Source organism: Strongylocentrotus purpuratus, unplaced genomic scaffold, assembly GCF_000002235.5.
Source record: "Strongylocentrotus purpuratus isolate Spur 01 unplaced genomic scaffold, Spur_5.0 spur5_scaffold_16, whole genome shotgun sequence".
NCBI lineage: Eukaryota > Metazoa > Echinodermata > Echinoidea > Camarodonta > Strongylocentrotidae > Strongylocentrotus > Strongylocentrotus purpuratus.
Window position 1 is genome coordinate 34,052,191 of NW_022145601.1, and position 72,089 is coordinate 34,124,279.

At 38.4% G+C, this 72,089-nt stretch overlaps 5 protein-coding genes across 6 annotated transcripts; 4 read left to right on the top strand and 1 right to left on the bottom strand.

Moving 5' to 3' along the window:
• The first annotated feature begins 9,337 nt into the window (after positions 1-9,337).
• Positions 9,338-22,083, top strand: LOC105437673 (serine-rich adhesin for platelets-like). Its single transcript, XM_030987549.1, has 8 exons — positions 9,338-9,377; positions 10,598-10,786; positions 11,372-11,560; positions 12,294-12,446; positions 12,945-13,139; positions 13,873-14,739; positions 15,100-22,040; positions 22,072-22,083. Exons 1-8 carry the CDS (start codon positions 9,338-9,340, stop codon positions 22,081-22,083), a joined length of 8,586 nt encoding a protein of 2,861 aa, XP_030843409.1.
• On the top strand, positions 22,043-32,665 carry LOC100889874 (mucin-5AC). 2 transcript variants are annotated; one of them, XM_030987343.1, is made up of 10 exons: positions 22,043-26,328; positions 26,599-26,712; positions 27,187-27,314; positions 27,837-28,062; positions 28,624-28,767; positions 29,479-29,508; positions 30,492-30,728; positions 31,346-31,542; positions 31,980-32,087; positions 32,463-32,665. In XM_030987343.1, the coding sequence occupies exons 1-10, from the start codon at positions 22,137-22,139 to the stop codon at positions 32,490-32,492; spliced, it is 5,406 nt and encodes a 1,801-aa protein (XP_030843203.1). In that variant the 5' UTR covers positions 22,043-22,136; the 3' UTR covers positions 32,493-32,665. The 2 variants fall into 2 exon arrangements, with proteins under 2 accessions (XP_030843203.1, XP_011662852.2); XM_011664550.2 differs by having other exon boundaries at positions 31,349-31,542.
• Positions 32,666-42,223: 9,558 nt separating this feature from the next.
• LOC115924651 lies at positions 42,224-44,163 on the top strand. The gene is made up of 3 exons (XM_030987344.1): positions 42,224-42,623; positions 43,125-43,287; positions 43,613-44,163. The coding sequence occupies exons 1-3, from the start codon at positions 42,246-42,248 to the stop codon at positions 43,969-43,971; spliced, it is 900 nt and encodes a 299-aa protein (XP_030843204.1). The 5' UTR covers positions 42,224-42,245; the 3' UTR covers positions 43,972-44,163.
• Positions 44,164-44,891: 728 nt separating this feature from the next.
• On the bottom strand, positions 44,892-46,210 carry LOC115924748. The gene is made up of 2 exons (XM_030987550.1): positions 45,890-46,210; positions 44,892-45,225 (listed from the first exon to the last, which is right to left on the bottom strand). Exons 1-2 carry the CDS (start codon positions 46,208-46,210, stop codon positions 44,953-44,955), a joined length of 594 nt encoding a protein of 197 aa, XP_030843410.1. The 3' UTR covers positions 44,892-44,952.
• Positions 46,211-51,751: 5,541 nt separating this feature from the next.
• On the top strand, positions 51,752-56,966 carry LOC100889968 (P-selectin). The gene is made up of 7 exons (XM_003728981.3): positions 51,752-52,093; positions 52,728-52,919; positions 53,271-53,465; positions 54,433-54,621; positions 55,001-55,195; positions 55,951-56,096; positions 56,525-56,966. Exons 1-6 carry the CDS (start codon positions 52,027-52,029, stop codon positions 56,061-56,063), a joined length of 951 nt encoding a protein of 316 aa, XP_003729029.2. The 5' UTR covers positions 51,752-52,026; the 3' UTR covers positions 56,064-56,096; positions 56,525-56,966.
• Positions 56,967-72,089: the final 15,123 nt, after the last annotated feature.

A 72,089-nucleotide genomic window follows, 5' to 3' on the forward strand; every position in this document is an offset into this window, starting at 1 on the left:
CCTAGAGGTTGTAAAGGTCTTACTGCAATCATCAAGCATTCTGTATCTTCTCCATTGCAGCGTCTAGTCACCATAGAAACCATCGTCTGAAACAAGCGCGCGAAAATCAATGGCTGATCACTTTCCGCATCTTCGTCTAGGAAAAATGCTTATGTCATTAAACATTTTGACCTTTTTGACAAAGGAATAAAATTATCCCGATTATTAAAAGGGGATGGCGTTTTAGATAATTTATAATTTCCGTTTAAATTATATATTGTGATTTCAAAACAACAATAACTAGTTTCTGTTTTAATATAGCCTACGAAGCTATACATGTTGTGGTGGAAATTGTTTTTTCTAGCTGTAAAGATATGTAGAGGTGTCGTGGTCGAGTAGATACGTCGACGGACTGTCGATCTTAAGGACCGCGGTTCGAGTCCCGCCGCGGCACTAATGTCCTTTGGCAAGACATTGATCTACATTTGCCACACTCAACCCATGTGATGTAAATGGGTACCTGACAGGAAGTAATACCTTGAAATTGAAATGCTAGGGCGCCGCAGTTGCTGCCTTGCTAAAGCCAGGGTAATATAATCGGGGCAACGCCAGGGGCGTCACAACGTGACGGACATGTGCGCTATATAAGAATCCACCATTATTATTATTATTATATCCAACAAGGTAGCAAGATCGAAAGCATGCCTGCTAAATTACCAGTTTGGCTCATTTTGTGGATCACGAACACATTAACCAACACGGTAATCAATCAAAGATGCATATTATCCTGCTTACAGGGTATAGAGGTTCTATTTCAATCATCAAACATTCTGTAGCTCTTCTTCTCCATTGCGACGTCTCATCACCATAGAAACCAAGATAACAGCTCATACCTATTTTTGGAGAATTTCAATCTCGAGTATCTCAGTCTATACAACACGTTCCCCGGCTTGAGTTATGAACGCTGGTCGGGGTGACGGTCGTTTGGTTCGGTTTTATTTACGGTTATAAAATATGAAATACAAACATCATAACACAAACAGAAACAAAGCATTATAAGGATTATATTCTAGAAAAATAAAATATTAAAATTAAAATGAAGATCGAGGAATCACCCGTTTCGGATCAACCGACAAAGTGGATCTGTTTTTTTTCTTCCTCGATGTATTCTTTGAAGAAAAATTTGCCTTTGAAATCTCCTTTAAAAAAAATGTTTTGGCGACATCCATGATCAAGACTAGGGCTTATACGATAGGTAGAAACTAATATCAAGGAAGGAAGAAAGATTAGAAGATGACTAAAAAGGAAGGAAGAAAGAGAGAATGAAAAAAAGGACAAAAGAGAGAAATTAAGGAAGGAAGGAAGGAAGGAAAAAAGAAAGAGGGAATGAAAGAAAAAACAAATAAGGGAAACAGGAATACAGAAAAAAAAAAAGACAAAAATAAACCCAAACAAGAAAAGAGAAAAAAGCAAGTGAGCAAGAATGAAAGATAAAAGAAAGAAAGAAAAAAAGAAGAAGAAGAAGACAGAACAAATTCGGATGAGGGCATTTTAGGTTTAGGACAGTGAAGAGGGGGGGGGGAGGGGATTTATTACGTCCCTTCTCCCTAGTATTGTTGGGACCAAGGGTCTTCTTACAAATATATATTTACGGAGTCAGAACAAAGGTGAAAGAATGTATATCCTCATGATGGTCACATATTATTCCATTCTCTTTCATTCTCTCGTATGATTAGAATCACACCCGTCATTGGAAATTCAATCTAGCCTGCCCCTCTCTTTCTGTACTTTTTAAGCAGTAAGTTGTACTACAAAAACTTTAAATCAGATTATGTTGAGGGTCAATCATGCCTTTAAATAGAATTGTCATAGAAACCGAATGGAACTGGCACGCGATTTAAACATGATACCATAACAAACTTCTGATAGATCTTAGAAGATTAAAGTTTCAAAACTGGTAATATTTCATGAAATTTGACGTCAGCATGTCACGGGTCATACGTCATCCAAACTTTTTGGAGCTTATAACGCACACACCTCCGATTGCCGCGCTTGGATACAGCACCGCGTTCGTGATGGAGAGTGCCATCAAGAATTCAAATGACTTTGCGATTGGTGCAGAGATCGAGGGAGCAATTCATCGGAATCACGCCACACTTTATTACTGTTAATACCTGTTGATGGACCAAATAATGGAGACATCGTATTGGTTTGATATCTCCCTTCGTGTAATAGCTTACAGGACATCAAGAAAGTTGAGGTAAGTGGAAAAATGCCTAATTCATATAATTTGTTATTGCCCTCCCTTTCCCTTCCTTTCTTATTTTTCTATTTTCCTCTTTTTATCTTTTCGTTTTACCACACGATGGATTGGAGGGGAAAGGAAAGGGGGGTGGGGGGGGGGGCATGTATTCACCCGTAACTACGCCTTGCAAAATATACATAGGCTTCAGTAATCAACAACCACATCCATAATTTTGTTACGGCAAAAATGTATCGGATAAGTCATACTACATGTATGTACTACCAACGACCACACCCATTATTTGTAACGGCAAGTAAGTCTAGGATAAATCATACTACATGTACATGTGTGTACTAGATTAAATCCGACTGTCGAAACCAGGGGCTTTTCCATTAAAAAGACAGCCTCTTGTTAGTAAAATAAAACTGCACACATGGACAACTAATCTTAGGTTTCCCAATTTGTTGTTTCGTTATTTTTAAAGGAAATATTTTTGAAATGAGAACGAGTGACATCCGGAAAAGAGAAAAGAGTTTCTTGACCAGGTAATAGAAAAAGTGTTTGTTTGTTTGTAATCTTCCTACCTGAACAGGACGTTATACATGAACTGAATCAACAACATCAAGGAATCATTTGAAGATGAAAAAGAGAGGCTTCTGGTTACAGACCAAGAACGTACGTGATATTGAGATGGTGATGATTACCGACAAACATAGCTTTCCATAAGCTTCGTGAAACGAAAACGCGTAAAGTTTTGTCAAATTTAGATTGAAATAGAATTAGTTCCTGATTAGAGTTGTCTTCAGCAATGGAAGAACATGAATTTGAAAATAGATTTGTTGAAAGGAAAAGGCATCGTCGCTCTGGTGATTCCATGCAGTTATCAATCTCTCTATCTCCATGGAAACCGAAATGTCGTCTCAACTTCCCTAGACGGATCTTTGGTGTCATTTGTTTTCTTTATTTGGTATTTCCATCTGAACAAGGTAAGAAAACAGTCGTTATTATATCTATTAACAAGGCTACTAAAATTATGGAATGAAATTTTGAATATGTTTGACTGGTCTGTAATTTGAAAGATACACAATTACAAAAATACCCAAATCTCTGTTGAGATGTAGAATGTTTTCTAAATCTGTCATTAAACGACTATGAGGGGCAAATTAAAAATAAGAAAACAATCTTAAAGACGACTCTTTCCAAAAAGACTAATGGAGAAGAAGGAGAAGGACAATAAGAAGCAAAAGAAGAAGAAAAAGAAGAAGAAAAAGAACACGAAATTTAAAAAAAGAAGTAGAAGAAGAAGAAGAAGTAGAAGAAGAACATTAAAGAAGAAGAAGAAGATAAAGAAGAAAAGGAGTCAAGAAGAAAAGGGAGAAGAAGAAGAAGGGGAATAAGAAAAAAAAAGAAAGAAAAAGAAGTAGGAGAAAAGCAGCACCTGGGAATGCCTGACTGGGGTGTACGTGTACTGGTGTGTCAAAATGAACTTGACACGCACCTCACTTGATCGTGGAACAGGTGTCGGTCAGGATAGTTCTTGAAATGCAAACAGTTTACCAAAAACTCGTGTTCAAGTTTGTCCAAAAGATTCCGCCCTAAAAATAATCTTTACAGTAAAGCGATTTTCATTTCTTGTGGGATTTATTGAAGGGCCTTACTGTCAAAGAAAAGTGATAATGTTCAATCGGTGACAGCCGTTTCTCCATGCATTCATCGCACACAATGAACATCATGGAAGATTATCATACAAAAATAATACTACCGTTATGAAATGTAATGTTTCTTTCTACAAAGATTAAAAGGTTATACATTATCAAAAACTGTGACAATAAATTCCTTCGATGTAAGACCCCTCTTATTGAACACCCCGGAAACAGAAACAAAACAGAAAAATGACTACAAAAGAAAAGAAAAGAAAAGTATAGCTGTTATACTTGTTGGATTCATTTTGAAGATCTTTTTTTTTTCTCGCTCCTCCTTCTTATCAAATATAGAAATCAAGATAATTCACAATCCTTCTTGTTTGAACAGGTGCTTTTAACGTTTTTGTTGTTGCTAAACGTCTTCTGTAAAAGACGAATTAGTAAAATATGATAATTTCGCGTGATTTTTTATGAGGACGCACCTGTACAGTTTTAAAATTTGAATCTGAAGTCGACTAGCGTTCAGACCTATTATTGATCGGGTAATTATGTTTATACAGTATGTGGACCTTTCAGCCATGTTTCTTTTCTTTTGTATCACAACGCTATCCCGACAACTTTTATTAATCTTTTCATTACCCTGCTACCATGGCTACAAACATTATTGTTCTTCTCTGTCTGTCCTAGTGTGCTTTAGTCATGCTTCATTCATGTATTTAGAAAATAAATATGTAAAAATATGTAAACATATTTTCGCTTTTCATTCAGTTCATACTTGTCATAGTGTCTGCAGACAGCTAATTGTCATCTCATATTTTTTCTGTTCATACGTTAATGAGCTACCTAGGGACAGAAGTACTAAGGGACATGAAATGAGATCTTGCCTGTTTATGTTACAGCGCAACAAGAACAAGTTTAGCCGTTTGCACACAAAGCGTCATTTCTATGGCGGTATAGCTTAAAGTGAACCAGTAACATTGTTGGAGATTGATTAATTTTTGTATTGAAAAGTTACTTAGTATATTCCTTCTTCTGCACTAACCCTCTAACATGCAAATCTCATCAATCTCATCATGTCGCGTCAAAGACCACACCTATCTCGGACGCATTCCCATGTCAGCTAAATGACGCCCCGTGTCAACGGGCAAAAGGCAATTTAGTGCTTGCGCTAACGTTTGACCCAATGCTAGCACTGTTATTTTGTATTCACTTTATGCACGATATCATTATCACCCTTACATGGGATGTCAAGATATCACCAGTTAGTGACGCAGTCTCAGGATAATAGGGACTTTTAGATTCTGCACGACGAGAACGCGGACTGCCCTTTTAAGGTAATGCGACGTCACTGCCAGTGCAGAATCTAAAAGTCCCTAATGACTCGTCGTGTGCAAATGTCAGCGGGTCAGTCGAATCGTGAAAACTAAAGCTAACATAAACGCACCCATTGCACCCTAATTCCAACCATCTGCACAAATTCAACTTTGTATCGCATGAGGGCTCTCTATATATAGTAATCAATTTAAAATCACAAACTAAAATGATTCAATATCTTGGCGGGGTAAATGTAAAGCTTGCCCACGCTCCATCCATCATATTAGAGAAGGCGCCAGGAGAATAGGTGAGGGGGAGGATAAGATGATTATTACCCTCTACTGAGCCGTTATGGTCTAGATGATGCGATCCATGACTCTGATGAGTGAAGTTTGGTCACGATTCCTTTGGACTCTAAAGTGTGTCTTGATACTTTGTGTGACTCCTAAAGTTTGACGGAACACTGTTAGTTTTCATGAATTAAAATGCACGTTTCAGAGTGGAGTATATATTATTACATCCATTTTCATTACCAAGCCGTGCCTTGCTTTCCACCACCGGTCCACCCTAGAATCCCCCACTTTTTTCATTTAAATTATTAAAACTGAATGGTTATGGTAGATTTATTCGCCTATGAATTCCCACCAACCACAACATCATTCCGAATTAATTTTCTTCAAACCGCAAATAGTTTTCATCACTCTGTAACAATAAACTGCAATTTATAGAAGCGATTATTTGTACGTTGTATGAAGTCCAATATTGACTTGAACCATAATATATCCTCACAAAATGATTGATGACGTTTTTGCTATAGATAGTTAGATCATAATTTTTGACCGTTTCATTTGTATGTCTCCGTGAAAGCCAGAATCTACCTTTAAGCTCCGACTCCCCTTCCTCATTCTCCCTAACAATAGCTTGGGGGTTAAGGGGGTCAGGCAAACTCAAACATGGGGTGAAGAATTTCGGTTCCATACAATCAAGCTTAATACACATTGTTACAATTTTGGAAGTAGGACGCCTCTTCCCCCTCTTTCTTTCCAAATATATAGTTTCTTTCTCTTTCATTATTTCACCCTCTCTCGCTCTCTCTCTCTCTCTCTCTATTTCATCTTCCCTCTCCCTCTCCCACTGTCTCCCCCTTTTTCTCTTCGTCTCTACCTCTTCCTCTCCTTCCTCTCTTCTCTCACTCCCTCCCACCCCTCTCTTCTCTGTCTCCCTCTCCCCCCTCTCACCCTTCTTCTACTCTCTCTATACTTATGTTCTCGTCTCTCTCCCTTTCTCCTTACATTCTCCTTCACCCCCCTTTTTTTCCCTCTCTCTATCTCTCTCTCTCTCTTTCTCTCCCCCCATCTCTCTGTCTCTCTATGTCTCTTAACCTGTCTGTCTATGTCTGTGTCTGTCTCTCTGTCTCTCTGTCTCATTCTCTTCCTCTCTCTTATTCTCGATCTTATATTTCCCTCTTTCCCTCTGTACTCTCCCTCCCTCTTTTACCCCCTCCACATTTCCATGCCTCCTTTTCCCGCTTGATATTACAATAATTATCCCCAAATGTCCTAATTAACGCACACTTATAAAATTCGCCATAACAGATACAATAAATAAAAGGCCTTAACCATGAACGATTAACCTACTTCCTCCTTTAGTAGAGGCTAATAATCGTTTTCAATGAAAATAATTTAATTTCTCTTGAACAAAAGTTATATTCATATATGTTTTAGTTCAAGTCATCGAAGCTTGATGTTTTTTGTATCAGTATTTTAATATAATTGTGGTTCATCTTATTGAGGATAATGGTTTACTGAAATCTATTGTATTGCAAATTTCTTTCAAGTCGATTTAGCAGATGAAAACAATAGAAATTTAGTTGATCTCCATTTTCTTTTTCTTATGATCATCATATTCTACATGGGGCTTACCAAATCCCTGTTCCTAAGCTATGAAACGTGCCCATGCCATTCCGCTAACCCATTGGGGTTATACGCATGGTAACTAGTATGTGCCCATGATCCCGCCTTGCTCGTCGGCATGGTGATGAGACGCTGCCTTGGTTGTTGTGATTAGTGGGAGGAAGAAAGAGGGGTGAATAGGTTGGTTGGTGGGAGATAATTTACGACAAATGAACCCTTGGGGCCAAATATATTTCAGTATAACATAGTTTAAGCACTTTTTTCTTTATCTGCCATGTTACTCTCGACGAATAATAAACTTGAGTAGGATAAACATGGCCTGTCATCAATTCATGTCATTGATTTATTGCTGAAAATCAAGTTGAGCTATAAATACTGCCAGCATACATATTTTAAGTGGTATAAACAATCGAACTGAAGTATAATGTACAATGCTTCAATTAACGCACTGGCCCTGTTTAGTCCTATACATTATCGTTAGGAATCGAACGCTGAATTTAAGGATCCCTTTCTTTACTTACCTTTCTTTACTTGAACGCCTTAGCCTTTTAGGTAAATATGAAGCTGAACATTAGGAAATAAAACTAATAGTTCTCATGAACGTAAGTTGATTATAATAGCTGCACCCAACATTAATTTTAGAAGAAAAACGTCATTATTTATTGCGTTCTCTCTCCTTGCATGTAGATTTATTTCAACTGAAATCTCACGAATATTGCTTTAACATTATCAACACAACGAAGTATCCGGCATCCTCTGACAGGGAGCAATATCTGTAACAAGCAGGAAAGCAGGAAAGAAAGGGAAAGGGGTGTTTATAAATATTGTAGGTGTGCCCCTCCTACCCCTGGATCCCCCATTGAACCCAAACCCAAAAGAGATTTTTTGATTCACTACGTTTTCTATTTCGAAGGTACATGCTATGGTATTAACACGTGTCAATGTTTAGCAAAATACGAGATCTCGACCTTTTGTTAAGCACAATGACGTCCCGGTAAATAGTAAAAATCCCTATAAGTTCCTTATGCGGGTTGGTGTTTGTTTTAACGGAAACTAGACATAACATTTCGTAATTATCTACTTATTCTAGCTGAACGGGTTGAACAAATGGAGACCTGGCCCTTGTTAATGAAACGGCCATTGCACTTAATTTAATTTAATTTAATTTTAATTAAGAAAGTTTACAGAACTAAACTGATCTGAGGAGACACGAACGAACGAGCTGTATTAACTTCTCTGTACATTATCTCCATTTTCTGATATACTACTTGATTAACCTAATCCTTTGTCGTGTATGTATATATTGGTATTATGTATTATTATTCATACGATCTATAATGATTGTTTATGAACAGAATATTATCTTGTGCCAATGAGCTAGATGAAATACAATATAAAGTGCTAAAACGACACTTGACCTTTTAACCCATTGCTTACTGGAACCTGGTGGTCCCTGTGTTAAGTCTATGGGTTAAAGGGACTTGGTAACATTGTTCAGATGAGAGCGAATGGTGCTAAGGTAGTGACTTCAATGCCAGGTTTACAATTGAAGATTAAAGTTTAAGTGAAAAGACCATTATTGATGATGAAAATTGGGAACAACTGATTTGATCGATTTTTTAATTTTCCCAACTTTATTTGTTTAATTTAATTACATTGTAGGTGAATGTAATTCGTCACAAAGCAATGAATTGGCCATATACCATTCCAAACATTTAAATGTTGAAATATTTTTTTAAATCCTGTCTTATATCTTATTTCCATGGGAAAAGGGATAGAAAAAAAAAATCTAAAATGGTTGGGAGAATTTACTGTTAGAGGTTGTTGCACAGTGACGCCTTAAACAAAAAAACCATAAATATCTTTGTGGTTTGAGAATTTTTTCAGGATTTTTTGCACGTTAGCGTATTAGTACAGTAAAAGGAATATACATTTTATACAAAAATTACGCATTTTTTTCATTAACCTTCAACAATGTTACCGATACACTTTAAATATATATTGTTTTATATCTATAAAGTACCCTGGTCACACCGCCAAACTGACATCCAGCCGACTAATAACCGAACTTTACCCGGTCATTCGTAGTAACATGTACAACAGAATTGTGTGTTCATAGTTCTGTTTTCGGTTTCGTTGTTATGAATGTGGTATTGCACATCTATTACCCAAGTCACATCAAACGAGACCGACTCCAGACTGTCAATAACTGATCAAACAATTACATTAACCCCAATGGCAACATGTCTGTCGGATTGGAGCCGGTGTGGACTTGGTTTGACGGTGTGACTGAGCTTAAATCGAAGGCTCCCAATATTTAGTGTTTTGTGGGTGCTTGGGTGAAAGGGACAACGAAACATTGGATTGATTGAAGGGAACGTAAGACGGGTGAAATGTTATTGTAAAAACAGGTTTCTATTGAGAAGTGTTCCAGGCTAAAGGTGGGTCTATTGTGTTCCATCCAAGCAGTCTGTCTGAGGTATCCCCTGAAAGCAGATCAAGTTTCCCACTTACCTAGAACCAATCAGTCTCAACTCCAAAAGGCGATTAATACGCTTTTACGTTGTACCAGTTATATTGAAACTGACAGAGAGCGCGTAAGTGAGCGAAATGGATATGCTACTTTTTGGTGAATGAAACTTTCTTGTGTCAAAATTACTCAAAGGGTAATAGTGAATACTGAACTAAATGTAGAATTAAAGGCTTAATAGCTCTATAGCTCTACACCTGGTATCTAAAGCGCTTACATACTCTTTGTAAGGTATTTGAAAGGTTTACATTCATCAACTATTTTATCGGTGAATGTCAGTACTTAATATTTTCTTAGCGCAATAGCCGATTAATTCAGGAGGAGTTTTAACTATAATCAAAGCCCAGGGGGAAAGGCACAGGGGCAGCGCTTCGGAAATCGTCCTGTAAAAAAAATGAATGTTTAGAAACTTGACCTTGTATGGTAGACTTTGACAGTTTCCTTCTCAATCGAACATCAATATTCGTAATACTAATAGGTGGAATATTTTGAGACGTTATATCACATTAAGCCTTATGCACACGAGGCGTCATTAATTTTGTCTGACTTAGGATGGCGTCACTGAAGGGCGCGGCATTTCACGCGACCTGTGAAAGTGATCATTTGAAATGTAAATGCACATTATGAAAGGTGCAGATCAGCAGGGCCGTAGCGAGAGTTTGATGTTTAGGGGGTAGGGTGGGGGGGGGGGGCACATACATGTAATTTATCGACGTCCTGGGGAGGGGTCTAAAACAGTTCAACCGATCTTGGAATCCCCCCCCCCCCCCCACATGGATACGGGCCTGCAGATCAGTATTTGATAACTAATGTATGGGCTAATTGCATACATGATGCAAATGACGCCACGGCATCGAACATTTGTCATGCTGGATTGCCATCGCGTTCATTTGATTGATATGTTTATTACTTGTTATTATGGAAACATTTTCCGTACCATAACCTTCTTTCTTATTTTTGTTGTTGTTGTAAGCTTGCAGTTCCCTTCCCATCAGCGATGCTTCACGTGTAGTAACGTCTACATCCGGGAACTATAGTTTGAGCTCTGTCGTCATCCTTAGCTGCAACTCCACAGGGCATTACACACCATCAGGGACGCAATTCAGTGTTTGCATTGGGAATAATACATGGATTCCAGATTCGAGTACTTTTATTTGTTATGGTAAGTGAGGAATAGGATATGTTTTGATGATTCTATCTAACTTTTGGGGACTGTAGCAGAATTTACATAATTGAATTCCTTCTGTTATATAATGCTTGTCTCTATATAATTACCCAAAACCTAGAACAAAATTAAAGTCTCATGTTATTCTTAACGAGCAGAAAGATACAATACTTCTACATGTATTAGGTTTATTTGATTGATTAGACGACTACTTATATTTGGGTATTTTAATCGACATAATTGAATACAAAACAATGTGTTTTTGTGTAACGGGGTATCAAATATATAGGATAAATCCAATGATGCCTATAAAAACCCAATCTTTATTTTTGAAAAGCAAGAGCATTAAAAAATATATACGCCTGGGGAAGAGTTAATGTTTTATGTTCTCATTGGTTTAAAGAAATGAAAAGCAAGATTAGACAGACATGTTCTTAGAACAATCAGATTGCTTTGATATATTTTTGTAGAAATGAAAACACCGTTATAGAAATACCGGAAAACTACATGTAATTTATTTCATACAATAATTGTATCCGATGACCAGAAACCGAATGATTTCATTCTCTCTTCCTTCTCCAGACCAATGCCCCTCAGATCTTTTCCCTACGGACATCGTACATGTGTCGGAGAACAAAGGTGCCAAATCGTTTTACGACCACAATGAGGTTATATCGCTTTCTTGCGTTGAGGGCGCCACACTGCGAGGGTCGGACATGGTGACATGCAGTGATGGCGACCTTGTGATGGCTTCGCAACCAGAGTGCATGGGTAAGTGATGCCTCAATCCCTCCAACGAGATCGTCAAGTGACACGAGCCTCCCGAACCTGTGACCTCTCATATCCATATGACAACTAAACCATCCGGCCTTCTATGGTGTATGGTTGGGGGGGGGGGGGGGCAAAAAAGAAGAAGAAAATGACATCCATAACGAAAAACAAAAACACACAAATCCACTTTACATTCAGTCCTTTGTCGCACACGAAATTCATGCTCGTAAAAATAAAAACAAAATCGGTACTTGAATCAATAATCGTTATTAATTTAATTTAATTTCATTTATTTTCATATTTTTCATGTTACATATACATTTCAAAATAAAGTACAAGTTTGTTTTTTGAGTGATAAAATAACAATCAATAATACATAATAAATAACATAAAGATAAGTGGTCAATAAAGAGTACTGAATTAACTGAGAGAAATATGATGGGGGCTACATGAAAGCAAGCTGGTAAAGCTGTAGGCAACATAAACATTTAAAACGATCGCAAAGACTTTCGAAAACCACCTGAATCCAATATTAGTAGCCTGGTGCATGACCATTTGGTCTGTGCAAACATTACAACGATATATTATGTAATAAAAAGGGTTCATATAGGCAATACAGGAGGATATATGCTGAAAATTACCCTTGAGTAGATTTAATTTGTGATTGTATTCTTCCTAAAAGTTCTTTACTGTCCGCACACATGCTTTCATCATTATACGTTTGTCTTGTCAGCCGATTGTCTATCTCCTGATCTTGCGACTCCCGTGAGGATCTACAGCGACGGGGATGTTGCATCTTTCTCCTGCCCAGCCCGAAGCACTCAACCTCCTCTAGCAACAGTTACCTGTCGTGATGGATCATGGGAACCGCCCTTCGAATGTTTTGGTATTCAATTTCATCAAATTCATTTATTTTCCATTTTAAAACAATGTGAACATAGGGGAAAATACAGCAATAAAGTCACAATATACAATGATGGGAAACCTGTAAAATCAAATCCGCTTGTGGACAGGGTCCCAGATTTAAAAAAAAGAAGATAGTAAACAAAGCGAGTATGAAGTTTGATATCGACTTTAAAATGTATATATCTTTTAAATTCACTCGATAACAGACAACATGAAATAGTTTTCGCATTATGCATAATATTGAACAGTTTGCATGTGTTTAATACTGGCCAGATGATGCACTCCATGTATTTTGTAAGCAACGCCAAAGTTCTATATAAACATAGCAGCACTTTCTGATAACCAACCGCTTTCATCTGAATATTCATGATAGTTGGACCCATTTTCGCATTATGATCTGGTAGTATGCATTATGTTTGATTGAAATGTTTGTTGGAATGACATTGTTCGGTTTTATTTCCTTGTTTCGCATGAAAAGACAAATGTGAGATGCCATCTAGCGCAGACGGTGGTCTACATCTATCTTTCTCACCTGATCAAGATGGTCTCTACGATCACGGGGATATCATCGCATTATCATGCTCTTTACCTGGTTACGTGATCAATGGTGTTAATGTAACGAGATGTGACAACGGAAGTTGGATACCTTCGGGTTCGCCATCGTGCCAGCAGGGTTAATATACGCTCTGTTTATTGTTCATACTGTGTTCTTAATGTTGTATAAAGAAATACATTTAAATTGCAATAATTTAAACACTGTAAATAAAGAGGTTACTAAATCATCTGCATATGTTTAGCAAATTCCATTTTTATTTCATAATATGCTTGCTTTTAATATGATCTCATATTTCTTCTTGAATCCAATGAAATATTGGCAAAACTTCAAATTATATTTCTTCATGATTATTTCCTTTTCGTAGGACTCCACAGAATCGAAGATAATATATTTCCATGTCTTATACTTTACACTATTGTCTATTTCACTGTAGAACCAACCCAAAGCGAATCTCAGAAAGAAATCCCAACTCAAAGCGAAACCACAATCCCCCCAGCCCAAGTTGAAACAACGGATCAGGAATCTACCTCTCCTGATCTGTCTACAACATCCACGGTAAGGACTCCGATTACAACGGGGAGACTTCAAGAACCGACGGATAAAGGTCCTACAAATCTGCCAGTTACTATCAGAAATATTCTAACAACTTTGAGAGAGGTTGGAAAAGAAATAACATCTCCTAATGTTCTGGACACTACTGAAGCAACATCAGTTTCTACATCAAGTACATTAACAACACACACAACCCCGAGTGACCACCAGTGGACGTTGCCAGATATGGCAAATGAAACGAAACATACAACAGCAGAAAGAGTGACAGAAATCTTCAATCTGACATTGTTACCGACAGGGAGTACTAAAGACTTTTCTACTGAAGAGCAACTAATCACCGAACAGCAGCTGACAAGTACTGTTACAGATGAATACCCACAGCCTACCTTTTTACACTCAACAGCAGGAGGGATAGTCTCATTGCCAGGTGTAACACCAGCTATCCCCAGTGAAACTACAACATCAAGTTATTCTGTTAGGACTTCGGACGAGCTTACGGTCCAAAACGAATACATCACTGAAATACCATCATCGTCGGTCATTGGTCTAACCGACGAGCAAGCGAAAGAAAGAAAAACGACATATGTCCAACAGACCTTCCAAGACATTACAGAGGCAGCCAATATTTTCACGGAAATAGTCGTGGAGACGTCCGAATCAAGGATAGTCAAAGAACTTACGAGTCAAGCGGAGCGTGCGACCGAACCATATTTATCTACCACAAGAGAAGCTACAGAGAACACAAATACTCCTAGAACCACGCAATATATCACAATTACCGCACCAGATACATCAGCAGTATTTGATACTTTCACAGAGGTAACCGACCTTGGCGATGGAACATCTGAACCACTTACAACCAAAGAGTCTACAAGTCAAACCGAATATGTTACCGAACCCTATCTATCTACCACATCGGATGCTTCAGAGGACTTAAAAGAACTCAGAACCACTAAGATCTTACCAGATACGACAGAAGTAGTTGATACCCTGACAGAAATAACCGCCTCTATCATGGATACATCTGAACCACTTACGACCAAAGAGTTTACAAGTGAAACCGAATATGTTACCGAATCCTATCTTTCTACCACAAGAGAAGCTACAGAGATCATAAATACTCCTACTCCTAGAACTACGCAATACATCACAATTACCGCACCAGGTACGTCAGAATTAGTTGATACTTTTACAGAAGTAACCAAACTTGGCGAGGAGACATCTGAACCACTTACGACCAAAGAGCTAAAAAGTCAAACCGAATATATTACCGAACCCTATATTTCTTCTACAAGAGAAGCGTCAGAGGACATAAAGACTCCTAGAACCACTAAGATATTACCTTATACGTCAGAAGTAGTTGATACTTTTACAGAAGTAACTGATCTTGGCGATGGGACATCTGAACCAATTACGGCCAAAGAGTTTACAAGTCGAACCGGGCAAATTACTAGACCCTATCTATCTACCACATCGGAGGTTTCAGAGGACATAAATGCTCCTACAACCCCAATTGCCGTAACAGATACGACAGAAGTAGTTGATACTTTCACAGCGGTAACCGAAATTGGCGAGGAGACATCTGACCCACTTACGACCAAAGAGTTTACAAGTCAAACCAAACATATTACCGAACCCTTTCTTTCTAGTGCAAGAGAAGCGTCAGAGTACGCAAAGACTCCTAGATCCACTAAGATCTTACCGGATACGACAGAAATAGTTAATACGTTTACAGAAGTAATCGATCTTGCCGAGGGGACATCTGAACCACTTACGACCAAAGAGCTTACAAGTCAAACAGAGCAAACCAGCGAACCATATCTTTCTACCACAAGAGAAGCTACAGAGAACACAAATACTCCTAGAACCACGCGATATATCACAATTACCGCACCAGATATGTCAGAAGTAGTTGATACTTTCACAGAAGAAACCGACCTTGGCGAGGGGACATCTGAACCAATTATGACCAAAGAGTTTACAAGTCAAACCAAGCAAATTACTAGACCCTATCTATCTACCACATCGGAGGCTTCAGAGAACATAAATGCTCCTACAACCCCAATTGCCGTAACAGATACGACAGAAGTAGTTGATACTTTCACGGAGGTAACCGACCTTGGCGAGGGGACATCTGAACCACTTACGGCCAAAGAGTTTACAAGTGAAACCGAGCAAAGTACCGAACCCTATCTATTTACCACATCGGAGGCTTCAGAGGACATAACAGAACCTAGAACCACTAAGATTTTATCAGATAAGACAAAAGTAGTTAATACGTTTACAGAAGTAATCGATCTTGGCGAGGGGACATCTGACCCACTTATGACCAAAGAGCTTAAAAGTGAAACCGAATATATTACCGAACCCTATCTATCTACCACAAGAGAAGCGTCAGAGTACACAAATACTCCTAGAACCACGCGGTATATCACAATAACCGCACCAGGTACGACAGGAGTAGTTGATACCTTCACAGAAGTAACCGATCTTGGGGATGGGACATCTGAACCACTTACGACCAAAGAGTTTACAAGTCAAACCGAGCAAAATACCAGACCCTATCTATCTACCACATTGGAGGCTTCAGAGGACATAAATACTCCTAGAATCACTCAGATATTACCATATACGACAGAAGTAGTTGATACCTTGACAGAAATAACCGACTCTATCATGGATACATCTGAACCACTTACGGCCAAAGAGCATACAAGTCAAACCGAGAACATTACTAGACCCTATCTATCTACCACAAGAGTAGCTACAGAGAACACAAATACTCTTAGAACCACGCAATATATCACAATTACCGCACCAGATACGTCAGAAGTAGTTGATACTTTCACAGAAGTAACCGACCTTGGCGAGGGAACATCTGACCCACTTACGACCAAAGAGTTTACAAGTGAAACCGAATATATTACCAAACCCTATCTTTCTACCAGAAGAGAAGCTACAGAGAAAACAGATAGTCCTAGAACCACGCAATATATCACAATTAACGCACCAGGTACGTCAGAAGTAGTTGAAACTCTCACAGAAGTAACCGAACTTGGCGAGGGGACATCTGACCCACTTACGACCAAAGAGTTTACAAGTGAAACCGAATATATTACCAAACCCTATCTTTCTACCACAAGAGAAGCTACAGAGAAAACAGATAGTCCTAGAACCACGCAATATATCACAATTATCGCACCAGGTACGACAGAAGTAGTTGATACCTTCACAGAAGTAACCGATCTTGGGGATGGGACATCTGAACAAATTACGACCAAAGAGTTTACAAGTCAAACCGAGCAAAATACCAGACCCTATCTATCTACCACATTGGAGGCTTCAGAGGACATAAATACTCCTAGAATCACTCAGATCTTACCATATACGACAGAAGTAGTTGATACCTTGACAGAAATAACCGACTCTATCATGGATACATCTGAACCACTTACGGCCAAAGAGCATACAAGTCAAACCGAGAACATTACTAGACCCTATCTATCTACCACAAGAGTAGCTACAAAGAACACAAATACTCTTAGAACCACGCAATATATCACAATTACCGCACCAGATACGTCAGAAGTAGTTGATACTTTCACAGAAGTAACCGACCTTGGCGAGGGAACATCTGACCCACTTACGACCAAAGAGTTTACAAGTGAAACCGAATATATTACCAAACCCTATCTTTCTACCAGAAGAGAAGCTACAGAGAAAACAGATAGTCCTAGAACCACGCAATATATCACAATTACCGCACCAGGTACGTCAGAAGTAGTTGAAACTCTCACAGAAGTAACCGAACTTGGCGAGGGGACATCTGACCCACTTACGACCAAAGAGTTTACAAGTGAAACCGAATATATTACCAAACCCTATCTTTCTACCACAAGAGAAGCTACAGAGAAAACAGATAGTCCTAGAACCACGCAATATATCACAATTATCGCACCAGGTACGACAGAAGTAGTTGATACTTTCACAGAAGTAACCGACCTTGGCGAGGGGACATCTGAACAAATTACGACCAAAGAGTTTACAAGTCAAACCGAATATATTACCAAACCCTATCTTTCTACCACAAGAGAAGCTACAGAGAACACAAATACTCCTAGAACCACGCAATATATCACAATTACCGCACCAAATACGTCAGAAGTAGTTGAAACTCTCACAGAAGTAACCGACCTTGGCGATGGGACATCTGAACCACTTAAAACCGAGGGGCTAACAATAAGTGAAACCGAGCTTATTACCAGACCCTATCTATCTACCACAAAAGAAGCGTCACAGGACATACAGTCTCCAAGAACCACAAAGATCTTAACATATACCACAGAAGTAGCTAGTACTAACACAGAAGTAATCGACCTTGGCGAGGGGACATCTGAACCACTTAAGACTGAAGAGCTAACGAGTCAAACCGATTTTATTACCGAACCCAATCTTCCTTCCAAATGGGAAGCGTCAGAGGACATTAATACTTCTAGAACCACAAAGACCGTATCAGAAACGACAGAAGAAGTTGATATTTTTACAGAAGTAAACGATCTAGGCGAGGGGACATCTGAACCACTTACGACTAAAGAGTTTACAAGTCAAACCGAGCGTACCAGCGAACCATATCTTTCAAGCACAAGAGAGACTGCAGATGAGTCAAGGACTCCTATAACGTTAAATGAGGACCTAGATACTGACATAATGGCAAGTATTATGACAGATGGAATAACAACAGCACAGTCTCTTTCAGAAGTTTCACAGCTAATCCCAGTGACCAGTGATGGAAATGCAACGTCGGAAATAAATGCTATCACACTAAGTACGGTATATGAGACATTTTCTAATGTCATGACAGAGATGGTCAGTAGTGAACTTGCTATTCAACATAAATCAATTACATTGCCAGACGTAACAGAAGGAGAAGCTACATTGACCCCTGATACCCTCAATGATATCGAAACATCTTCATCAACAATATCAGTCCTGGATTCAAGTACAAGTGAACCTGTAACACTAGGGACACCTACTTACCAGGAACGTGCAACTGCAAAGACAACAATTGGTATTGATACTATCACAGAATTGGTAACAGATATCGTCGATATAACCCTCTTATCAAACACCCAAGATGAAATATTGAGCCACAGAGGATATCAACGAGACGAGGTTACTGAGACAACAGCCAGTCGATATCCCGATACCATTATGACAACTGAATTTGAAGGTACCCAGGAACCCGAGTTACCTAGTGATCTTCAAACGACTTTGATACCAAGAACTGATCCAATCACTTCCCACAGACCTACCGGGCAATCGTCTGCGGGCACAACGAACGTGGAAAAGGAGATAAATATAAGACTCACAATAGAAACAGGGGAACCGACAACTGAGTTTTCTACAGATGTGGTGCCACAATCCTCAGAAACAGGCTTCCCGACCAATGAGGTAACATCAGAAAAGATGGTGAAATCTACTACAGAGAGGACTCACTCTGATATTGTGATCGAAACGGAACTCGTTACAGAAACCGCTGATCCTGCATCAATGTCTACGAGTCCAGGTGGTGGAACGATCGAATTGACTACCATTGAGGGATTTTTTATGGATGAACTAGGAGAGACAACTGAGCCTAGTAGATCAGTTGCAATTACAGAAATCGTTACACAAGACATAGTGACCGATCAGACAAACAACATCAACATAACTACAGATAGTAAGGAGACTATCGACTCAGAGATGTATGCTGATGTTGTGTCAACCATTATACCAGAAGTAACACAAACTGTTCGGGATTCATCAGCTGAAAATGGAACGATCATGCCACCAGCAGCTACAGAAGTAACAAGGCATTTTGAACTAGGCATATCAGACGCAACTACTATAGTAAAGGATATTACAGCGCCCGAAATAAGAACAGAACTAAGAGCCACTGAACGTGATGGGACACCACCTAAAACATATGGGACGACTTCAATGGAAAGTATCACGACCAAATACCAAAGTACCATGTCAGGAAAAGAAACAGAGACAGAAATAAGTACAGATATCGTTACATACGTGACTGATCAAACTTTAGGTCTAGCAAGGTCGGATGTTGCAGGACCTAGGGGCCATGCTACAGATCTTGGGAGTACAATAATTTCAAAAACCAAAGAAGAGAGCCCAACACAAACGACAACGAAGTACATCACCACTGGTGTGTCAGCTTTGACAGAAGTGGCAACATCTACTTCAATAGAATTTGAGACGGCCATTGTTGATGATACTACCGCACCAAGTGGACGAGAAACCCTTGCAGGGGAGGCAGGCATTGTGACAGAAGATGAAACTACTGAAAGTACGGAAGCTACCCGAATAGGAGTTGATACCACGGAGGGTGTACATACAGATGTGCATACTGATGTCATGACATCCATCGTGCAAGAAGAGACAAGCACTGTCATTCCAGATTCACGAGTAGGCAGACAAACTGCGACCATACCAACCCCAATTACTTACGAAATAACCTCTAAAGAAGCAACTGCATGGATAAGTACTAATCTAGGTGAAACGACTACGTCTGATTTTGTAACAAATTTCGGAACCATTGAAGATATCAGTGATACGACTCCCGCTGTTTCATTCGAGACGCTTCTAACGGAAAGAATCGCTTTAGAATCACCGAGATCAGATTTTATCACCGTCACAGCTGATACAACAGCCACAGAAGAGGATGAAATTACAACCGAGCAACAGTTAAGAACAACGGTCAATAAAAGCCCTTCGGAAAAGGCGACCTATCCTGAAGTAGAAACACATACTGAACCTGCTGAAACATTTGTAACGGAAATTATCGATTACACATTAGGAGATGACATTATTAGCCCAGATAATACCGCAGAAACGAAGTTTTCTACAACAGCGCCATTGTCCATCATCACTGCCACAGAGATTACTACAGCTCTGCAAAATTCAACTCTACGATCGGCAAGCACTACTGCAGACTACACAAGTTTTAGCACTGATGAAACTGTAGAACCAAGTAAGTCAGATGAAAGTACAAGTCCTGCAGAGGCTACCACGGAGGAACATAAAGTTGGAAGTACAACAGCAGACAAACTTGCTACCGACAGCAAGATGGCCCAAGAAACCGAATGGTATACAGATATTGTAACGTCTATGATATCGGAAAAACCTAATGATACTGCCTCATCTTATGATATCATTACAAAAGATGGGCAGATTAATATCACAAGAACAACCGACAAACCGTCGATTACAGATAGTTATAAGGACCTAACCGACGTCTCCGTTCTGGCCACGACTGAAGGTACATCTTTGATTGGAGGTGATGTCACAACACGTTCCAGCCATGAGAAGACACAAACAACCACATTGCATGTTAGCCCAGTTCAGAACGTTTCAGAGGTAAAGGAAACCACCGACAGTCTGTATACATCTATGGGCACCGACGAGGGTACTGATATTGCTTCACCTACATTACCAGCAACTATTGATGTCAGTACTGAAGCAGGAAAGAGCAAAATTACAACAACTAGCCCAATAACTATGGAGACCAAAGTGATTCTAGGAACTGAATGGTACACTGAACCTCTGACATCCGTTGTAACAGACAGTGACCCAATAGCACAAGTTTTACCGTCAAGTACAATCAAAAGCTTGCCGACAGAAATTACCAATGATCTTAGGAGTACTGAACAATATCATGCTAGTACATCTTTAAAACAAGACGATATCACGTCACCTGCTCTAGGAACAGAACCACTAATAAACATCCTTACTAGTGAGATAATTCCAATGAGAGAAACAGAAAGGATGACCACTGACTTCCCTGATGCAACAAGAGAAGCAACATATACAGCTTTTGCCACTGAAACAGTAACAGATATATCAACTCGGCCTAAAATGTCAGGCAAGTCGGAGGTTTTAAGCACATTAGATAGTATTTTAAGGGAAGTAGCAACTGATGGAACTGCTTCACTAGGAACCCATTCACAAACGGAAACTGAAACTGAAGAGACTGTTACCACGCCTACGTTGACTGAAATAGTTCAGGAAGTAACATATATTGATAATCACACTCTTGGACCGAGTAGTCCACAAGAAATCATAACCGCACCAGAGGACATCCCACAGAGAACCACAGACAAGCCATTTGAAATGCCAGATACGACACCTGGAGGAACCATCACGTTCACAGAACTTGTAACCAGTGTCTCTAATGGAACGACAGGATACATTGCAGGACAAATGACTGGACTTACTTCACCGAGTCGTATAAATCCCGACAATAAGGTCACAGAAAACGCCGAGTGGTATACTGACATTATAACCTACACTTTAACAGGCAGTGAAAGGACGAGTGACATAATCCCAACAGTTAAAATCACAGAGAGCGTAACAGCTGACATCATAGAAGCCACCAACACGCAATTCACATATACAGAAGATCATTCAACGGTTGTACCTACAAGAGAAACTGCCTCAGAAGGAAACGAAATAACAACGCCAATAGACACAGAAACGGTGACTGATATTATTGATATCTTTACAGACATGTTAAGTGATACGACAGATACATTACACGGTGATACTAGCAGAACGAAACTTGGCACGGATGAACAGAAAATCGAAACCACGGAAGAGATTCCAAGCACGGTAGGAATCGAGATTACCAAACCAGTATCTGATTTAGGCACGAAAGTAGTGTCTACAGAGTATTCATCTGAGCTCAAACCCGATTCCTCTCCAGCAGCTACCCTCATAAGCTCTATCAGCAAATACGTGTCCGAGATAATGTTAGAAAAGACAGAACAGACAGAACAGATAACTTTCCTCGGAACAGATATAATTACAGACACATATGGAACAAGAGAGCCAATATTACCAGTAGAAGGCAATGCATCATTTACTACAGAACGGACAACTTCCATCGGAACCGATTTAAAAACAGACACATATGATGAAGCAACAGAGGCAATGGTAACAGATAAAGTGACGGACACAACAAAACAAACAACTTTTGTCGGAACAGATCTAATTACTGACACATATGAATCAACAGAGACAATATTACCAGTTGACGGCACTACATTAGACTCTGCAGATCAGACAACATTTATCAGAACAGATGAATCAACCGAGTCATTAGTACCGGACGAAGGTACAACGGCTCCTGCTACTGAGACAGAATCTACAGATGTAAAACGTACGACTGATCAGATGTCAACTTCAAACATTGCAGAACACCATACAGAGACAACCCAGATTCCGCAAACAGAAGCAGAGACGATTGTTATCACAGAATTCATGACTGACATTTTAAACTGGACGGTTGAATCAAGAACGTCAAACATTCCACTACAAACTGATATTGTAACCGAAATAATAAAACCAACCACTTTGTTCTCATATGATTTGATCGATCCGACTAAAAAAAAATCCACAACAGATATTTCATTTACAGAAGAGGATGAAAGAAAGCCAGCAATATCAAGTACACCTCTCCCATTTGTTGATTCATCGACAACAATTGCTGAATTTGAAACAGCTTTTGTAACTATTGAATTTCCTGATGTAACATGGGCAGAGACCTCGACCTCTCCATCAGTTCATCTTACTGACACGGTGTCCAAAGGAGAGGAAGGGATACCATCAACAGCATTACCCACTAACGATTCTTCAGTCACACCACCTAAAATGGCAGAAGTGACTTCTCAAATCAAAACGACACTCATGACGGGAAAACCTGAATTTAATACAATGGTTTTGACGACTAGGGGGAGATTCGCTGTAAGCGAGGGTAGCAAAGAGAGACTTGAAACGATTAGTACTGACCAACCAACAGAGTTCTCCCGTTTACCCGTTGATAGTACAGTTGCAATATTTGAAACAGAATTACTGACAGTTACTGACGTTGTTGATGAATCATTTACATCTGAAGGCACTGAAGAGAGACATAGGCCCTCAATGGTGCCCAAACAGGAAACCGTGTTTCCTCGAACAGACACAACCTCTACAAGAGAAAAAACGACAGCCATGCCAGTCATTTTACAAACTGTCGTAAGCCAACCTGTATCAAAGGAAAAAATATACCACACGTCAGAAATAACTACAGATGAAATGTTAGGCGGTCTTTATGATACGAAAGAAGCGAAGTCAACCTCTAAGCCTTCAACTTTAGGGATTACAGAAATACATGAGACATCAGACATCACTGAAACCACTCGTGCAGCATACACCGCACCCTTACACTCTGTATTGCTTTCATCCGAGATAATAACGACTCCCTACACACCATATGACCTTACTGTTGATCTTAATACTGGTGTTACTGAAGGCGATACAACAGACTGGGCGACACCTATGATGCTCTATTCAACTGAGGAAATTTCAATGGTTCACTCTACCGATGAAATGCAGGACGTAACTGAACAAATCCTGATACCACAGACAATACCCCCAAGCAATGAGAGTACATCTCACGTCACAAGCGAAGAGTCCAAACCCTTCACAGAGACTCCAACAACTGAAATACCCGTTACCCCGACTACAGAAGGCGCAGGAACAGAATGGGTCACACTTACGATTTTTGATTCAACAGAGAACGTGCCGATGGTTCCAACTACTGATGAGATGCAGGACCTAATGGAACCTACCGAAATGCAGAAGACATCACCATCAGTCAATGCCACTATATCAGAAGTCACGAGTGAAGCTTCCACATCCTTACCGAAGACTCAAACAGCAGCCGTTGCATCTTCAGTTGTACTGACCACTGACCTCCACACAACCACATTGGTCGATGCTTCAAAGACAGAAGGGGCAGCAACAGAATGGGTCACATTTACAATTCCTGATTCGACTGAGGAAATTCAAGTGGTTACCACTACTGATGATATGCAGGACTTAATGGTTCAAACCGATATCCAGGAGACAACACCACAAGTCAATACTTCTGTATCTAAAGTAACGAGCGGAGTGTCTACATCTTCTCACAAGACTCAAACAACAGCTATAACATCTTCAGCGATTCCTACCACCGATTTCCATACAATGAAAGGAAGCACAGTAACAGAGTCTATCGCACCTACCAAACTCCTTTCTACTGAAGATGTTGCAGTGTTTCCCACAACCGATGAAATGCAACACGTAACCGAACGAACCTCCTTCCAACAGACAAGTTTACCAGTTAATGCTAGTACATCTCAAGTCACGACCGAAATATCTACATCTTCTTCAAACACGCCAGCAACAACGGTGAAATCTTCAGAATTAGAAATAACTGACATTCACACAACCGCACTTCCCTTTAGTACAATGAGAGAAAGCACACCAACGGGGTTGACACATACAATACCCATTTCTACTAAAGATATTGCAGTGTTTCCCACAACAGATGAAATGCAAGATCTGATTGAACAAACCGAAGTCGAGCAGACAACGATATCAGTCAGTGGCAGGGTATCTCAGTTCTCGAGCGAAGTGTCAACATCTTCTCTCAAGACTCAAACAACAGATATTGCATCTTCAGCGAGTCCTACCACTGATTTCCATACAATGACAGGAAGCATAGCAACAGAGTCTACCACACCTACCAAACTCCTTTCTACTGAAGATATTGCAGTGTTTCCCACAACTAATGAAATGCAAGATCTAATTGAACAAACCGAAGTCGAGCAGACAACAATATCAGATAGTGGCAGGGTATCTCAGGTCTCGAGCACAGTGTCAACATCTTCTCTCAAGACTAAAACAACAGTTATTGCGTCTTCAGTGAGTCCTATCACTGATTTCCATACAACCGCACTTCCCGTTAGTACAATGATAGAAAGCACAACGACGGGGCTTACCACACCTACAATTCCCCTCTCTACTGAAGATATTGCAATTTTCCCCACAACTGATGAAATGCAAGACGTAACTCAGCGAACCTCCTTTCAACATGCAACTTCACCAGATAATGCTAGTACATCTCAAGGCACGGGCGCAATATCTACATCTTCGATCAAGACGGCACGAACAATGATGGAATCTTCAGAATTACAAACAACTGACATTCACTTAACCACATTGCCAGTAAGTACAACGAGAGAAGGTCTAACAACTGAGTTCACCCCTCATACAAAAGTCCTTTCTACAGCAGACATGGCAGTGGTTCAAACTACTGATGAGATACAAGATGTAATTGGACAAACCGAAATCCAACAGACAACACCACTAGCGGATGCTCACACATCCCAAGCCATGAGCGAAGTGTCCACAACCTCGCCAGAGACTCCAACAACAGCAATGTCAGCTTCTGCATTAACAACCACTGACATTCTCACAGCCGAATTGTCGATTACTACAACAGAGACTGACAAACTCATGCTACGGTCCACACCTACAATTCTCCTTTCAACCGAAGACATTGCAGTGGTTCCAACTACTGATGAAATTCAAGAACTTATTGAACAAATCGAATTGCAGCAGACAACGTCGTCAGTAAGAGCAACTGTATCTCACGTCACAAGTGCACTGCCCATATCCATTCCCCAAACTCGAAAAACAGCAATGATATCTTCTGTAGTATCTACCACTGAGAGTAACACAACCATACTGCCCACTAGCACTACTGGGACTGACAAAGACACTCTACTGTCACTGTCATCACAGATGTCTTCAACTTCTGCATCGGTCCTGACCGTGAAAGTCAAGGCAACTCAACCAACTCAGTCCATATCAGAGCCTACGTCAGCTACCATGAGTAAGTACATCTTATGTATTACTTCTTTCATGCATCTACAGTTTACATCAGAAAACAGCGTATTGTAAAATATATAATGTTTTTTTGTTTATAAATCTGTCAAATATAACATGTTAAGTCGGAGGGGGGGGGGGGGGGAGGGGGAGTTTCCTTTAAGGAAGAGAATGGCAAAAAATACAAATGATAATTTGGAACATTGAAATTCATTGTGAAACATGACATCTCAAGTATCATATTGTGTATATGGCTTTGTATTCCCAATTTATTTAGAAACGAAATGTGGAGTAAAATGCGAGGGGCCAAATGAAGTTTGCATAATCTCCGTAGAGGGCGATTCCTGCAGGTGTTTAGATGGCTATGAACGTGTGGATAACGTCTGCATAGGTATGTATCAAATGAAACCAAGTTAAGTTTATTCATTCTTTCTATGCTTGAAGTACTCGTTTTATAACCATTACAAAATACGTCTTAATCAAAACTTAATTTGTCCCAGAAATGATACTACAAAAGGGTCATGGTAAAATGTTTTTTCCCCTTCACTTTGCCGAATAACAGCATAATACAGTATATAAAGTCATGCATAACATTGTATGAAGAAAGAGAACGTTTGAAAAGTTGCTTTATTTGTTCAACGTAGTAATTAATTCAAGTCCAGGCAATTGGAAGTTTTCTGATATAGCAAGTGGTAACAATGTGTGTTATAAAGAGGGACTAATGGGTTCACAGAGAAATAACTTTCTAAAAGACGAGAAAAGTATCTTTATCAAATCAATATTGTCGCCGATTGTTATTCATATCACACACATCGCAAGCTGTGTATTTCACGTTAAATATTTTTGTTTTCCTCTCATTTTCAAGAGATATACACGTTCAAAGCCGACGTAAAGATAGTCTTGATTAAGGGAAAAGAGGCCTTATTTATACCAGATCTGAACGATCCGTCATCTATAAAGTTCAATGAACTCGTGGCCGAATTCTGTCAAGCGGTACGTAAAATGATACATCATATTTAGTCAGTGAAATATATAATACAAGTTAGTTTTATTATGTTCGGTCATCAAATAGATGAGATAAAGGAGACCAATTTTTGTTTAAATTCAAAATTAAACAACCTTTCATTTTAATGATTTCTATAAACATTACCGTCTTAACCACACAGTTTTGTCAATGTATTATATCATTTTGAAATCAATATTAGAAGCATAATAAAAATAGATAACATGAATATAAAGATTGGCATTCCAGTGTATATACGAATTTAGAAAATACGGACCAATGATTTTTACGTTTGTGTTTTGACAAATTAAAAACAAAAAATGACATACGAAAAGCAAAACTTGTAGATTAACAGTTTGTATGAGCTTTATCATATAGGAATGCTTTTTTGGAAATAATTATTTCTTATTACAAATTCAGTGTTTTCTATAATAAGAAAATGCACTTAGTGATTTATAAAATCTTTGACATGGTTGAAATATATCGAATATCCTCTCTCAATATAATCACAGATGAAACTCGCGTATAAAACACACATAGAGACAACTTCATCATTCCACCAGTGTGACGTCATAGCCTTTCGACCAGGGAGCATTGTTGTTGAATACTTGGTTAAGTTCATGTCACCAGACATCAATGAAGCTATGCTGACGAATGAGACCTTAGTCTATCTGGAAGAGAATAATATGACATTTCCTCGAGAGATATCTCTTAAATCATCTCTGGTTGAATATGAACGTAAGTTGAAATGGTGGTCCTATTCATATGATAATAATGATGATGACCTGTGATGGAACGTGGGTTGATCCAATGAAGGTATCCGGCATTATGATTGGTGGTGGGGGTGGGGGTGGGGGGGGGGGGGACATAACTTCCTCCGTGCATGAAAATTTGACTAAATAAATCTTCCTATTTGCTTGAACGGGGGCAGGGTGCGAGAGGGAGTCCTATAACATTGTACTTTATCGAGTAGATCCCACGTTAGGATTTTATATAACATGATATAAAAATATAATTTCAACTCAATATAATGTGAAAAAATCCCCACAACAAGCATGGTTATAAAGAGGATATCTTATTATTGTTAATTTCCCTAGTACTGTTTTGAATTATCAAGGCCGACATCCTTAACAATAGGAGGATAAGGAACGTCTCCTAATTGTTTTTTTCAAAACAGAATTATGATCTACGCTAGCAATTTGTAAAACAAAATGAAATTCCAATTCTTGATATCTACAAAAATATGGAGTATTTGCATTTCATCGCTAAATTGGAATATTCTTTTTTGTTTTTTTCCAGCTGCCAATGAATGTCTTCTAAACCTATCTGACTGTGATCCAGCTGCCAAGTGTATCAATAGAGGGTCGGCACTTTTCACCTGCGAATGCTCTTCTGGCTACGACGACCTTTATGAGAAACAACTTCCGGGTCGCTATTGTAGTGGTATGGATATTATCAATCAATAGTTTGGATTTATGATTTCATTTATTTAAATCACAATCTATTACCTTTTACAGTGTAGTATAGCATTTAAAAGAGCAGGGTTTTTTTCCTAAAGTTATGTGACAACTAATTTTACAATTTCTAATAAACAACCTGACTTGGTCCTGCATGTTGGTCTAGTCTTCCTTGTTCATGTGGAAATATATTTACAACTAAAAGGTAAAGACAAGTTTTGAAAACGACCTCCTCTCAAAAATGAAATGGAAGCTCTTATTACCAATCATGTGAAAGAATATGTTTTGACTAATACGTGATGATACCAAGTTTGCCGGGAAACCGCCTACTAATGGATATTTGGTAAATTATTATATCTATCCAGCCTGGATAGATATCGCATAGTTTCATACATGAATTCATCTTTCTGTGTGCAGTGCTTGTAACTTTACGAAGACTGGGCCAAGTTTCTTATAATTTTGATGATTCCAAAACCTTGCAGTACACACAAATACTTATATGCTAGATGATCAACCTTTTCTGATCGATTCCACAATGTTTCTTTCACAATGCAATCGCATGACCAGATGTAGATGTATTGTAGTCACAAATATTTTATAGATTACTTTTATTCTAAATCAATGTGAATGACAGATAACAATTATACTAATACTGAAATATAAGATGAGCTCACTTCATGTTTCTCTCTTTTTGCAGCCATTCACCCTGCTCCAAAGTCGAGCTTAGGTAAGTTGTACCAGACACGACAAGATGGTGGAAAGCAATTTGTTGAATTCAGTAGAAATGCTCCGAACAGCAAAATATAAATTGATTTGTGTATGAATTTTAAAATGCAGAATGTATGGATGAAACATCAATCAAAAGCGATCTGAGAGTCAGACCTGGGGGTGTTTCACAAAGACAAAGATCGATTTTCAGTGGGACTTTACTATGGCAGGCCATTCGTGCCACTGGTTGCTCTCACTATTGCCGATTGGTCTGTCGGTTATGATCTTTAGATGATATATTTTTTCCTTCAATAATGAACTATCAACAAATGTAAGTTCTGTAGATTTGTGACCATCATTTATACGTCCCTTGAGAGACTAATGTCAGTAAATTGTAAGAGCAAACAATGGCATGAACGGCCTCCCACAGAATGTCTAACCTGGAGAGAGAGAGAGAGAGAGAGAGAGAGACAGACAGACTGGGTGTGGGGGGCACATAATATGAGATCGATATCTCTTCTCTTAACTCCTTAATCATGTCTCCTAGGGTAAGGAGGAGGGGGAGGGAACGTGTTTAATGGAGGGATATTTTTACGGGAAAGATAATGGGCCACGTTCACCCCAAATACTCCACTGAGCAAAAAAACAGTAATCATGGTAACGGCCCGACACTGAGATACCCGATCACTTTCTCATTCTCTTCATGTAAATTAGTGGACATCTTCTTGGGGGAGAGGGTGTTATTAGTGATCACCTCGTCCGGAGTGGAAATGCTTACTAAAAAGTAGTCGAATCCTCTTTCATTCTGAAGTGGATTCTGCTATGTTTGGATTTGTTTTGAATCTGTAGAAGGGTTGTCTCCTATAAAACATTGGATTTGTACTCCTTTAAATTGAGAGAGATAGTGTGTACGGATGATTCTATATGGGTGTCCCTTCCTTTAAGAGTTAGTAGTCCTACATGTGCGTTATGGGGCTTCAATTAATCATTTTCTTATCACAGCAATCCGGATCAAAGTCTTAATCATCCTCGGAATCGTCGTCATCTTCATCATCCTCATCATTCTCCTCGCTCTCTGCATAACGCGGCTGTACAGAAGGATTATCGGTAGGCGATCAGATGACTTCATCGCAACCAGCTCGGAGGTGGGGTCTACGTTGCTAGGATACGGCTACCGGAAGAAGAATGACGTGGAAGGCATCTCTTATATAAGTCAGCATAGCACATTGGAAAAGAGAGGTGGGTCGTTCAGCCAAAGATATTTGTAAAATATATTGATAAAAAGGCATGTTAAATGTATAAATAGCAGGTAAGGCCATACTTGCTGAGTCGTTATACTTATTCGCTATTTACATTTTAAATTATCCATTAACTATTATAAAAGGATGTGCAGCAGTGAAAAACTAATACATACCGTATTTTGTTTGAAATGATATGTATTTTGTCATGACAGATAATGAATCAGTGTAGCTATTTGTAAATGTTTATTGTTTTTCAAATACACTCCGACAATTTCAAAGTGCTTTTTTTCAATGACAAATGACAAAAGTCAGTGACAAATCTGCTAATAACCAATCAGAAGCAAGGACTTCAGTAGCTTATAACAAAGACTGTCATTTGTAACTGATGACAAGTTTTGTGAAACGGGTCCCAGGACTAGAAAACTGAACTACATTCTAATGGAAATACTGATTGATTCATTGTAAACCAAATTTCAACAGGAAGCAGTTTCTTTCATATAAAACATAAAACTACTGTCATTTATAAATTAATCCTAAATTTACGAAAGTATTCAATCAAAATCGGAATCGAAAAAAAAAAAAAATGTTGATGATATAAATTATCTTCTTCATCAGAAGGCTCTCTGGTCGAAGTCCACCATGAAGAAGAAATGACTGAATCGCCTCGTTCTCGAACGGATACTGAGCTCATACATACGGGTGTCCAGCCCTTTGAATGTGAGGAGGTTCTTGTAACGGAGGAGATGGATAGAGAGCTACAGTTAAGAATGGAAAGTATTTCAAAGTTCTTGAAAAGATCGGCCCCTTTAAATGTAAGTCAAACGCCACTATTTTTGGGAAGTTATGTCTCCCTCTGTATTTTCTTTGTCTAAGACTCAATAGCGAGTCCATTTATCTCATCACTTTCGCAATTACTATGCCTCACCCGTTGCCCCCCTCCCCTCCCCCTCTCCCTCCATCTTAATGACCCCCTCCTCCCTTATCTCTACGTCTAAATGTACACTGTACTTTGTACACTCTGCCTTTATCTCAGACCATTAGCCTGCCTTCACGGTTTCACCTTCCCCATCCTAAATCATGTTAATCATTTTTTTTTTTTTTTAGAGTACCTCTCCCGTTACTGTAATGTTCTAGTTCTTAAGTTTGGTAGATCAGAAAATACAATTTATTCACTTTTGATTTTGAGTTGAGTAAACAAATTATCATTCTGTTCATCTCCTTTAACTTTCATATTTTCAATCACTGACAGAACTCATTACGCGACAGAATTGACTATTCCATAATGTATATTCCCGAAGCTCCCACCATACCTTTACACGAAAGAAGGAGATCTGCCGAACAACCTACGGAAGAATTCGTAAGTCAGTTTGGATCAACACTAAATCTCGTTAAATTTTAGCATGAACAAGTCTTTATTTGCATTCAGACAACAACAAATGGAAGAGAAAAGAAAAGAAAAGGAAAAGAGTCATCATTTACTTACGCTCAATGAGATGAAGTTTCATGTAGCCACTACAAACACACTTTCTAATAATAATAACTGAGTTTTAACATTTCAAATAATCCAAGCAATCAATGGGAGAGTTGAATTTTTTACAAAGTTCCCAAAATATTTTTGTTAACGGAATTTCAATTTCAGTATTTCTTTTCATTTCCAACGCTGAAGTACAGTTTGTTTATTTTTCTTTCTATTATGGAACCAATTTCCCGTCTTATTTTTCTTTTTTCACAGCTGGACTCCTTACCACAGACCTACCTGTGATAGGGGTACGTTGGTTTTCCGGAACAAGGAGTGGATCCTTGAAGTTCAGGCCATCCTTCCTAGAGTGGAATTGGACACCTACGCTTACCTATCCCCGTTCCACATGAGCCGATTGAGTTGTTTACTGTGCTAATCAGGGGCCCGTTGCACAAAACTTACCATTGATGGTAACTTTGCCATCAATGGTAACTACCATAGAGACCTTGATTTTGATTGGCTGTTGAGCTCTGTTACTATGGTCAGTGGCGTAATGAGCAAAAACGTTTGGGGGGGCTGGCAACAAAAAAAAAATCCGCATCACCCCACTCTAACATGCAGGCCCCGCTGAACGTTTTTCAAAGTGGGGTCTAGGGGCTAAGCCCCATCAGGGGGGTCAGGGGGCGGAGCCCCCGAAGCTTAATGGGTATGGGCACCAGTGGTGGATCCAGGAGTTTCTTACGGGGGTGGCATGGGTGAAATATATGTAAAACCTGATGAAGCGACAGAGCGAGGCTTTAGCGGCGAGGGGAACGACCAAGCGGGGGTGGGTCTGGGAGGGGGTTTTGACCCCCTCCCAGAGTAGGAAGCATTTGCAATTTTAGAACCACATTAGACGCCTTTTCAGGCACTTCCTGGAGTAATATGACATAAAATTGCTTTCTCCTACCCCCTCCAAGAGTAGGAATCTTTTACAATATGAGAACCCCATTTTGCGCAATAATAGTCCACCGACACTTCCTGGAAATATGACGTTGCCGCACAATGCACAAAGACGGTGGTCCGGTACCAGTTGTACTAAAAATTATATCGAGTGTATAAACTGTGTTGTTATGAGGGGCGTTGCTAGATCTTTTTCAGTGGGGGAGGGGGGAGAGGCCACCGATTACCTTCAAAACGAGCCACCAATTACCGACAAATATATTAATGCCAATGTCCCAATGTCTACAAATTAAACCCTGTAAACCCGGGGCCAGGAACTAAGTTATTTTTTCAGTTTTCCCCCTCCCGCGCGCGGAAGGTTTGATACTTCATTAAATTATTAGAAAAAGAATACGATCCGTTGTACCGTTCTAGACTTTTTATTCTTGTTTCGCCCCTCCCGCGCGAAGCTCGGAAGCTATGACGTTTCATTTATTTATTAGAGAAAGAAGACGATTCATTGTACCGTTCTCGACTCTTAATCCTTGCCTGAATTCATTTTCGCCCATCCCGCGCTTAGCGCGGAAGCTTTTACGTTTCATTAAATTATTAGAGAAAGAGGTCGATTCGTTGTACTGTTTTCGACTTACAATCCTTGTCCGAATTCAGTGTCCTCCCTCCCGCGCAAAGCGCGGAAGCTTTGACATTTCATTAGATTATTAGAGAAAGAAGACGATTCAAAGAGCTTTCGGTGTTTCATTAAATTATAAGAGAATGAAGACGATTTGTGGTACTGATTTCTACTCTTAATCCTTGCTTTCACATTTCATTAAATTATTTGGAAAAAATACGATCCGTTTCCTTAAATTTTTACTCTTAATCCTTGTCTGAATAGAGTTTCCCCCTCCCGCGCGTAGCGCGGAAGCTTTGTAGTGTCATTAAATTATTAGGGAAAGAAGACGATTCGTTGTATTGTTTTCGACACTTAATCCTTGTCTGAATTCAGTTTTCGCCCTCCCGCGCCAAGCGCGAGAGCTTTGAAGTTTAATTAATTTATTAGAGAAGAAGACGATTCGTTGTACTGATTTCTACTCACTTTGTCTGAATTCAGTTTCCCTCCCTCCCGCGCGATGCGCGGAAGCTTTGACGTTTCATTAAATTATCAGAGAAATTGTCTGAATTAATTTTTTCTTTTCTTTGTCCGATAAAAAGTCACAGTTTGTAGGGAGAAATATAAATTGCCGGCCGACCGACATTAAACATCTCGCCGACTTCAAACTTTCTAAATTGATATAGTACACGAGCTAGATAGAGCAAGAATACCGACACAGCGGACCCGACACAGCAACATAATTATCTATGCGTATCTTTCTTGCCCCTTCGACGTGGCGACTCCACCCAACATTCCCTTTGCTCTCTTACTCCCACCCATCTTCTCTTAGGCTCTTAATACCAACCTCTCTCTCTCTCTCTCTCTCTCTCTCTCTCCTCTCTTTCGTTTGTCTTGTTTTGTTTTGTTTGTTTTCTTATGTTTCCTTTTTCTCCTTTTTTTTCTTTCTCCTTTTTTTTCTTTCTCCTTTTCTTTCTTTTCTTTCTTTTCCTTTCTTTCCTCTCCTTCCTCTTTTTTTTCTCCTTCTTTCTTCTCTTCTCTTTCTTTACTTGGTCATGGTTCAATTTTATTTTTTTTTGGGGGGGGGAGGGGCTGGCGCCCCCCAAGCCCCCCCACCAGTACGCCAGTGACTATGGTAGTTGCCATTGATGGCAAAGTTACTCTCTTAAAAAAAAAAGAGTGAATTTTCACTCTATTTTCACTTTCTTGGGAGTGACGTCCGTGATCACTTGTTTAGGAGTGAAAATCGATTGATTTTAGAGTGCTCTCTAAGAAGAAAAGAGTGAATGTTCACTTTATTTTCACTACATTTTCACTCTCCAGAGGAGTGACGTCCGTGATCACTCGATTTTGTTTTAGAGAGTACCACCAATGGTGAGTTCTATGCAACGGGGCCTTGGCAAGTCTGCATCCTAGCAGTTATCTAGTATAATTAAACAAAATGTCTGTACTAGCTGTTCATCTTCCTGTCATTTTTCGTATGATGCCACCGCACAAGTTCTAATTGACGCCGTGTTTTGTCATAAAAACAACGCTTTGAGTGCAACGTAAGGATTTAGACATTTGTGATCATGGTGATATATATACGCACGATAGGGCTAATCAGTGCCCCGTTGAACAAAACTTACCATTGATGGTTACTTTGCCATCAAGCGTAACTACGATGGAAGCCTTGACTCTGATTGGCTGTTGAGCCCTGTTACCATTGTAGTTGCCATTGATGGCAAAGTTACTATCAATAGAAAGTTTTATGCAACGGGGCCCTTATTTTCACAGTTACCGATTTTATGATTAGTTTGTTTTGCATAATAAGTATACAGCTTACATATCGCGCAATATTTATCAGAATTTCTATTTTGATGAATGTCTATTTTGTCTATCTGATGTCTATCTGATTTTATTCTGTATATACATGTTTACGATTCGGCAACACTTGCGGCGAAAATATGAATAAACTATTGAATTGAAATTAAATTTTAAAGCTGAAAACGAAGAAAATTATTTTCGTAACTGAGAAGGAAATGAACGATCTTGCCTTTTCTATATTCACTGAAATAATAACGTTTTTTTGGAAAGGTATTTAGCCTCGTGAGATAATTATGTGAGGAAAACATACTTGACTCAATTACTCGTAGTATCGTTATCTTGTATTTACCTTTCTTGTTGCCAACTGTTGTAATCGAAAGAGTACCTTTTTCTAGAATTTGTATCTGCTCTACTCTTTCTAAAGCCACGGTCACAAAGGTTCGTACGAATCTTCCTGTTTTTCCATTGCCTTCCCAAATTTCCATTGTCTAAAAGTCGTACGTACGGCGTTCGTAGCAGTTCGTAATGGCATTTGTGACCGAGACTTTATGAATGTTTATATTGTGCAAATATTATGAATGTGTTGATGAAAATGCCATTTGATATCGTTGGAAATGTGCTATATTATCAAAACAATGTAATACTCTTGATACATGCAAAATATTACGTTAAGGTTAAATTATTCTTTTTTTTTTTAGTAAAAAATATAAAAAGAAATAAATGGAGAAGGAGAAGAAAGAAAATAAGATAACCAAGTGAACCAAGAAATTAAGTATCCTTGTTAAGTGCATTCGATTTGAAATAAATATAACAAATACTACTTCTATACATAGTTATGAACATCTTTGGGCTCGTTTGATATGGATCATTTTTCATGTTAAGATTGTGACTGCAAACTATTTTGTCAAAGTGGAGGGAGCGAGCAAAAGAGGGAGAGAAAGATGATCTTTTTTGGGAGAAGGTTGGAAGTGGGTGAGCGAATATAGATGGGAAATAGAACGTTCATTATCATGCATATAAAGGGTGAAGATGGTGAAAAGACGGGAATTAGGGGCAGAGAGAAAGAGGGCGTGTGCGCGTTTGTGTGTGTGTGTTTGTGTGAGAGAGAGAGAGAGAGAGAGAGAGAGATGGAGAGAGAGAACGGGGATAAGAGAAGGGAAAATTAAGAGAGAGAGAGAGAGAGAGGGAGAGAGAGAGAGAGAGAGAGGGAGGGGGGGGGGCAAAAATAAAAGGAGTAAAGTTTGTCAAATACCTTCATCAGGTTTTGCCCTGGAGTCGGCACCGTTTGAATTGCTGTGAACAAATTGGCTGCATTTGTGCAATACATAAATGAACATTTGTTTCAAATTAAAACCTATACGACAGCATTTTCATATTAACATCATTTATAACAGTTTTATGATTCTCACCGCCTAGGCGCGCCTGCTCAAGTCATAGTGTACGTAACAATACAGATGCGCTCTTTGTCGTTGCTAGCGGCATCAAAACTTGGCGCGCATAATTTAGGCCCTTGGAAACGGGCGCACCAAAATCCCTATAGCAGCATGCATAGCGCATAGGCGGCCAACGCAAGCTCAGTTAGTTAACTAGTCTGAAGCTCTACCTACTGCAACGTTACCGATTGGGTATTGGATCTTTGATTCTTTTCCTCCTAAATACTCCGAAGAAGAGTTTTCTTCATTTTCTTCATTTACCACTCTAGACATCCGGAAAAGAAATCCGGATGACCCTATTGTTGGCCTAGCTTCATTACATAATATTCACCAAGAATTGATGCCTGATTAATTCCTGTTAAAAAGGAGGTAAGAACTAGACTAAGCTCATATTACTTGATTTCCGTTTTCAGCATTTTTTTCACTTCTTCTACTTCTACAACGATACTCAGCAGGATCCATAAGTCAGGATGTAGTGCTGAGGAATAAACTATCTAGTTCTTGGTCTAGATGCTGGGTGGAAGCGCTCCCTTGAAGCCCCCCAGTGAAGTAGCGTCAAGGGAATGTTTCATCAAGTGAATGCTGGTGCATGCGTGTGTTCATATGTCGCGCACATTTTGAGTTGAGAAAGAGCTTGGGTCTATTCAATAATAAAGTTGAAAATACTTATAATGCTGTATTTTTAATTTGGTTTTACACCGTGAATTCTAGTATTATGGCTCTAAAAAGAAAGCCTGAACGTTAACAGCAAAATAAAAATCACCATGGGTGGGTATGAAATTTCCGAACTTGTAATATGGCAGTGTGACCAAAGTTCGCTGTCTCAAAAAATCAGTAAGATTTCGAAAATCTGATATGATATCACCAATTGAAAGAGGAACATGAAATACCTAGATCTAGAGATGAAATTTTCTTAGGAATCGGGTACGAAATTGTGAAAATATTGACAAAAGGTTAGCAAATTTTGCAATAACTTGCGTCCGCTCCAACAAATTATCAACTAACCGATAAGGGTCTGAAATTTTCAATTTGATTGCAGAATTCCTCAAAATTGTAAGTAAAAAGTGATACCAACTAATTGATATCTTGCCTTGCAAATTATGATATTTCCTTATTTTGTATGGATCGCATTTAAAAAAATATAAATCAACTGTAAAACCCCGTGCGTGAAGTTAGGTCTCGTTGTTGTTATGACTTTTTTAGATGCAGCGCGCACGCACGATCGGACATCGAATTTTTAGATCGCGATATCTCCGAAATCCTTCGACGATCAATTTTCTAGTTGAACTAATCTGTAATAAAAAATTTGCCGTCCATTTGGTAATAAATTGAAATAAATGCATTTGTGTAAAATATGAGAAATAATAGATCGAATGTCACATGTTGTAAGTTCTAAAATGTCCGCGAACTTTGGTCACCTCTTCATATATTTGTTGGCAGCCCGAGCATTCTTTACATTATTGATTGATTATAAAAAGTAGATATAGGTTGTTGGTAGAAAAGTTAGTCCTAAAAAGGCTTACTTTTTCTATCAATGGTATACTATGCATAGAAGGTTTAGTATAATTTGACATTATAATGTTTAATGATAAGTGCCTGTTTGATTTACAATGTGTTGGTCAATATCTTAAACTCTAATTCTCTCAAAATTTATTTCACATATCATTTCCATCTTGTAGCTGGACGTTTATCAGGATGTATGAATCAGGCGAATACGACTTTCATGCTGACGGTGAGGGCGCATGGGAAACTGTCTCCAAAAATAGGAAGCTCAAGGACAAGATGAAAATCGACCTGAAATCTGTTGCACAGGTAAAGAAACCGGTGGCAAGGAGCGTGAAGCCCGGAGGGGCTGCAGGAACGCGACGTCTATCCAAACAAGGTCATTCTAACATGCCAGGTAGAAAGCCCGCGCCATTGACGAACTGGAGAGAAACATCAAAGAAGAAAGCAGATACCGCTGAGATACAGAAAAGAGTGGTCTTGAAGGATGTCCAGATCGGAAGATCGACGAAAAATATCGCACCAGTCGTCAAGCGAGAGACGGTAAATTCATCCGCAAGAGGCGTTGTCGAAGGGAATAATAAGACCAGAAAAAGCACAGCGGCGGAGAAGACGAAATTTGATTCTTTCCAAGAATATAACGAATCGTTTCCGGACTTGTCAAGGGGTGACGACACCGGGGAAGAAGCCGCTACTACAAATCAGTCGCAACCCGTGCAGGATTACGCTAACGTTCAGCCTTTCTACGACCCGAATGGATGCGACGTTACTGCGGATGTTATGCAGGTCCTGAATGCAATGTTCATGAACAATCCAGGAATCCCGCCTTTGCGCGACCAATCAGCTTTGTATGATCTGGAACATCTGGGTCTACCGCAGCAGCAGTGTCTAGTTGGAGATGATCTCATCGATAAAAGTGGATACGCGGCCCGTGGTTCGTATGGAGCTTCCACCAGAGAAACGGACACAGGAAGCTGCTCCATGTTCCCATCTTCAGTCACTGCCAGGGGAGAATTAAAAGATATCCCTCATGTAGACCACTTTAATATCCTGGTAGATGAAGCTCAACCAGACGTCGTAGATACGAAGAGTACAAGAGAACTAGACCAAGAAATCAAGGTCACCAATGTACCACTGGACGTCAATATGGTCATTCAGAGCGGTCTCGAAGAAAAGCCGACATCTAAGAAAATCGTCTTTGACGAGGAGTCTGTCTTAGACGACGAGAGAAAGCATACACACATAGGATGTACCAAAGAATTGTTTCAAGATAAAGGCATCGAAAATGTTACTTCTACAAAGATAGCGACAAAAAGAAAGAAGAAACTAAAAGTTCAGAAGAAGGACACAGACCGAGGAAGGATGCCACTGAAGATCAAAGAACAGGGGCAGACCGACGTCCTGGAGGAATGCCCGAAGAAGAATAACGGGCCTGCTCAAGAGGCCGCAGAAGGGCCGAACAAAATGGTTGACGACAAGGGTGACCTGTTAGAAGTACCTAAACTCCACATATCCACAAATCGAACTTCAATTGCACCACAAAAGAACTTGGGAGCGAACGGTTGCGAACAAAACGTGAATAAGAATTCATCCAAGCTAGAGAATTCTATTTCAGTAGATTCATTGGCTATTGCTGTTCTCTTGAAAACTGATTCTAACCCGGTTTTTAAAAGTGACAATCAAAACAACAATTGCCAAGAGGCAGAAACCTATGATGATGATAGTTGCCTGGAACTGACTGGTCTAGAGTCGAGATGCAATCCGGACTACTTCAACACAATGACGTATGTGGCCGATCAGACTGACCTGAAGGCAACTAATAAGACTGCCGATGCAGGAAAGGCAGCAGATATTGGAATGTTGGAAGGACACAAGGAAGGAGCATGTTCAGAAGCAACTCCTTCGCTGGAGAAAATTACTAAGACAAGAGAAACGGCTAAATCCGAAAAAGTGCAGGCGATGATTGAAGATTTGCAAACAGCTTCTGCAGAAAATGGTACAGGCGTAAGCGCTGGTGCTGAGGGCAGAGGTAATGTCCAGAAGAGCCCAACGACTAACGACGATGGCACCAAGGACAACGCTCAAGATGATGCTGTCAAGATCCCCGAAGACACATCTAAGAATGGTGGTCCAGATGAGGGTCGTCAAGAGAAATCTATCGAGAAAAAACGGAAGGAACGTGTACCGACTGTGAACAGAAAGGTGACGTACGGGGATGTCATTGAATATGTGATGAAACAGCTGACAGAATTATATTCCGGGTAAGTTACCACTGCGGCAAGGAATCGTTATCTCCCAATAAACTATTTGTAAACTACGACTAATTCTCTTGTCCAGATTGTATTCACGCCCTAATTCACTTGAATATATTTGCAAAATAATGTGAAATCAAATTCATTTTGGTACTATTTCCACATTAAAAATAATAAAATCTGCTTATTATACAAAGAAGTTTTGCCAGATGTCATGCTAAAGTAGCACATTTATTTAAGATGGAAAGTATTTTGATGAAAACAATAGAAGTTTTATATACATGTATAACGAATACAAATTACATTAGGTATATTAATATTGAAAAAAGGACACTTTCATTCAAAATGGTTATATCTACGATATGCTTTATTTACAGGAAAGAGAGTTTCATCCCTGTCACCGAGATTGAGCATGAACCCCTTCCCGATGAATTGACAAGGCACCTCAATCTTCTTCGGCAACTCTCGTACAACTACACACCAACCTCGCGTCCGTGCGATATCGAAACAAACAGATGTCGTGAATCATCTGACAGCGACTTATCCGATTCATTCGATGACTGTTCGGAAGACATCGAGGAGAGGAACGATGAGAGAATGAGATCCGTCAAAAAAGATGGCGAACAGTTGCTTCTGAGACGGTACCACGAAAAGTTGCAGGTGTTTGCACAACTCAATCATCTCCATCTTGTTGTATCGAACCCAAGGCTTGCAACCACTCTAGAAGATTCTAAGCTCCTGGAAAACACGGAGCAACTAACCAGTTACATCTCGGACCTCTTCCCTGATCTCATAAATGGCTCAGCGCCAAGAGGTGAATCAGTCTGGAAGAACTCAACATTGGGCGTAATAGAGAAGGACAGCCCTCGTGACGCCATCTCTACAGTTGAGGATAGGAGGCAGGGTAACATTCCATTTCTGTCCTTTGAGAACGGACAGACGAAAGAGGCAGTAAAGAATCTTGTCATGACTGGAGCGAAACCAACAGAAAAAGAGCAGACGGTGCAGACGCTAGGACCTCAAGAGTCGGCATGCATGCATTTAGCAGGTCCTACACTCCAGGGAGATGTTGATCAAGCTTCTTTAGATAAATCAGATGTGAGAGAGGGAGCCGAAGACTCGCTGAAATCTATCATTTCAAGTCCGCACCAGGGTAGCACAATGAGTGATTTCAAGTTGGGTGTTTAAGGCTGGTGTTAGTGTTTAATAAACACTAACACCAGCCTTAACACCGAAATGGAAATCAGCTGGTGTTAAGGCTTTGACCTCTGAATATCGTCAACTTCCGGTAGCTGGTGTTATCGATTTTGCCAAATTGTCGTCTGCTGAACCGACCTTTGTGGCTGGTGTTAGTATTTCACGTACAAATGTCCTATTCACTAACACTAACCCCTAGGGATTAAGCAAATGTTGATTTCCAGTTCGGTGTTAGTGTTAGTGTTGCTAAATTAGAGTAGCCTAGCATATATTCATGCTGATCACATGCAATAACATCATCTTGTGTAGCTTTTCGTTTTCGAACTGTGAAATCATGTTGAATGCTCAAGTTCGGCGTCAGCCGAACAAAATTAGGAAGCCGTGTTCCACCGAAGAATCCACGAAAAGCTATCTGCGCCTTAACGAAGGGCAGATAGAAGAGCTGGGAAGCGAATTCAATGCGTGGAGGGGGGCGGGGCCCCGCGGAATCGTGAAATCGGAGCAAATGGTAATGACATTACTGGATTATCTAGCAGGAGGTGGGTACTACCGGCAAGTTGGGAGAAGTGCCGGATTGTCAACATCAGCAGCATTCCGGCACACCCATCTTGTAGCCGATTTCCTTTTCGACATTGCACGGCACCATATACAGCTACCACAACATGACGAAATGCAACGTTTGTCGTCAGAACTTCGATATCCCGATGGCGAAGTGAGTTTATTCTATGCAAATATTCTACTTCATTATGACGTCTATAAGCCTATTATAGTATACTAGTTTTGGTGATATCGTCAAGTAAAAGAGAAAGATAGATGGAGAAATGAGGGAGAGAGAGAGAGAGAGAGAGAGAGAAAGAGATTACGTTTGTGTGTGTGTGTTTGTGACGTGGGATAAATCAAACGAATGTACTAGTCTATATTGTTACTTTTTAAAAATATATTTCCATATAAGTCTAGTGCCTATTTACCTTTATGATATAAATCAGCACATTGCGGGAAAAAGAGCACCCTACCATATTTTGATACCGGCTTTATAATTTGGATCGGTTCTTTTCTAAATAATAATATCACCTCTTTCTGCGTGTCTATTATCATAACCATTACCTCCCTCTCCCCCTTTTCCCTTCCTTCTCACCCCTTCTCCTTATCAAGCATATACATTTTTTGTATAGATTTGTTGTATTCTAATATCATTTTCAATTGATTGTTTTAGGTAAAGAATGTTATCCTCTACATTGACGGATACATCGCGCGGATCCAGCGGCCTGACCATGCGGGAAACGCATATTTTTGCGGCAGGCATGGGAAGTCTTGCGACTCTCTCAATACCCAGTATGTAACCGACCAATTCGGCAAAGTTCGTCACATCATTACAGGTAAGTTATGCTTTCAGTACATCCATGACAAATTGTAAACTACTAAACCTAACTCAATTATAAGTTTTGTTATACGTTTGTGAAGTTTCCTGTTAATACTCAAATTTAGGTGGAGAATGTTATTCAACCATGTATTTCTAATCTGAAACATGTCAGTCCATATAATTGATTGTAATAAAATAATATAGAGATTAAGCAAAGCCAAAGTAGAAATCAACATCCCATAATTTTGAACACAAATTAAACATAACTCAAACCACGTAAATTATTTTAAACTGCTTCTATATATTCACCACCTAATCTCCATTTGTTTTACTTTTTTAAGGACTCCCCGGGTCAACCCATGATAAGACCGCCACTGAATGGAGCAGGACCTTCATGGACTTTCTGGACAACCTCCCGGATGGATACATAACGATAGGGGACCCTGCCTACAGGAATCTCCACCGCAACGTTGGTCATCGGTTCGTGGGACACGGCCTCACTGATGAGCAGCAACAGTTCAACGATGATATAACAAGACTTCGACAAGTGATAGAGCGCACCATCGGGGCGACACAGCTCAAGTGGCGGATGGCTCAGATGAAAGAGAACAGACTCGCAGCTAAAGGAGGGATTATCTTTGCGTCAAAACTCATCGTGTCCATGGCAGTTCTACACAACCGATATACAAATTACTTATAAGCTATCATTCTCGTAGTTAAGAAACCGTACAAAAATTTGCAAATGAAATGTACCTTTTCTTTGTCAGTTCATCTCAATGAATGCCGTCACTTCTTCGCTCTCTCTCTCGCTCCCTCTCTCTCTACTTCTTATGCTCAGTGGCGGTTGCAGGATTTTCCTTTTTTCAAACTTTTTCGGCTAGGGGGGGGGGGGGGGCGTCGGTTCCCATGCCTGCTTACGCTCGCCCCCTCCTCTTAGTTCTTAGTCGTCTCCCCTCTCTCTCTCTCTCTCTCTCTATCTCTCTCTCCCTCTCTATGTATTTAAATTATGTAAATTATATACATACATAACATCCATTCCGTGGGGGGGGGGGAGGGGGGAAGGGGGTGGGTCTATAATATGCATTGCATTTCAGGTATGTGCCGCAGGAGACCACAATATTATTATTGTGAAACCTGTATTTTCGTTCAGGTGTATAATAATCATTCTGTATATCTAGTAATATCTAATAAATTCAAAAGACAATATTCAACTTGCTCTGTTATACTATTAGAATCATTTCAGCCTTCTTCTGTTAAGTGCAAAGGAAAAGTTTAGTTCTGCATGGGAGTGTTCGAAATCCACGATTCACAAAGATACACAAATCGATGTTATTTTTTGAAAGTTTGGATTAACTGATGAGCAAACAAAAACATAATGTAAAGGTTATGTTATCAGGTTGTCGTTGAACCATAATTCTCCCTCGCGCAGTTTAAGAAAGAACTGTTTTTGAATAGGTAATTTGTCATTGTATCATCAAATATCTCTATGAGATTGTGGCACTTCCTGACCCTCCCAAAACCCACCTTCTCCTTTATGTATAAGTGGCTCTGTTCTGACATAATCAACAACAACTTGTATATAGATCCACACAACACTAAGCATAACTATCGAAATTCAAATAATGTTTCCAAATAATATTTAATGCAAAACGATTTGACGCCCTATGTACATCGTGGATAGTTATTGTTCCTTGTCCTCGGTTTCACCTAACTGGACGTCGATCCCCAGAGCGGAACCAACCATCACCCGAAGTGCCGTCATCTCGTCCACAAGCCTTCCCAAAAGGACAATTACTTCGTCGTCACGCTTTCTCTTCTGTCTCCGATTTGTTGGGGGAGAAGCGGACGATGTGGATGGGGCTCCCGTCGCCTCCTCATCACCTTCACCTGGGATGACTATCACTTCCCCTGGGATGACCACGCCTCCTTCTGTAATCACTGCTTGAGGTTTGATCTATATAAAAACAAATAGGCGAAATTTGTAATGATTTCCATTTTCCAGTTAGTGAATGCATAATAAAGTTCCCATTGGTTTGCAATCTTAACTTTAAGATCCCAGTTTGCCAATGCAATTTTCCCATTCATGCATGTTTCTAATGCATTATTACTAACCTTAATAAGTAGGCCCAATATATTTATATATTTCTGATAAAGATGTACAAAGATCGAGGGTTCGAATCCCGACACGGCACTAATATCCTTTGGCAAGATATTTACCTGCACTTGCTACTCTCCACCCAGGTGTTAAATGGGTACCCGGTAGGATGCGAACGTTCATGTGGTTGAACGAGCAAGTGTGCGCCTGTAAAATGGCGACTGGCTGGAATGCTCCCCAGGGAGTGGAAAAGCGGGTAAGCCTGAATCCGATGACCGGGGTAATAATATATCTGTAAAGCGCTTAGGTACATCGTTGGATCGGTGTATTGAGCGCTATATAAAAAACCGGATTATTATTATTATTATTAAAGATTTAGATTTTCCAAAGATATCTCCCTTGTTGATAAAATACATCATCATTATTTTACACTCTTTTACCAGCATGTAATATATGGTTTGACAAATTAAAAAAAATGAAATAATGAAATAATAATGATAACAAATAATGACAATAGGCATACCTGTCCTCCAGCTGGGAAATACAGCTGCTGGTACTCTTCAAAGAGCAAGTACAGCTCCGTTGATCCCCGGAGTACCGGATCTCGGGTGTCTGTACCAGATACCATGGTGTGCTGCAGTATATCCCTGTACTCCCTGCCCAAGTTCTTCAGGAGGTTCTCGGTTGCGTTCTCCTGGTAGCTGAGCTTGTCAGCTACCGTTTTGTGGAAACCTTTAGTTGTACCATTCCGTTTCATTTGTTTGTACACGTCGTGGCAGCTGAGGTACTCCTGCATTACTGCCATGATGCCCTGAAGATTCCACGCCTTTCTTCTGTTTGCCATTGTTCTATGATGGGGAAAAAAATCATAAATTAAAGCATGCATGGGCGTACAAACAGTCTTGTATAGTTTGAGATTCATGGGTTAGCAAAGTCATCAATGAGTTAATTAGTGTAACAATATATTTTCATTTGACTGCAACGGGTAGTTTGCGTTCTGGTGAGGGGAGAAAGAGAGAGAGAGAGTCGGAGAGAGAAGGAGGAGGGGGAGAAGAGCGGGCGTGTAGAGCAGGCACGTAGTCACGGAGGGGGTGGGGGGAACACGTGCCCCCCCCCCCCAATTTCCAATATCAGTTGATCTTGTTTAGGCCCCTCCCCAGGATTTCGATCAATTACATGTATGTGCTCCCCCCCCCCCCTAACATCAAACTCTGGCTACGGCCCTGATGTGGAGGAATGAGCCATATAGGGGCGTACATGTCGTTGAGAAAATTGAGATTGACTTCCGCGGGGGGGGGGGGCGTAAGGAGGAATTGATGAAAGGAGGAACCATCATCGTTAGATACAACCTAGCCTAGGCCTACATGTCTGTACACCCCCCCCTCATACTCCTTTCTCTGAAGAACAACAACAATACAAACACAGTTCGATATAAGTAATCGTGAACATTTTTGACAAAAAACGATTAGGCCTCAGTCTATATTGCCGTCCAATACAATTCATATGACTATCAGCTTAATGAGAATAGTCTAGCTAATATTGCTTAAAAGTCGGACGTGATGGGTAGGCATAATTATGTGCCCTATATGCCTAAGAAACACAGATAACTCAGATTCACCGAATTGTCACTTGCTTCCCAATCCGGGGGGGGGGGGGGGGGGGGTATGCCTAATCACATATTATGACATACTTTTTCACACAAAAATTTCTAAACGATGGGCCTAGACCTAGTGGTTTCGACTTGAGCGGCACACCCCCGTCCAAACCAAATCTGAGGATCCCCCTCCCTCCCTCTCCCCCGAATGTCAGATATTAAAGAGGTTGAAAACAACGGGATTAGCAGCTTGTTTTGGGAGCTCGGAGAAGAAGAGAGGAAAGTAAAGTCAGATAGACTCAGAGTTCTAGTCTAGTATATGCCTACAGAGTACAGAGAATCTAATAAAACAAATTAATTCAACATAATAATGTAACACCGATTCACCAAATAATCCAAAAATAGCCTTTGTTTTTCAGCGCCCCTATATAATTATCCTTCCCTTTTTACAATTCACACACCAAAAAAAGCTTGCCCGATGCACTGGTTCGGCACGCGCATTAGAACAGCGCATCTGATCTGACGGGCCCGCCTGGCAGGCCGGCGCGAGTGTGAGCTAGAACCTGCTAAATAGCGTTCATGGGAGTGAACACTACTAGTGTGTGTGTGGTCGAGCTTACTAAATTTTACACACACAATTAAGATTGTACGTTGCATTCTTCTAGTCTCGTAATGCGCGTAGCGAGCTAACTGTCTACAATTAGAAGTTTTCTAGGAACCATCATCCATCATTTCAATTATTATTTAACATTTTAGCCAAAGAAATAATGCTGACTTACCACTGATTTTTCCGTCGACTATATTTAGACAGCTCCAAGAAGAATAACAAGGTAGGGTCTAAATTTATTGCAAAATATTGTTTGTATATTCGCGCCTTTGCAGTGTTCGTCTGTCTAGCGAAGCACTCAGCAAATCTGCTGCGCCTGCTTCGGGCGTCAAGGCTCTGACCGATCGCCTCGTCCCTTCGAATTTCCTTATATAAATTAAAATGGGTCATTCATGTGCTTGTTTGTAAGTAAGCTCACCTACAAACGAACGGGGATTTCGTTTCAAAGTGGACCTAGAAGGTAAAGCATAAGCCTACCTTTTCTTTGCCTTTCTAGTATTTATTAGGTTTTAACAACATTTTCAACTTTCATTTTATAATCTAGCCTTCTAATTCTAGGCTAATTAGGTCTAAGCTCTAGATCTAGTTATAATACTAGTTCTATGAGCTAGCAGTGAAGAACATTTTTTTATTGGTACTACACTACATGAAAAACATTCTCAGAACGAGCATTACTAGTTTAATCTAAGCCCTAGACTAAATCCACATGAATCATTTCATATATTTTGTTTAAAGGCGGGGGTCTTTCTTTCAAAATTTCATTTTATGGATGCCGCGCCCCCTCCGATCCACCAAGCTACACACACACGTACCCGAACAACAGTCAACTCACGTACGACGCTAATTTATTGGCTGACGAATTAATAAGAATATGTGAAACAACATGTCATTTATATGTGATCCATACATTTATTGTGTGTAAAATAAGTTATTTCATAACACCAGAGAAATAGGTTTAAATTTATTCTGTGCTTTTCATGAAATCTTTAGTTTTTATGTAGTATTTTTAAATCATCGTCGTGAAATCAAGTGAAATCAATTGCAGTGCAGTGGTGTTTACGGTGGTGTTAAGCTATCGATATTGATATCGGTATCGGGCTCTTAATTTCATCAGCACATTTTTAGCTCGATTTAAGAGCTCTTGACTGCTCTAAACACTAACACTAACACTAACACCCAACTTGAAATCACTCAATGGGATTGCAGTTTTTCCAACACTCCTTTCTTTCAAGTCCAGACAATGTACTTGATGGCGGCAATGCCTCGCGACAAGATAATTCAGAACTGATTAACGCTGTTCCGGCACCATCCGAAGAGCCTTTACATATTCGGGATATCCGTCGCTTCCTCTGGTCACAATTGACGGACATCAGAGCCAGTCTAGATAGAGAGATGCTGGAATCTATGAAAGTGACATCTCGTCCGCATGGACATGAAGAACAAGCATGGCATGGTGGTGATATGATAGGGTTTTGCCGTCCGGACGAAAAATGCACTAAAGGAGGCACTACTGTCCTTGCTAATGCCGTCACTACTGACGTTACAACCGTTGTCATCACAGAAGTTGACATTGATGATGAGGATTTGTTAGACAAAGGCTGGATGGACAGGTCTCTTGTGGATAATCTAGCCAACCCGAAGGACGAGGAACCTACCGAAAAGCGATATAGGAGAGAATATAGAACGAGGAAGTTTGGAGCTCTACCGTATTGGTGGATGCCGTAAACCGATAATGGAATGCTAAAACTGAAGGGGAAAAAATCCCACGGCTTGATGAAACTGTCATTCGTTAGCTTCACGGTGACACGCTGTTTACACCAGAAGCTTCTTTAAATCCCTCTATAAGTGGTCAAGAAAACGAAAATGAGTGCAAAATGAAAGGTGCAAATATTGTGTTGAATTACCGGCGTTTGGGCTTATTACCTTCATAGGCTTAAAGATAACAGTCGGTTCTATTGCGTTCAAGATGACGCCTCGTGTGCAGCGGTTATTGCTGTCGTTCGCTTGGCCATCATTAGGTCTAAGTAAGTCTAACTCGAATGATGTGCTCATAATATTGGTTTGGTGAGTATACCGTAGTAAGGTGCTCTTAGAAAGCTTGGCAAATGATTGTCAAATAACGATCCGGATCGACTTGGGGCGGGGGATGATGGGAGGGGGTGGGCAAGGGCATAAACCCATTTGTCTTTATTAAAACAAAACATATTGTAGTAGGTACTTGTGATATCTTACCACATTTTGAATTCCCATTTAGATGTTGTATGTCTGATATATTCTTGTGTCCGATCCCTTGTGTAAAATGGATGTCTTATTTTCTGCCTGTAAGATGTTTTAGACTCGTGACTTATTGTTCATTCAAATATTTTATGATGAGAATTTTTACTTTCTCTCTTGTTGGTAGTGTACAAGTGTATATTCATTTACAGCTAATTAATTAATTACAAAGTTATTTATGATTCAATGAATTACATGAAATAATCTAGAGAGTATATGTTGTAACTGTAAATAAATTTGTATTAACGTCAATTGCTATTGAATCTTTAGTAGAATTAGCTTTATTGATGCTAATATCCGAGATTATAAACAATTTTCTCTATATTTACATGGAAAGCAGAGTAAAGATTCAGTCATTCAGACTTGGATATTAACTTAACAAGCGGGGTCCTATCCAAAAGAATGAAATAAATACATTCATAGAAAAAAAACTAATCTGTATAAAACTGTCGTTTATAGACTCTCAAACATAAGGTAATCATTATCGGATGTTTGGCCGCAGGAGCACGTTTGCAGCAGACATGATAACACACAAACACACACAAAAAGGGGGCAAAATATTCCAAAACAATGGGTCATCATCTCAAAAGGAGGAGGGGGGGGGGGTCACATTTCAACTTGTATACTAAATGTATGTGGTCTCGAAGTCAAACAGGGATGGGGCATAAGACGGTTGAAAGACCCACTCCTTACCCCAGTGATCGGTATCATTCTGTTATAAGTGGAAAGAATGATACCGATCACTGGGGTAAGGAGTGGGTCTTTCAACCGTCTTATGCCCCATCCCCGTTTGAGACCAGATACATTTAGTATACAAGTCGAAATGTGACCCTCCCTCCTTTTGAGATGATGACCCATTGTTTTGGAATATTGTGCCCCCTCTTTTTACAAAAAGCTTGATCTGCCCCATATTCCTATGGGAATAAAAACTGAAGGGCCGTATTCTGTAAATTATGTTATATTTCATAACAGTGAGAAGTATGATAAAATTGTCGTTACAAGTTCAAATCTGGCGGAATAAACACTTGTTGGCGCTTGGGCAAAAGCCTCTCTAAACAGCAAGCGTACGCTACAAGTTTAATTAATCAATGAAAACAAAATTGCTTTTCTTTTGATTTGTTATGAAAGTTAACATTTTTTTCCTATCATGAAAGTTAACGCAGTTTTCAGAATATAAAGCCAGGAGTGGAGTGACACGGACAGAGAGAGAGAAGAGCACGTGAAGTCGTTGTAAGATGCAGAGAGTAGGTGCCTGAGAGTTCGACAAATGAGTAGCAACGAAGGAGGGAGGAATGATGAGGCGTAGAAATGAAGTAAGAGTGGCAGAGAAAACAAGAAAATATACGAGAGTGCCATGAATGACATCCGTCTTATAACCGAAATGTTGAACGGATGAACGCGTAAATTCAATGTACCCGTTGAAGATCCCTGTTTGAGAGCTTTAATGATTGCATGTCGTCTGGTGACTGTCTATATAGATATAAATCAAATATGTGACGAAACAACTTTGTTTGCATACAAATATTACCGATTGCGAAAGGGGAAAAACTGAAAATGGTAAGGGCATTGTCGGCATCTTTAAAAAACTCTGTCTGACATGTTTAACTATGTCTGATTGGGTCAAAAATGATTGATAACGAGTCAGTCTGCTTGTATGTAATGAGATTTATTAATATTCCAATACATGCATACATCATATTTGAACAATATGTAAACCAAACATTTTACTTTATACAGAGGAGAAGGATAACATCGGAAATTGCAAACCGTAACCAAATAGCAATTATGAATACAGGAATTTTACGTGACTAAAATCCAATGAGGGTTCTTAAAAATAACCCTGAGGACTTTAACAAATGAAAGCATAACTATTCAAGTATAGCCGTAATTATTCCTATTTGACATTACCGAACACACACTTAATAGACGCCGACCAACATGGAATTCAAGTGTTGTTTTTTTTGTAAAGCGAAGAGGGTACTTCTTCGTTGACTTGTTCCCCTTATTTGAACTTGGATATTACTTGCTGTCCCTCAAAACTACGTCAAACCAAGAAGTAATATTAGGGAAGCCTCGGTGGTTTGCGGAAACATTCAGCAACAGAAACAGAAGCAGAGCTGCAGCCTGAATTATTCACAATTCTTCTTCCCGAATCTCGCTATCTACTTCAAATATTATAATCAAGATGGAAGCGCATTTCAGAATCTGCTTCTTATTTGTAGTATTTGGATTTTTGGGTGTGAATGCTCAAGGTAAGAATTTAATATTTTAGAACGGAAATCAAAATTCTATGTAAAATTGTGCTGCTATTTGATATCGTTGATGTTGTTGTGAGCTTTGATGCAATTGCTAACTTCCTTGTAATTGCTTAATGTTGCTGTTATTAGGAAAATACAAACTATCTTGAAGAAATCCCCAAGATGATGGTAACTTTTCTTTCCCTTGATTATCATTATTAACATAGGCGTAGGGACGAGTTTTTTTTAAATTCATATTGTAAAATAAATATCAGGTTGAACACAATTAGTACAACTATATACTAGATGGCGCTTGAATAACTGACTTTCATGTTTATCTGCTATATATTGTTTTATGCATGTATTACCAGTAGTTAATGGTTAGTATTCATCGCCATTATCTCTTGTTTAAGGACCTTGTGGAGGTGTCGTATTGTAGTGGTTCAATCACTTGACACGCAACCCAAGGGTTGAGGGTTCGAATCTCATTAAAAAGCAAACCGAAACCAAATAACAAATTAAACTTAACGGATTTTACGTGACTACCGATTTTTATGTGACCAAAATCAAATGAGGTAATTTCCTTTCGCTGCTCTTCTACAGCTGTTGTTGGGATATAGACGAATAAGATAATTTATTTTCCTTACAGTCTGCGACATCAGTGCTCTTTCAATAGACCCAATGCTCTTGATTGATGGTGTTACACCGGTGGGTCCTTACAGTGCTTACACACTGATCTTCTTCACGTGTACGTCAACATACATGTCCAATCTGCCTGAATTCAACATGTGTCAGGGGTCAGATACGTGGATGACATCGCCCGAGGACTATACTTGTTCAGGTGAGAAATAACTTGATTTTGCTTGAAATTGATTATGATATATTATCAATTATAAAAGACGAAGACTTCCCAGTCTTTAGAGGACAGTTGTCACTATTTCACGAGGATTGCTGGGGATAGGGGTTGGGGGATCGAGGGGCACATATCGACAGTACATATTTATTTTCCCAATGTTTTCAAGCGACCAACACGGACCAACTCTCTGGTCAAACATTAGGTAAAGATTGGTAATTTCGAAATTCTAGGGCAGAGGCCCTCAGTCCAAAGCCCCACTCTCTCACCGACATCTAGGGCAGGATCAACACTTATATTAACGGTTCACATTATATCTTCCCTGTTACATCTTCATAGCTCCATGCTCTGCCGATGAATGGAGCAGTTTTACAGCGACAGTCACTTCAGGACAATACATCACCACAGACAATGCATACGAGCATAACACGGTGATTAGTCTCTCTTGTGCTGAGGGATCTATCGAGGGTAGTGATATAATCACGTGTCAAGATGGTAGCTGGATTCCATCCAGACAGTCTATACGATGCAACTGTAAGTGTATTTTCTCTTTTTTTTTTTTATAAACTTGTATTTATTTATTTATTTTTCATTGGGTTGTTTATGTTATTTATTATTTATTCAACGTATTTTTCACTTGTGGGATAATACCCTAATCAGCACAGTGTTTTTCATAGGGGTCCGCAACATTGCTTAAATTAGGAATTCAAATACATGACAGAAGAATAGCTACATGAGCGGAAGTCCTAATTATTCACAAACTTGTGACGCAGTACTCCAGTATTGAATGAAAAATATATACACATCTATTATCTAAAAAAAATTATCTTAAACAATTCTCAACTACCATCCGTATCAATTTATTCCTAAATGGTTATGGTCGTGGGCTAGTATATTTTGTTTGATATGATTCGAATCGAACATTTATCACATCAAGTCATGCCACATACAAAAGGAACATAAACATGTAGACGTAAATATTGTGTTGGTACAATGATAAAGACGGTTTTTTAAATTAAAATTGTCTTTAATTCTTTATAAATGCTTAATTCTTTTTAAGCAACACGGAGGGGGGGGGGGGGGTTCAAAAGGTTATAAAGTGGACCTTTGCAAACAGAACTCACGGTATAAAAATGCTGCACATAGAAGAATAAATTGCCTCCGACCATATATTAATGCGAGTAATAAAAACTGAATTGTTGGCCTCCACGTTTATCTTGATTCTTTGATTTACCTCCATGCTTTCGAGTTTTCAATTATATATAAATAGGGCTATGTATTTTGTTTTGCATTTTAGTTGTCACATTTGAAGCAAATTCATTACATAATATATTATCATTGTTATTTGAATGTTTCGTATTTGACTTTTCAATAAAATTAATGTAGAAACATCTGCTAAATAATACAAACAAATAAGAATCAAATGAGTTTGCCCCTCAATCACTGTAGATCAGGTATTCAGATTTTTTAGAAACCACAATTCTTCCATTTTCTTCTCCAGTATGTGGGACAACAGGACTCTCATTAGCTCCAATGCTTCTCATAGATGACGTCATCCCAGCGCCATCTTACCCAATCTTCGATCTGATCAGCGTATCATGCCAAACTACTTACATGTCGAAGTTTGGTAATTTCAACATGTGCTTAGAATCAGGCTGGATAACACCACTACAAGATTATGAATGTCTAGGTTAGTTTGAATGATAAGGTTGTTTCTGGTATGGGAAGAAGAAGAAGAAAGAGAAGAAGAAGAAGAAGAAGAAGAAGAAGAAGAAGAAGAAGAAGAAGAAGAAGAAGAAAAAGAAGAAGGAGAAGAAGAAGAAGAAGAAGAAGAAAAAGAAGAAAAGGAGAAGAAGAAGAAGAAGAAGAAGAAGAAGAATAAAAAGAAAATATTGAAGTAAAGAGGGGGTTCTCAAATTTGCCAGAAGGAAAAAAACCTATCCTTTTTTGCCTTCTCATTAGAACACAGTAATAAATAAACACTTTTAATGTAACTTTTCATTTTAATTACACCGAAATCAATCTCTCACATAATTATAAACAAAACTCATTGTTTGCTTGCATTTCAGCACCATGTGATCCGGGAACATGGAGCAGTGTGGATGCATCTGTGATCATCGGCCAATACTTTGCTAGCAATAATGTGTATGAACACAACACCATCTTGGAATTTTCCTGCTCTGCTGGGAGTCTAGAAGGACCAGCTATCACTGCGTGTCAGAATGGAGCATGGAGTCCGGCTACAGATTCAGTGCAATGCAAACGTAAGCTATACAGCGGGAGGGTGGGGTACTCAGATTTGGTTTGGAAGGGGCTGTGCGGCTGAATCCTCCAAAGCCATACCCTTTTAGGAGTTAGTTTGACAGTAAAGGTACTCATTATTAGTACTTTTGCTTTATATAGAGCAAAACGATTTCACCCATATCCGCATCAGGAATTTACACAATTTACACAATTTACACTATCACCGAAGGAAATAGTAAGACAAGGCCAAGACCTAAAAGTGGGGCAATTTTTTGAATTTTGCAATGCAAAATCATACCCCATATTTAGATATTTTTTCTTTCTTTCAAAAAGTAACCCATCGTAGCAGCACATCGCGTACCCCAACATAGCGAATAATTGGTTAGATTCGAAAGTGATTGGAGTCGGTTCCATGGAGTGACTTGGGTACGACAACTATACAGTTTGTATAATTTAGTAGTATAATACTGTATGCACCGTAATTATGAAACCACTATTCCTCAGCATTAATTAATGCGGTTAGAAAGAATACAATTACTATAACGTGAAGCACAGCCTTTTAAACTGGAGGAAGCAAAAATGAGTAGGAGGAGCAGAAGGAGAAGAAAGAAGAAGAAAACAAATCTGTGTAAGGTCTCGCGTAAATTTCAAGTTTGTAGTTTCTTTGTGAACGTTATTGAGATTTGTATAAATCTTTGTTCAGCGAAAAAAGAGCAAGTCACATGATTGATTAATAAATTAAATCACTGATATTCACTTTCTTTGTTACCAACAGAACCATGCGATTCCCGGAGTTTGCTGAGCCGACAGGAACTTACTATCACGGTGATGCTGTTGACTTTACCTGTCTGTACTCATCTGATACACTTCCACCAACTACTTGTCTAGATGGTGTGTGGGCCCCTGCCATTACATGTTCAGGTGAGATGTAACCAATATCTTTACAAAAAAAAAAAAAAAAAGCGAAAGCAAAAATACCATTTTCCTTTTAACATGAAAAATACATACTATCGTATCATTGTTTGATGTTGAGGGTTGATAACGTTACACGATAACAGGTGATTTCCTTTACATTTATCTTTAAAATGGAATGAAATAATCACAATTTTTAACAAAATCAACAGTTGGTACTATGACACGTCCTCTATTTTATTACAAAGGTCAAACTCTTTAAGGAATTTTGAATGTGATTATGATACACCGCATTTGTGAAAACTTTGATGATCCGGTTTTGGGCGTGATTTGACTTTGAAGTATACCTGAATACACTAAATTAAAATGAATCAAGACAATGCAAACAATGGTTTTGCCGTTATACATTAACCACCATTTCAATTCCCCCCTAACAGATCCACAGCAACTCACGACCACTGATGGCAACAGTACGGACAATGCCTGAAAGATATTCTTTTAGTAGAATGGGTAATTTTGCTCTGAGTCCTCATAATAACGTTACAAACTTTCTGAATTTACATGATACAGTCACAAATCAAAGAGAAGTCATCCTATAACATCCAATCTTATAATTACGTCACTAGAGGGCAGACCATCAATACAGATTGATAGTATCTCAGACGAAAGAAAAACATAATATTCGCCAAAATGATACGTTCTTATTGAATGTTAATTCATATCTAACGTCCGTGCATGATGGAAATGTGATTGTGACATGATTAAAGTCCGAGAGAATGGGAATGTAGGCCTACAGTTATGTTAGGTTAAACTGGCCCATCTCGAGTTGGATGTTGGTCGCTCATTACCCCTTCAAAAACAATAAGAAAACTTTGCGTTTTATTTGATTATTAAATCTTATTCTTATTATATGTATATATGTAATTTTCATCTTCATTTACTGTAAGCGCTTTGATCCTTCTGGGAAAGGCGCGGTATAAGTAATATTAATGATAATGTCGTGGTTCACGACATGGTCTCTCGTACCAGAGCCATCTATACACAGAGTTTAGCCGACCCGGCTGGAGTTGGAATATGGTGACTTCTGCTTTGTTGGGCAAGCGCAAAACACAAGAATATACGTCATTTTGTGACCCAGTGAAACCAAGTTTGCCAAACTCTGTGTATAGATGGCTCTATCTCGGATTCTTGTACTACCCCATCTATTGGCGATAAAACGTCAGTCTGATGATGTCTGCAGCAACAAGCAGGCGAAGTCTCAAAGGAAAAACAACCTCATGGAGTAAATACCAGTCCTCTTTAAGGAAATGAGTGATTTGTATAGTAGTTTGCATAGTATAGCATTAACATTAAAGGACATGCGAAGTGAAGAAAATAAATGTCTATATCATTTATCCACGGCACATTATCTTGAAGGGCATTCAACCGCCCTGGGTTGGGGGGGGGGGGGGGGGGGGGGGGTCATACCGGTCATTTCCCACTGAGAAGTAGTATGCAATAAACTTGAAAAGATTACCGTCTTAGAGTGGATGGAATGGGAAGAATTTAACAAAATTCGATTGTTTAACATGCTTATTATCTTTTAAAACGTTTTCGGTTATTTTTAAATATAGAAAGATTATATTGATGTCTCAATTCATATACGCAGTTTTACTTTGTATCGTAGGTACGAGGTATGGTGTATGCTAATTATGCATATCCTTGTAATGTAATAAGATGAGTAGATTTTGAGCTTTTTTTGAGATTTTAAGCGCTTCCATACGTGGAGATTATTACCCTGGCTTTCGCTGTGCTGCCATTACGGTATTTCAAGGAATTAATTCCTGCCAGGTTTCCATTTACATCACTTGGGTTGAGTGTGGCAAAAGTAGATAGTACATTAGTGCCGCGGCGGGACTCGAACGGCGGACCTTGTGATGGAAAAGGAAAAGGCGCTATATCAAATATCTTTTGGATTGGATTGGATTGGATTTGGACAGTCCGGCGACGTAACCACTCGACCACGACACTTCTACACATTATAATCTATACTATTAGCAAACAAAATGGTATAAAAAACGATCTGCTCATACAAATGACATATTATTGCTTATTGTTACTAATTAATTTATGTTCAGTAAAAGATAATTATCTCTTATTTATATGATATCGTATTGATCTTTATGATTTTTTCCTTTCTTATGATGGGGGCAATAAAAATTAAACGTATATAAAACAGGTTGTTTCTTAAATTGCCATTTATTACTCTTATAAAGGTGTTGGTACAATGCTTTGTTTTATATAGATTTTCGATTGATCAGAATAAATCGCTAATATTCGGATCAGTCACTCACTTATACATCTCGATTTTGTATGTCGTAAGTTGCAATTGATATCAATATAAAGAAATTTGCAATCGATTCGGACCAGTGGCAACTCTTTAAAAGGCAAGGCCCGAAAGGTAATATATTTATTTGTTGTAGTAAATATTACAAAGATTACATATTCAGGCTCCTTCTGTTCGAATATGAAGCTTTTAGAGAATGTCGCTGACCGAACGTGGATATTCAGCTGCTGATCATTCACAAAATTATATTCGGACATTGCACTGCGCAAAGATTTTGATATTCGCCCACCTCGACGCAGGAAATTAAGGTAGTGGATTCCGGATATAAACGTCAAATATTCCGAGGGGGGATGCAGCCCCTAGTTTTCCGAACGCTAATGCCTATGATCTTGGTTTATGCAATACGTTTCTACAATCGTCTCATGATTGTTTATTGGCAGTTCAAATACAATTCAGGCTATAAGAGGATATTATACAAATATGATCTACCAGCTGGGTCTAAATAGAGATTTGTTTTCCTTTGTTAGAATATTTGCTCGTCTGGAAGTGAGCCCAGTTAGTGGTAATGGAAGGAAGTGTGGGGGGGGGGGGGCGTAGGACGTTTACTTGTCCTCGTCAATTCTTTTTAGATATTCATTTCATTTTACTTCATCCGTCATATAAAAACATACATAATTATAACATTGATATTTACAGATAAGTAAAGAACATACAAATAACATAACGAAATATAAACATAAAATACAAATATATATGAACGAGGAACCTACAAGAAAGAACAGTGAAGTCTTATGTGGTGCTGGTCCCCTGCGACATAATACAGAATTTTAACCTATAACACTTAACACCTTACACCTAACACCTAACATCTAACACCTGATTGCATATGTATATATACAACTATTAAAACCAAGATACAAAATGTTATAGCAAATCCCTATTAAAAGCATACTGTTTAATTCTATGTCAAGTTTCGTGTATCGGAGAGCGCCTCTTGAAATAGGAATATTACTTTGTTCGCGCGTTTTTTACTGTTTGACTTTGAAAAAAAGAAACAATTCTACCGCTTTAGATTCCATTTCGAAGAACATTACATTTTTACAGTAGATCAATCAACAATAACAACACGAACAAAACAGACGATGATTTCATAATATGAGAATACATATAATGTTTAAAGCTATAATTGGGCAGTTTTTCAAGAAAAGTAACACAGATATATACACAAGAAATAAAAAGAAATAGCAAAGTCACAACATTATACGACTATTAATGATTTGTGAAAACGTTAAATGTTTAACAAATTGACATTACAAGGATGCTAATGTAATGTGCACATGCAATAATAAACACATTCATATTCATATATCTGTTCATCTCCTGACACAAGATAGTATTAACAATGCTTTGAAATTATTAACAAAGATGTGCACGTGACACAATTTACAAGCCGAGGAATTTTTAATCTCGGTTTTCCAACAATTTACCACTTGCAAGCAGGAAGAATAAAAACAAATATTTTTTCTTCTTCATTAAAACAAATACAATCAAAATCCGCATCGTAAACGTGTGCGTCACATCGGAAGTTGCACAACCACGTAATATTTATTCGTCTTAGCGACGTGAGCACTCGCCCGCTCACACTTGTGATGTACAACAGAATTAGGTAGTTTCAGTTTCAGTTTAAGTTTAAGTTTTATTATCAACAGGACAATCAATATAAAAATTGTCAAATACTGACGGGTTAGTGAAGGGTAATACCAAGACGTGCTACTTACCTTCTGTCAATAGGCCATTTTCGTAAAGTAATCATATATAATGCAAACCCCTTTTAGATTTGCCTCCTGACGAATTACTTTATTCACCACTTGCGAATAATGGTATTACAATAGTCAGAATACGAAATGTACAAATTAGTTATTGTTAGGTAAAGAGCAAGCCATAATGTTTGTCCTACCTATCAACGGATAATGTATATGAAGAGTTTAATTCCAAAAGGAGCTAAATCCATGTTTGTAACTTCAGAGAAAAAAGAAATTGTTTACCAGATTTTGTACAGGTGTCTATGGAAAGGTAATATTAGAAGATGCATTTTTTCATGATTGCTCCCAAAAGTTAGGTAAATAATTTTGTTGAAAGACAGGTACAAAAGTGAACAATGTTCTGATATAAATTACTCAATTTTCATCAAAAGTGGATTTAGCTCCTTCTGGAATTAAACTCTTCATATGCAATCCATCTTTATGCACATTAAAATTCAATGATATATAAACGGTGAAAAATTAAGGCTCGTTGGAAATTAAACCTGTATAAAGTTAAATAAATATTAAAAATGGCCTATTGACGTTAACTTTAAAACCTCGCCACAATACTCTCTTGAGGTTGTAAATATGCAGTGTGCTCACATAGAATATAGAATGATGAAAATCTTCTGGAAACGAATGAAAACTAACAAAGATATAGCACATGGCAGGGCGTAAACAAATTGCACTAGTAGGATTAGTTAAGGAGAGAAAAATCAAATACTTAGGTCATGTTAAAAGGCACCAAAGCCTCTCAAAGGATGTATTGGAAGGAAGAGTGGAAGGAAGTAGACCTAGAGGGAGACCCAGAATTAACTGGGAAGAGAATGTCAAGAACTGGAGTGGACTAAAACTGCAAGAGTGCACCAGTATGGCAGAAGATAGAGTGAAATGAAGAGATGTTGCAATCAACCTCCGAGCCGGGAGAAGATACTTAGATAGATAGTTAGAATTCACATAGAGAGTATATCCTATGTATATGCTGCATGACATCACCTCTTATATTTAGACGTTATATTGAATTAAACTGAATTGAATCGACTTCGCAGACTGTCGTTCCAGCTGAATGACGAAACTCGTAGACTCGTGAAACTGTGGACCCGTCAGACAAGTATAGTCACGTTAACAAACAATACTGACTGACAGTTCCATGCATGTTTACCAAAAAGGTGTAACCAAATATAATAAAGAAAATGTGTAAGGAAAACCACAGCGGAAATGATGGATGAAATCCTCCTTCCTCTATAAAAGCACATGTAGAGGTGTCGTGGTCGAGTGGATATATGCCACCGGACTGTGGATCACAAGGTCCGCGGTTCGAATCCCGCCGCGACACTGATGTCCTTTGGCAAGACATTAATCTACATTTGCTACACTCAACCAAGGCGAGGTAAATGGGTACCTGGTATGATTATTCCTTGAAATGCACTAAGCGCTGATAACGACTGCGGGAGCTAAAGCTAGAGTAAAAATTTCCAAAGCTCTTTGGAACCGTATGGAGATGTTATTTCATAATGTAGTATGCACTATATGAATCTTATTTTCATTAGGCCTATTTTACGATCTTAACTATATACGTTCGGATTTGTTGTTCTACGGTAGAAATATACAGCAAAGATTTGCAGCATGTACTCAATACGAAAGTATTCATCACTGGAATATAGATATTAACTATTGAAAATGGTTATCATGCAGTAATGAAAGAAAACAGAACTCATGGGAAAGTATGAAAACAAAAATAATGATTTTAAGAGTTTCATGAGAGTTGCATGACGACAACGGTTATATCAAGTTCGACTGTACATTCAAAATTGATAACTTTAGAGCATTATTTATTCTAAGTGATCTAAACAGAAATATGAAGGGTATCACTGCTGTACACTCCTAACATAGAACTAAATGAAATTTCAAAGCGGGTTCAAGAAATGGCTTAAAAATTGAAAGGATCCTATTAGACTGGTAGGCGCGATGGGAAATTAATACACGTTTTGAAGCTCGTGCAAAGGTGATATTATAGTCTCGTTTATTCTCCGACTGTGACCTGGGTGCAGTGCATATTTACCAATGCACTCACAAACATGAGTTATGTATACACTATCTCTTTATCCTGTTCGTGCTACCCTAACAAATTGTTCTTCATTTAATATTTTTAAACGAAGGTATAAAGAATTACTAGTAAACACATGCCATATGATAGCAACAATTTAAGTATTGTAATGGGGTTATTCATGCATCGTTCACTTTTCTCCTTAATTATTTCTTTCTAATGTAACCTTTCGATTTATTTTGTGGCCCTTCAAATACTTTTGTCCTTTTACTATTTTCTAACAAATTTCTAGGAAAGCACAAACACTTATCTCGAATTAGATTTTCCCCTTTTCTTCTTAATATTTGCTTGGGCCGGCACAACTAAGATTTGCACTTTTTAACGCCGGCACTGACTTCACTTGTTCTCTTTCTTGTAATTTGTTCTTCTAATCAGTAATTCGTTTGCGTTGTTTAGTATTTTGTGCTTGTTGTTTGTTTGATTCTACTGTATACTTGAATAATGTTCATGTTCAATCTTCTTTATGAGTGAAATAAATAAATTCGAAATTTGAAGTTTGAGCTATTTTCTTCATACAGTACTTTTAGTACTTCAAGGAGTTGAAAAACAAGAACAATTTTTAAAAAGAAAATGAAAGTGACTTCAAGCGGTCGAAAGTAAGCTGTACCTTTACACTGTAGAGCTATGGATTAGACATCGAGGTAGGTAAGGTATAGCTGCTTTTGGGAAAGATTGTCAAAATGTCACCTTAAACCAAATACATGTTTGTCTAGTTAATTCGATCTGGACATAAAATGGCGCATATCTGTTATTCATGTGCTTGTCTAAGAAAAAATATAACACATAAAGTAAATAAATGAAACTTTTCTGACAAAGCCCCGTCAACAAAACATACTATAATATCAAGTTAGGTCAATTCGTTGATCTACATGTTCAATTGGAATTCACATATTAAGTTAATCATATCTTAAAACTAAATAGTTCGGATACAAAAAAAAAGAATTTTAAGTTTAAATGAATATTTGCATATTTACATTGTTAGCACAATATGTTTTCAAATGATTTTGCATATCCTTTATAATTGAATTGTTCATTGAATATCATTGAAGATTCCTGATCGAATTCCATTGAAAATAATAATACACAAAAGTTCCTATCCTGTTCCCAACATATGGATGTACACAATTCAGGTATGAATATTCTTCAATTAGTATTGCTGATTTTTATACGGTGTTGCACAGTACCGAATTCAGAAAGATACATAATTATGTTGTAGTCTTCACAATGTACGTTGGCTGCACCTGGGGACTTTGGCTCTGTATCATTTATAGTATTGCAACGTTCAAGCCATTTCCCTGCCATACTGAAGACGTACTGAATGATCGACAGCTCCTTATACAAGATTGCTTAAGACTGGGGAGGGGGCGGGGGCGTGGAGTACAATGTATACAATTTAACTAAATGAACCAAACTCTATGCATATTCTCAACTTATAAAAGCTACCAACATCATTGCAGAGAAAGAGGTATGGTAGTACCTAAGGCATTTCCACCGGAAACTTGTATATTAATGATTCTTTATTCGAGTTTGTTTGACATAATAATGCAACAATGTTATCTTTTCTAAGAAAGGTTAGTCTTATTTGTTTATCATGGCGAAGAAAAAATGTGTCATTAATAGTTGCTCCAGCCCCAAAAGCAATTTCCTGAAAACCACAAAACAAGTATGTCAATATCCAATAACTACATGCCATTTAAATAACATCATAGATCAAATACCCAATAAATTCGATTGTAAGTATATTTCCGTATCGTCCATGAAAATAATATTTCAAAGAGCAATTTAACCTTTACAATAAGTCCATTTACATGAAAGCGGAAAATGAGATATTAACAGAAGGGCGAAAGTTTAAAGTAAATCGGACCAATAAAAAAAGGAGTTATATATGTCTTCAATGTCTGAAATATGAGATCAATGAATCTATGCGAATCTCAAATTGGCTGTTTGTTCAGTGCATTGTAACGTAGTCACTGATAACTATCATGTTCGCCGTGTCTACAAAATAATGAATAAATATTATCATAGGTCATCCGAAGAGAAAAAAAGCCCTTCTGAGTCATACGTTTCGAAAACTTGAAATTTTAGTCATTTTGTTATGTATTGGAACAAATGGGAAAGTTGTCCACCACTACAACATAGACATTGCCGATTCAGCCGATTAGAAGAGCCCGGTGATTGATGAATTATAACTCTCTCGTCGTTTTCCGATTTCATTCAAACCCTAAGTAGGTTACTGCTCTGATTTTCTGCTGTCCTCTCGAGAAGTGTGCTACCAAAGTTGGATCCCCTTAAAAATAGCAAAAATGCGGTCTGAGGCATGTTCGAGAATTCTTGAATCAAATTATTTTCTTGCCAATATATACATTGCGATGAGGCGATTTACTAATGACTCGACGTATATTATGCACGTATATCAATGTGCACAAATGTTTTCCCAGGTAAAGATAGACTTTTGTACCGACTTCGATACTCGCAGCATGTAATGTTCATGGTATTGTGTTGTAATTACAAGTCATATGCATCTACTTTTCTTAGTAAGAGTAAACTAGTCAGATATACCAAATTAAACGGCTAAAATATAAGAACTCAGCTAACCAAATAAAAAAAGATTATTAAAACGTTCAAATTTAATTTTCCTCGGTATTGAAAAAGCCAGATGTCCTATTATGACCAAAACAAATCAACATATAACACACTATGAATCGATAAAGCTTTCGCTCCATTAAAGACGGGGGAAAGCAGGATTGAATTTTGCTCAAAATACTCGGGATAGATTTTTTGTTTGTTTGATCATCTCATTCTGGCAATAAAAAAGAGAATGTGGTACCACAAAGACAGAAAACATGTATTACGAAACTGACACTCCCTAATCGGATTGTCCAAGTTCATGTGATCCGTTCTAAAGGAATTTCTCTTTAGTTTGTTTATTAGCGTCTTAAGATGAAAATCGTGCTCACCTCGTTGAATCATATTTTGTGGTCGTCACCATATTGTTTGATAGAAGGAAGGGAGTACAAAGGGAAAACAAATTGATCTACTGTTTTTACCACACGCCCTTGGTAATGAGGGAGACGTCGTTATGGTGCAGCTAAGTGAGGGGACACGGGGCAAGTGCCTCCTAGTGAAAATAACGAACAGGAGAGAGTAAGAGAGAGAGAGAGAGAGGGAGGGAGGGAGAGGAAGAGGAAGATGGAGGAGAGAAGAGTAAAATGGAAGGGAGAAGAAGGTAGAAAGCGACTTAAGTACACGATCCTCTTCCTCATCGTCCCCCTAGTTGATAATATGAAAGAAAGAAAGAAAGGCAGAAAAGAGAAAGAGAGAAAAAGAAGAGAGAGAGAGAGAGAGAGAGAGAAAGAGAAATAGAAAAAGAGGAAGAAAAAGGGCGAATATGAAGAGAGAGAGAGAGAGACAGAGAGAGAGAGAGAGAAAAAAAAAGATGGAGAGAGAGGGAGAAGGGAAAAAGAGGAAAAAAGAAGATAAATCTCCTTAACATCCTATATAGACTTGTTTATTCGCACTTCATGCATGGAGTATGCGACGGGTGCCCTTCATTGACTCTATCCTTGCTATGCCACCGGTCTCTAAGGATATGACGAACAATCAGAAGCATTCCTTATGACGTCACAAGAAGTTTAACAAGTTTGTTAAATTATTTTCTTTGCTTTTCTTTTCATTCTTAATTTGACGTTTGTCATCATAGTCTTGGATTTATATGTGCAATAACCGATAAGTCAAGGAAACTGTCCAACTTTGATATAATAAAACAGCACTTTCCCGTCTATGGCGAAAGAAGAAACTAGTAATTGGAATATGGATTGCTAAAAGAAGATACGTGAAAATGTAATTTTCCTTTTGATTTTGCACATATTTCAAACGGGAGCATGTCATAGACACGAAATAATAGCGTTCTTTTATTTCGTATATACGAAAAAAGCAAGAGCCTTTATAGCCATGGAGCGGAATTACTTTGGATATATAATCATCTGTATGGTTTGTGGAAGCCTACCATTATCTGCGGGACAGAGTGAGTATATAATTATTTTTTTTTAGAATTTTCATTATTAAAACAGAAAAATAAATAGCTAGAAATAGATATCAAGAAAGTTTGTAACTAACCACAAATATCAAATACTTACTCGAGTCGATTATCAGTATCATATGACTTTGATCATACCTTGAAGATAATTTATTTAGAACAATATGTTTAATGAAATTATATGAAAGGTTTTGTGCAAACTTATCAATGCCAACAAAAATATAAATTTCTTTATTTTTTGTCAATTTTAAGAAAGAAAAAATAAATCGATAATTTTGGGTAGAATCTTTCAATGTGGTAATACAAATAAAAGTAGGAGGGGGAGGAAATGGTAAAGAGTAGAAAAACCACAGTGTACAAAAAGAAAATAAACACTAATAGAGGAGATTAGGGTGTGAGAGATCAGAATGGAAAGAAAAGAGATGAAGATAAAGAAAAGAGAGGTGAGAGAGTGCTAAGATATAGATAGTGATGCAGTATGACGCTCCTAACGATATGATGTTGAGAAATTAAAATAAACAAACACACAAAATTGGATTTAAAAGCCTTCAGTTTAAAGCTCAATGTTCTTACTTACTTCTTTAACTCTGAAATTGATGTAGACTATTCATCATATTCGTCTTAATTTGACTATTTTGTTCTTTTCGTTGTATGGACTGTAACCAATTTAACCATTTTATGATTTTTCATATTTTATGATTTTAATACCTGGACCAAGATGGAAAGAGGTCCATTACAGATCTTGCGAATCCATTATTAATTTGAATAAATATACAAATAAAAGTCACTTTTTTATGAAGATCCAAGTCACTTTCTCGCTATTTGCCAATATTTGGTTTACCTCTCTTGTCCCCGGGATTGGAACAATTAAAAACGTAAATACTTGCTTTAATCATTCTTGCAGTAATTCAATAATGTTATGTTATCAAAATTATGAAATATTTCATTGTAGAATCACGAATCTCAAACATTTTGTTCTTGGTTTGATTTTGCTATTTATGTGTGAATGTTGGCCAAGCTGACACCTTTCAACAATTTTTCCTTTAACTTTCATGTTCTTTTTATTCTTATTACAGCCTGTGACATCAGTGGTCTTACCTTAGACTCAATGCTCTTGATTGATGGTGTTACACCGGTCGATTCTTACAGTGCCAACACACCAATCTTCTTCACGTGTACGACAACATACATGTCCAATCAGCCTGAATTCAACATGTGTCGGGGAACGAATACGTGGATAACTTCACCTGAGGATTATACATGCTCTGGTAAAGTATAATTCTACCGAATAATTACAATAACAACTGCAACACCAACAGCTACTGATAAAAAAACAAAACAGATAAATTATACACTGAGAGACAACCCCCCCCCCCCGCAAAAAAAAAAAAAATAGAAATAAAAAAATAGAAATAAAAAAAAATAAAAATAGATCAATTGAAATAGGGAGAGAGACAAAGAGAATACAAGAAAAAGAAAGAAAATGAAGAAAATAAATGTCTCCTTCCTTTTCTCTTTTAAACACATAAACGAACAGCCTTGATAGTGTTTTGGAAGACATTAATCCACACGTTGCCGCTCTCCACCCAGGTGGTTAATGGGTACTAGGTACTGTGCGAAGTCTGTTACATAACAATTAGCTGGAAAGCTTCTCAGAGAGTTGAGAACGTGCATACATTATGTACGGGCATAGCTATATACGATCACCGGAGAATACTATTTCTGAAAGCGCATAGAGACATGTGCGCTATATTGTTTGTTTGTTTGTTTTTAGTTCCGAAATCCATGTATACATATAAGTTTAAAAAACATACATATAAAAAACATTTCAAACAATATGAAAGTAAGTAAATGTGTTAAGTATAGACAAACGGTTGGATAGCCCATTTCAGAACCATTTTCAAAATGGTCCTGTTCTTCCATGGGGTCCAAAAGCAAAAATCATATTAATTTACATACAATATACATTTTAAAAAAATCATAGTAATTTACCAATACACTACCTACCCCCCCTAATTACCCCCCTCCCCCTCCTCCCTTATCGATCCCCCTAACCTCACCACCCCCGCCATCCTCTCGATACTGCCAACCCCTCCCGCTACCCCTTCCCAAGTCCTCCATATATGTGTATATTATCTATGTCATAAGATTTCAAACTAAAATTTTTATTTCTTTATTAAATAATGCCAAACTTCTTGATTGTCGAATGTGCGTAGACAATCCATCACATACAATTTACTTCCGCGATACAGAAACAATTCTGTGTTTTCGGTTTAGGCAAAACTAAATTAGTACTTCTAAGGGCATAGTTAGTAGTCTCAGGCACGTAGCTATGTATGGAATGCCCAACAAAATCCAAGATCGGTTGAACTTTTTTATACCCCCCCCCCCTTTTTTTAATTTTTTTACCTCTTAATCAAAACAACGGTTACAAATATCAAACTCTGGCTACGTGCCTGAGTAGTCTAATGAAGTTCTATATGAGAAGCCACCATTATTATTACGCGTTTTATATACCTAAAATATCGAAGTAAAGCTTAGTACTAAAATTTCTTTTGTTCATGCCTTTATATTCTAAATATAGTCACATGACATCAGTATCCAATTTCCAAACTTAAAATTTAATGATAGAAACTTTACTGAAACTCGATATCAATAGATACATCTTACACAGTAGGCCTTCATCTAAAACTAAATATAAGCGTTATGTAGTTTAAGGATAATTCAATACACGTATAGGAATTTTGGAATGAAATAAATCGTGATTTTGTTTCATCCTTTCTCGACATAGCATGTTTTAGGCTACAAGTCAGAGTCAGGACATCTGAACTAATTTGTTACATTGATAATAGAACCCACCCCCTAAAAAAGAGAATAAATATAACACGATGAAATTACAGAGCATAAAGCCAGCCGTTCCCACAAACCAATAAAGTGGCGATTATCTTCCTCAGAGTCTTTAAATTTCGATAAAGTAGAAATTAGAGTTAGACTCTAGAACATCACTGCACAGGGATTGGGCTGATTTATTTAAAGCTATCATTATGTTTATTAGCAGGTTAGATTAAAAAAATGATTTAGATAGAGATCAAGGGAACGATAAAAGTTCTTGTAATTTTTGGTTTTTCTTCAAAGTAACATTTTCTTGTAGATATTTATTTATCCTTCACATACATGTGACTTGATGGTAATGATATATAAATGTACACCGATTACGATGTAAAATTGGTGATATTCTACCACTTTTGTTGCGACACATTTTCTAACAGTCATACAAAATGAATAAATTATGTATCACTCATCAATCATGTTTCGTGATATAGGGCCACAAACCGAATAAAATTAAACCTGTGTAAAGGAAAGGAACGTATGACACATTTAACTCATGTTTTAAAATGGAATATCTATCATTGATTTGTTTTCTTCTTCGAACTCTAGCACCATGCGCCCCTTACTCGTGGAGCAGTGTGACTGTAACCGTGTTCTCGGGTGAATACTTTACTAGTGAAGATGTGTATGAACACAACAGTGTCTTGGACTTTTCCTGCTCTAGTGGAACTCTTGAAGGCACATCTTCAACCGCTTGTGACAATGGCACATGGAGTCCTGATGCAAGTTCAGTCACATGTAATCGTAAGTTAAATTATATTTGAATTGAATCATCCTATGTTTTTACCTTGCGTACCCCCCCCCCCCTCCCCTCCCCCAAGAAACTGTGAAACTATCCTCCAAATGTCAATTTCAGGATATCTGCATCACTATTTCTTAGTTAAATTATGGATGAGGATTTACTAAATCGGATGGTAACAATAGTATTGACAATAATCTTACGTTTGAGAGAGCACCGGCCAATCTAAAAACAATAACGGAAATTTGATTACGTACAAATGTTTCAGCCTTGGAATTGGACCAAAGTACAAATCAGACAATTAATTCAGTTGCCCTGTAACAATCGATAATAAGTTTGACAAGATAATTTGATCTTGTTTTCTTCTTCAAATTTCTAATTCATCTTTTAAAACACACTACTTCTATTTCTAGGAATGTTGGTTTATCATATAAAATGAAGAAATATATCCCATGTTATGCGCTAGCTAGATAAAAACATTCAGTGAGAGTCATGCGCAATCAAGAAACTTTTGAGATTACGTTTTGAGATTACATGAATGCAGAAGAAAATAAAATCAAATAAAATCCAAATACCCAACTAAAAAGATGCATTAAAAACGATTTCTTGACAGAAATAATGCATAGTTTTTGTTGTTAAAAGATATAAGATATATGTCTTCCACATGCTTCAGACAGCAACGCATCATTACAATTCCATGGAAGAGATGTGACAACTGAGGAATCTTTACTGACTACTGTCGCCGTAATACCGCCTTTACCATAACGTGACCGGGAATAAATCGAGCCCTAATCAAGACTCAGGGATCAACCGTTGCTAGGCCTGTCAGGAATTCAGGAACGCGGCCTGATAGTGATCCGGTACTTAGTGACTTGGACTTCAAAGTGCCAAACCAAATCCCTCATTCCTGAACCATTTTCTTTCACTTTCATTATTCTTATTTTACCAATAGTTCCATGTGAATCACCAAACTTAGCTGAACCTTCGGGTACTTACAACCATGGTGATGTTGTCAGCTTTACCTGTCTGTATTCGACTGAAAGTTACCCGACAGTTACATGTCTGGATGGCATTTGGGATCCTACTGTCACTTGCCCAGGTAAGAATAATATTGTTCCTCTCGGGGAAAGTATTTATCAGACTTTAATACACATACCTCTGGGATTTAATCTTCACCCCTATGAAAATAAATGGAAGATTAACAATTGCCATGGATATTCTCTTTTGTTGTCGTTGTAATTACTGCAAAGTACAATTTGAAAAAAAGAGGAAAGAAAAGAGGCCATCGCTCCAAATATATCGCAACATAAACTCAAATCAGAGAATATTTTTAAGAAAAGCAGTACAATAAAATATAAATATTAAGAGAAGACATCCCATTTACAACTAACTGATGACTCACAACACAATAATCAATTTGAAAGTATCACAACAAATTTACACAGAGTGCGCAACGTAAGTCCAGAACTTGTACAATCTATTAAATACATATTCAAAAATCAACAAAGAGTGTAGGAGAAGGATGAAATAAGAGTGAATAAAATTCCATTACATCGTTGCAAATAAACAACGAAAACAAAAATTACTTTGAACAAATAGAAATGAGTAATTGGAAATTAAATTGATTTGTTTTCATTCACAGATGAACCAACAACTCCGATGGAAACAACGATTGACATTACTTCATCTGATCTAAAGATGAAAACTACAGTTGGGACAACATTTGTAGATTCTACTACAACAGTTGTTACGGAAATAACTACAGAGGAAGCTACATCTATATCAACTGACTCTACTGATGTTACTACAGGGACACTTAACACTACTTCATCAGATCTAACAATGGAAACTATAGTAGGGACAACTTTTTTAGATTCTACAACTGAAATTGTTACAGAACTAACTATAGAGGAAGCTACATCTATATCAACTGGATCTACTGATTATACTACAGGGACGCATGACACTACTTCCTTAGATGCAACAATGGAAACTATAATGGAAACAACATTTGCAGATTCTACTACGAAATTTGTTACAGAACTTACTTCAGAGGATTCTACTTCTTTCTCAACTGACTCTAATGATATTACAACAGGGACA

Coding starts and splice junctions, on each gene's coding strand:
- LOC105437673 (XM_030987549.1), top strand. CDS start 9,338: ATGTCTGTCGGATTGGAGCCGGTGTGGACTTGGTTTGACG. Junction 11,561..12,293: donor TTCGCAACCAGAGTGCATGG/GTAAGTGATGCC, acceptor TTGTCTTGTCAG/CCGATTGTCTATCTCCTGAT. Junction 12,447..12,944: donor ACCGCCCTTCGAATGTTTTG/GTATTCAATTTC, acceptor TCGCATGAAAAG/ACAAATGTGAGATGCCATCT.
- LOC100889874 (XM_030987343.1), top strand. CDS start 22,137: ATGTTAAGTGATACGACAGATACATTACACGGTGATACTAGCAGAACG. Junction 26,713..27,186: donor TGTGGATAACGTCTGCATAG/GTATGTATCAAA, acceptor CTCATTTTCAAG/AGATATACACGTTCAAAGCC. Junction 31,543..31,979: donor AAAGATCGGCCCCTTTAAAT/GTAAGTCAAACG, acceptor AATCACTGACAG/AACTCATTACGCGACAGAAT.
- LOC115924651 (XM_030987344.1), top strand. CDS start 42,246: ATGTTGAATGCTCAAGTTCGGCGTCAGCCGAACAAAATTAGGAAGCCG. Junction 42,624..43,124: donor TTCGATATCCCGATGGCGAA/GTGAGTTTATTC, acceptor TGATTGTTTTAG/GTAAAGAATGTTATCCTCTA. Junction 43,288..43,612: donor AGTTCGTCACATCATTACAG/GTAAGTTATGCT, acceptor TACTTTTTTAAG/GACTCCCCGGGTCAACCCAT.
- LOC115924748 (XM_030987550.1), bottom strand. CDS start 46,210: ATGGCAAACAGAAGAAAGGCGTGGAATCTTCAGGGCATCATGGCAGTA. Junction 45,226..45,889: donor ATTTCCCAGCTGGAGGACAG/GTATGCCTATTG, acceptor GTTTTTATATAG/ATCAAACCTCAAGCAGTGAT.
- LOC100889968 (XM_003728981.3), top strand. CDS start 52,027: ATGGAAGCGCATTTCAGAATCTGCTTCTTATTTGTAGTATTTGGATTT. Junction 52,920..53,270: donor CGAGGACTATACTTGTTCAG/GTGAGAAATAAC, acceptor ACATCTTCATAG/CTCCATGCTCTGCCGATGAA. Junction 54,622..55,000: donor ACAAGATTATGAATGTCTAG/GTTAGTTTGAAT, acceptor CTTGCATTTCAG/CACCATGTGATCCGGGAACA.